Here is a 72,089-nt window from a genome sequence, read left to right as displayed (position 1 = left end):
GAAGATCTCAAAGAAAAATTCAAGGTTAAAGACATGGGATGTGGTGACTATATATTTCATGTTGATCAACCCCCACTATCTTCTAAGACATTTAGTTGATAGGAGAAACCTACAAACAATTTACAATATCAAGGAATTGGGTGTGAACCACCTAGTTTTGTGGCTACTAAGTCTAAATGCAAATCTCCTCTAGTGGTGCAAGCAACTCTTGATATGAATAGTCCTAAGAGTGGTTCCAACAAAGAATCTATTGAATATATCGCCAACCCTTTTAAAGAACTTACATATCCTTACCATTTCATTTGTCCATTCCATTTCCACTCCTCTCCTAGATTTGGATCAACAAGAATTAGAAAATCCCTTAATCATTGGGGATCAAAAATCAAGCTTGTAAAAAAATAAATCTAAAAGTCAAAAATAAAGAAAGTCCTATAGTCCAAATCAAAATCAAAAGCTATTGGACTCTACAAAAATCAACATCAAGAATAAAAATCCTATGAAGGAAAAAGAACAAGAGTTGATCTCCCCTAATACCAAAATAACTAGGGGAAAAAGTTCTAAAATTTTAAGTCAAAAGGTATACTTGTTGATCCTAAGTCTCCATCATGCCATGCTACTTTCACTTATTTTCACAATCATGTCTTCATCACTCATCCACTTGTTCCACATATTCATTCCCTTTTGGCGGTATATCATATCAATGTACCTTTAATGGAACTTCCTTGAGGGAATTTGTTGTCAGGGGTGCCCAAACTTCTTTAGTTGACACGCATATGGGCCTATGTAGTTCACACATTAGTAATTCTACCTTAGTTCCTTCATCAAGGAAGACAATAAATGGAGTAACACATCATTCAATCAAGGAACAACACAATCATAAGGTAAAACCTTGTACATTCAAGGTAGGTGACTTAGTGCTAAGAGAGAATCCTAAGAATCAACAAGATAGAGAAAAGAAGGGTAAGTTTGAACCAAATTGGATTGGCCCTTATGTCATAACAAAAGTATATGGATCAAGTGCATATCAACTCTCAACACCACATGGAGAACCTTTAGAGGATCCTATCAACAACATGCACCTTCACATGTTTTACACATAGTTTTTTAGAGTATCCTAATTAAAAAAAAATCAAAATAAAAAAAAAAAAAAAAATTATTTTTTTACTATGGTGAAAACTTGGCAAACATGCACCTTGTGACATAAAAACAAAAAAATTGGAAAAATTTAAAAATAAATTCGTCCAACAGTGAAAACCACTTTGGTGGTGCCCTGGGCAAGGACCATGGTGAAAATCGAGCTACCAACGTCATGTGTAGAGACTTTGCTCCTCCCTCCTTCAGGATTCAACCTCACCCTTTCATTTTGCACACACTCACAACCTACCATCCCATAATAAATTTAACCATTCCCATCATGGCTTGTTATTGATCTACCTAATATTAGTTCTCCATTCATAATAAACCCCTTTTCACCCTTTATTTTCATAATAAATCAGGTCCAATATGTAACTAGGGCAAAATCCTAAATCTAGTGATGGAAGTGGAACCCTGAGCATCGCATGTTTTGAGGAGCATCGTCTTTTCATTCCTCCTTTTCACACACCATCTGCATTAAAAGGTCACTTGCATCGTTGATCCACAATAAATTTTTGTTCTTCTTCATAATAAAAGTATCAATTTCATGGATTAAGTAAGTTTCAGGTGAGACACAATCAACAGTGGGCTTTCAACAAATCAAATCTTTCAGTAGACTTTGGCAACAACATGGTTTTCAACATAATCTATCCTTTATCAGGAAAACAACATTGTGACCAGATCAAACATGTTAACATATGTGGCAAAACACAAATAACTTGAGGATTTCATTGGATGTTGGTGTCAAGTCTTGGTTTTCTTTTGATTTTATCTTTTATGGTGTCATGTCTTTTTGGTTTTCTAGGATGTCTTTGACTAGAGATTCTATCTCCAGGATGTCTTTGACTAGAGATTCTATCTCCAAGATGTCTTTGACTAGAAAGGCCAGGATGGGGTATGTTCACCTATATTGTTGGTTGTGGATTGTCTCTTAGTAATACTATGGCTTGTCCAAGGATATGAGGACATTGTAAGTCTAGTGTGAACTAGGGCATTCCTTGTTTGTGATTGTTTGATCTCCATGCAAATAGGTACAATGAATTTCTAGGTTGAACACATACCTAGATGGTCATAACCTATTTTCCATAATAAATCTCAATGATGATAAAGCACAATAAGTTGTTTTCACCTCCATATCTTCTACCTCCCATCTCCCTTTTCTCCATTTGTCCTCTATTATCCCTTCCTGAGTCCATGTAGCTTGCTATCACATGATTGAGTAATAATGACACGCCAAAATATCTGCATCTCATGTAGTGTTCATTTGCATCATCTGATGTTAGCAAATTTCATTGCATGCATATAGAAATCATAATAATAGTATCACATCCTCCACACACCACTTATTAGTACCTCATATAAGCATTTGCATACCATCCATTCATTTGCATCCTCATATATAACTTAAGTATAAGAACAACATAAAACTAATGCATCACATCATGTGCATATTTAATTGCATCCTATAAGTAATCATAGATCATTATATACACACATTCATACCATAAGCATCATACATAGACGACATCATCATATAGAATCATCACATCAAATCACATAATCATAAAGCATATAGAAACATCACCACATAAGAACACATGCATATAATCATTGCAGGTCATCTCTCTCTCTCTCTCTCTCTCTCTCTCTCTCTCTCTCTCTCTCTCTCTCTCTATATATATATATATATATATATATATATATATATAATATCAATGTCATGATACAATGATGTCAAAATATCGCATGGCTACAAAATCACCTGAAGGTGTCTATATCATCATACAAAAACTGGATCCAAGAGAGCTATGATGAAGACCCTCCCTTGGAGCTGGCAAGCCTCGACGAAATATAAGCACTCGAAGACCCAACCCCTAGATCATTTTGTCGGCCCCATCTTGCAGACGTAGTAGTACCATGTCTATCACATGGTGCTGCTTATTAGGTTCTATCCTAGTGCTTATGTTTATCACATTGGGCTGCATCCTATCAGTGTATATGCTTATCACATTGCACTTGATCATATCTTGCTAGAAAACTCGTCAGATTCCATCATTTCGACAACTTATCCTATATTCAGCTTTGCAACCTATCTTGCTAGAGCACTCACCAAATTTTATAAATTTGATGGCTTATCCTAGACTTGCTTAGCAATTTTATCCTATCCTCTTTAGGGCACCTATTGAGTGAATCCTCTCAATAGCTTATCCAATTGGCAATGCATGTCTATCACATGGTTGCCAATTTTAGCCTTGTTTTTCAGCGTATCCTCGCTAGGGCACCTATTGAGTGAATCATCTCAACAACTTATCTAATTGGCGATGCATGTCTATCACATGGTTGTCAATTTTAGTCTTGTTTTCAATTTGTCTTCCCTAGGGCACATGTTTGAGTGAGTCCTCTCAGCAGTTTATCCAATTGATAGCATATGTCTATCACAAAACTATTGATTTCGGCATACCTAGACACAAACGTACTAAGGCCAAGCCTATGCAAGTTGTCACTGCATATACACAATTTTACCTTTTATCCTTCGCTTTTCTAGCCTTTCTCTCTTATTGAGTGATTGTCTGCATTTTTTTAACAAATTTTCATCCAATCTCTCGAGGGGGCATATCATTCCCATCTTGCAGCAACTTTGTATCAGTTAATCTTATCTTCTTTGAAACAATACGACAAGTTACATTGTCTCAAAGAGGAGCAAAAGGTAGACACCTAAAATTGTCTTAGCTTAATTAAATAAATATTTTTATTTATTTTATTTTGTCCCAAGCCTTCTATTAATTAAATAGATATTTATTTATTTAATTAATTCATTAATCCTCTTCTAGCCTTTCCTTATTTAAATAAATATTTTTGTAATTTAACTTATCTTTTCCCTAAATTAAATAAATATTTTATCTATTTATTTGGTCCTACTTCCTCTATTAATTAAATAATTTTTTAATTTATTTAATTACTTCATTAGCTTTTTCTCTTCATGACGCATGTCATTTACCTCTTAATTTTCCTCTACCTACCTTTTTCATTATTTTATTATTTTCTTATACCTACCCTTTAATCCTAGCCGACCATTTCTTTCTTTCACCTCTTAATCTCATCCCTCCATTTTCTAAAGTGTCTTCTATATAAGAGGATTATTTCATCCTTATTGTTGGCATTGTGTTGTCATTGATGTCAACTGGTATAGCTTGTCACCAGTAAGAAGAGGATGTCAACCGCCATTGTGGTCATTGGAGTCACCGGTACACAAGTTAGTGTTGGAGACATAAGTTGGGATGTTGGCCGGTGAATAGGCACTGGAAATAGTTGACATTATGGCAATGCCAACCAGTGAGTGATGTGTTGGCAGTGTATGGTTGCCAGTTGGCAAGCATGTGATCGGTAAGCAAGCAAGGTTGAGCTAATAGAGAAAGTGCAGGCAACCAATATGTAGATGGGTGTCATGCAACAAGATTCCCACAGGATGAAGAGGTTATCACAAGATGAAGATATGATCGATAGAGTTTGGGTTGCTGCAAGTTACTAAGGTAGACAAAGGGGATGTCTACTGGGTTATGTGCCTGATTGAAGATATGTCTTCTCGATTTAAGTAAAGTTCGGTTTAGTGCACTGGTCCATCCACTTCTATAGGTAAGTGGTAATACTTAGCTTATCTCACAATATGCATGTAATGCATCATAACCCTCCGAGATAAGATAATCAAGAGATATAAGGTAGGTGGTTGAAGGCACACACCGACTGAACAAAGTGAAACATATTGATGCCTCAGGTGTGTGAAACCAGAGATATGCATTGGATAAGCAAGAGTAAGCATGATGAGCTACCGAGACATAAGAAGAAGAGTAAGTTGTGATGAGTTTGCCTCTTTGGAAAACCAGTTGAGATGATGTATGAGCTAATGAAGGAGAAGGAAAGATTTTGCATCTGCAAATATGGACCTACTCTGGGATGCTGATGTCAACCTGAATGCAAATAGAGATTAGTGTCATCGGTGTGCAAGTAGATGAACTATCAAACGATAAACATATATACCAGTATGCTAGAAGATAAAATGGAGATTGATAATGCCATGGTTGGGCACAACAGAAGAATGTTGACATAGTGACCCTATGGATGTTATTGGTATGCAAACATGAGTGTAATCAACCGATAAGTATGTCAACTAGTAAGAGAGCAAAAGAGACAAAGTGAAGAGCTCCTATCAGATGGACATGTGTCTAAGTTTGGTGAACGGGCAAATGTGATCCAACCGACAAAACAAAGAAGAGATGGCATGAAGGTTGACTGATTAATGTATAATCGGCAAGGAAGTTGAACCAGTAGTATGTTGGTTGGTGACAGAGCTTAAATTGACACAGTGGCCTGAGCAGAGGTGGATGTCGATGATGATGACATGTAGGAAACATGTAGCGTACGTGTATTGGAGGATAAACGATGCATCCGTGAGGTAGTTGTTGAGTAGGTTGACATTAATGTTGACTGCGTAAATCACGAGTCCGTTACAGAGGTGTGTGGCTCTAGGAAGATCGAAGGATGTCTCTTGGAGAGTTGATTGAATCAAGAGATCTGATCATCTTGTCGACTTGGAGAAGAAAACTACTAAAGCATTCATGGTGATTGACCAAATGGCCGACAAACAGACCATGTTTGCTAAATATAGCAAACATGTAATGGAAGCAGCGAGATTGGCGGTGATGTCTGATTGCTTGCAGGTTGTCAAACCCCATGTAGATCAAATATGATTTGATACTATCCATAGTTGGTGGAAGGAACCCTAGTGCACCAAGATTGAATTGATGATTTGGCGAGAAAGCTCAAATATAAATATGCAAACCATAGATCATAGAAGATGATGCTACAGGCCAAATAGAGGAGAAGAAGAGCGTATCAGTGGTTCAGTCCAAGTGTAATATGTGAAAGATCACAAACAACTGAGAGTGTGTGGAGGTGCAAGTGACAAGAGGGCTTAAAAGGGGTTTAAATGGTAAGGTTAGAGTGACTGATAAGTTTCAAAGAGTGTAGTAGTCAAGTGAACTAGTAGTGACAAGTTGCAGTGGGTTAGTGTGAGAAGAGAACCAGCAGAGATCAGAGAAAAGTGAACCGATAGAGAAGAGGCAGAGCAACATAAAGAGAACTCAACCAGTAAGGTTGCAGCAGAGAGTGAAGGAGAGCAGGATTTGTGTGAGCAAAGAACCAGAAGAGAACAGAGCAAAGGAAGACCAGTTGAGAAGAGTTGAACCCGTAGAGTGATTTTATTGTGAGAGGTTACATAATTCATTTGTAACCGGGTAATAACTATTATATTGTTTGTAATCATTGTGATCACTGAGTTGGTGTTCGGTGTAGGGGTTGGTGCTCCATGGGTTGGTGCCCTAAATTAGGGGTTGGTGCCCTAAATCAAGGGTTGGTGCTCCTTGGGTTGGTGCCCTAAACTTTGTAATACAAGTGTTTATTGTGAGGCTGGATTGGAGCAATAGACTCCAACAACATTTCTCATCGAGGTTTTTCCCACAATGGGTTTTCCTTGTATATCTAATGTTATGTGATGTATCCTTATGTGTGCTTGCATCTTGATCTCTTCCCCTATCTCATCGGTATGTTCTCTTGGTCTTTGATATGTTGATCGGTACTCACATTTAGGATTAAACGGGTTAAGTTTGGAAACCATTGATTCACCCCCCCTCTGAGTGGCATCTTGTGTTCTACAATTGGTATTAGAGCCTTGGGTTCCCGATTAGATAAGATTTCTCCAACTTGGGTAGATTCTGGTTTTGAGAACACAATGGTTAGTTTTGAGTCAATCTCTACTCCAGTTTTTAATGGTTCAAACTATTCCATTTGGAGTTGTAGAATGGGAGTCTACCTGTCCTCATTAGGCTATGATGTTTGGATGTTAGTTGTTAATGGTCTCTCTAGTCCAGTCAGTCCTCCCACCGGTCTTGATGTAGAAAGAAAGTATGAATGCAATGCTGAAGCAATGAAGTCCATATTCAATGGACTTTCCAGTGATGTTTCTTCACAAGTGAATAAGTGCAGGTTTGCAAAAAGCTTGTGGGATAGATTGAAAAAACTCTATGGGAATGAACCTAGCACTGCAGAACCAGTTTGTGAAAGTAAGAAAAGAAATGGAACACATGAGCATACATATGAATATAGAACAGTTAGTAGTTGTGGCAATGATGAAGAAGCAACCCATCTCCTCGTGGCTCAAGAAACTAAGAGTGACAATGCAGATCAATCCAACTGGCAAGATGTGTTTGGTAGTGATGGTGAAGATGAAGAGGAAGTTGAAGCTCATGTTGATCTTGAAGGGGATCTGGTAAGTGCACTCGATGAGCTTAATAGAGTAAGAAAAGAATACAAGGTGTTCAAGAATGTTGCTATTGTGGAACAAAACCGGTTGATCAAAAGCCTCCAAGAGTCAGAGTCAACCATTGTGAATCTGAAAGCACAAGTGGATAATACAAAAAGGGTGAGTATAGAATCAAACTCAGATTTGCATATCAAGGAGTGCAAGTGTAAAGATTTACAATCAGAGCTAGAGGCCAAAGACAAAGAATGTTAGAAGCAAAAAGATGAAATGAAGAATCTTAGAGAAGACCTTGAGAAGTGCCAGGATGAGCTCAAGGTGAGGATCCGATATGATAGCAGCACTGATGCCTTGGATAAAATGTTGAACAAACAAAAACACTCCAAGGATACCAGAGGATTAGGATATGTTGTTGGTGAATGCTCCACCAACAAGAATGTCTCCCACAAAGACATTTAGTTTGTCTCCATAGGTGAAAGTGACAAAGGACAGACTCTCACTATCAAAAATGCTCCAAGAAGGAAGATAGATCTAACTACAACCGGTGAAAGTATGAAGATGAAGACCGTGTTGCAAGAAGGAATAATGCAGATCCTAAAGGGAAAGGAACGCTGAGAGGAAGACAACATAGAAGACCTCCTACCAGTATAAGACAAATAAATGTTGATGCCCACCAGACAAGACAAGAGTGAAAAAGGAAGGGATCAGATGAAAGGACTGCAGTGACCAGACAACTCAAGACAGGTCCCTGAAGAAGCCAACCCGGTAAGATCACTTCATGTTTGGCAAAAAAAATTTGTAAGTTGTAAGCCTTCCTTCTCCGGTTACTTCTTTTCATGCAAAGATTATGGTCATAAGGCAGATGAATGTAAAAATAGGTCTAGGAGTAGACAAAATGCTTCTCTCGAGAATAGAAATCTAGTTTGTGATAGATGTAATGCATATGGGCATAAGTTTTCAGAATTTAAAAACATGCATATGCCTTATCTTGGTTATGCTAACAAGAATTATTTAGCTATTCCAAGAAAGGAAACTCATATCTGTTATCAAGGAAATGGTTTTGGCCATAAAAGCCATGAATATAGGAAGAAAGTTTAGTCATATGGCAGTCGATGCAACATCTATGCTCAATATGGAAGTGGTTATAGAGAATATGAGAATCAAAGACCTGCATGGAACAAAAGGAGAAGTGTCCCTGCAAGATCAAGAAATCTACTGGTTCCGATAGCTGGCTACAACAACATGGTCAGGAGAAGAGGTGCATGTCAAATTAATAGAAGATCCCATGATCATCAGGTTGGCATGAACACATTATGTTTCTACAACAATGCTTTTGGTCATGCTACAAATTTTTGTAGAGCAAGAACCAATCAGCAAAAGAAAGCCACCACTGCTCCAAAGACTGCAAATGAGAAAAGGGAGATCAAGCAAGTATGGAGGAAGAAGTAAGAGAGTAGAACCATGGACCAACACTATGAATCTAATGCACATGTGATATCTCCTAAGGCTTAAAGGAGATGCAAGACTCAAGGGGAGTTAAATATTGATCATATCATTCACCCCCTAATTAGAAAAGGACTAAGGAAATGATTGTTTGTTGTCGGTACAAGGAAGAAGATGAGATGAGAATTTCTGTGTAGTTACTATCTTGGCTACACATCTACATATGAGAGATGGATTACTGTTGCATGTGTCAGTGGATGGCTCGAACTGCAAATTGGGATTAGAGGCACTTGACTCAAGAAGATAGAGGTTGAGGAAGATGCTCCCGGTGGAGATGTTGGTCCGATATAGTAAACCAATATGTATAGCATGTTACCAGTATGGATACTAACCGGTATTGTAGATTATGTAAGTCAATGTGTTATGAGATCATTGTAATAACTTTGGTGGCGTGGATTGAGGAAATTATGTCTCAGGTGATATTGGAGAAGACCTGAATGAGAATGTGTTGGTCTAGTAGTCAACCTTATATGCATGCATCATTATGGGCCAACCGGTTTGATAATTATCATGATAGTGATGTGGTTTGGCATTGTGGTCATATAAGATCATGTCATAAGTTGTGATGGATATCATGGAGTTGAAAAATCATCTATAGATCATGTATGCTCAGCTCTACTGATACAAGGTGCAGATTGGAACTCCAGTTTAGGACCTGATAGGTAATGAAGACCTGAGATCTGTGGTTCAGGGGGAGTTCACAACCATATCTTCTGATTGGTATTAGATATAAGGAACATAGGAGGAGATCGGGTGTCCATGTTGCTGTACCAACTAGTGTACAAGGAGAGTTGGAAAAGAGGGAGAGTTACCTGCACAGGGGGATAACATACATTTGGTATCGAAGAAATATACAAGTGATATCAAATTGGTATCAGTGTCAGCATCAACAATTGGTATCAGAATAACCTCCTACATGCCAAAAGGGGGAGAAGATGCAGTCTGACCGACAGGTAAGTGAAATTCACTGACACACTTTTCTACAATTGGTATCAGATTGGTATATACAATTGGTGTTAGTTGGTGTTTGGGCCCTCTATCTCTAATGTTGCTGGATGAGAGGATGTAGAGTATAATGGTCAAAGGGGGAGAAGGAACTGGTAGAAAATTCTATCAGTACCCTTTGCCATTATTGTCAAAGGGGGAGAGAAATTTTGTAGTATACCAGATACTACATGTGTTGACATCAATGCCAAAGGGGGAGATTGTTGGCATTGTTTTGTCATTGACATCAACTGGTATAATAGTTTACCGATATAGCTTGTCACCTATAAGAAGAGGATGTCAACCGACATTGTGGTCATTGGAGTCATCGGTACACAAGTTAGTGTTGGAGACATAAGTTGGGATGTTGACCGATGAATAGGAATTGGAGACAGTTGGCATTATGGCAATGTCAATCGGTGAGTGATGTGTTGGCAGTGTATGGTTGCCAGCCGACAAGCATGTGATCGATAAGCAAGCAAGGTTGAGCTAATGGAGAAAGTGCAAGCAACTGATATGCAGTTGGGTGTCATACAACATGACTCCCATCAGATGTAGAGGTTATCACAAGATGAAGATATGATCGACAAAGTTTGGGTTGCTGCAAGTTAGTAAGGTAGACAAAGGGGATGTCTACCGGGTTATGTGCCTGATTGAAGATATGTCTGCTCAATTTCAGTAAAGTCAGGTTTAGTGCATTGGTCCATCCACTTCTACAGGTAAGTGGTAATACTTGGCTTATCTCACAATATGCATGGAATGCATCATAACCCTCTGAGATAAGACAATCAAGAGATATAAGGCAGGTGGTTGAAGGCACACACTAGATGAACAAAGTGAAACATAATAATGCCTCAGGGGTGTGTGTGAGATTTTGCCAAGATCAAGAGCTCAATGAAATGTACAAAATAGAGACATAATATGGGACAAGAATAAACTGTATTCTCATCAATAGAAAATGATCAATAATAATGATTCAATAGTTACATACAATGTAGATGAGCTTGCTTATATAGGCAAGGCTAGGGATATGTGAGCACACAAACATGACATGTGGCTCAATAAGAAACAAGGGTAGGTAGGAAATAGGTGTGGGTAGGTAGGAGAAATAATATAATAGTCCACATGAGGTGGATCACCCACTGAATGTGGAGTGTAACAACAAGAGTGGAGTGTAACAACAAGATCAACACCATAAAAGGTGGAATTTCTCCTACACACACTATCCCAATGTGGCACAAACACCCAAGTGTCTCATACCCAAACTATTATGAAATGCATTTCCTAAGTAAACTTAAGTATAGTGTAATAATATCCATGATGAATAATTATTTACACCAACACCCCCCCTTAAGTGCAACTTAGGGGAATGCACTTAAGTCTACAATGCAACTAAGCAATGGAAGATGGGTCTCGGCTACTAGGCCATGTCAGGTACCCATGTACAAATGCAAATGCATGCAAACCAATGCAATGAAATCTCTCACAAAGTGGGGAAAGAGAGAAAAACCCAATGGGAAAAAACCCTCCCCCCAAAAGAGAGATGAAAGCTATACAAAAACTCTCAAAGAAGTATGTGAGGAACAAAACCCCATGTGAGGAAAAAGTCCCCCCCATATGAGAGAGGAAGAGAAGCTAGGAAGCCCCCCCTCAATGTGGAATCTGCACCAATGATAGAAGCTTAATGTATGAAGAAACTGCTCCACGAACGTCGAACAACATTCCTCCCCTTAGGAAGAAACAAAACCAAAGGTGTATCCATGAAGTCTCCCCAATCATGAAGGGAAGATGTATGAAGAAAACTCATGATGAAAGGAATCTCTGAAAACTGCTCAAATGTCCCCATGTCGATGCTGAAAGATACCCCCTCCAAAGGTGGTAAACTGTGCCACACTGCTGAAAAAGGCACTCCAAGATCTAGTGGAGATGGATGTAGAACATGTCCCAAAGACTCACATGTCTCCTCAAAACATAAAGAGACCTCCTCCAACTGTTGTACATAAGTATCCACAATCATGTCATCCTCGAAAGAATGATCATGTAGAGAATGAACAAGAGGGTCAGAGTGTGCCCTCGCAACAATCGAAGAAGGATCACCTTCATCAAAGAGAAGATGAATGTCATCAATGATGTCTCCCAAATCTGCAATGTAGGATTCCACAAACAAACCTGCAATGTTTGTCAAGTAATCATCCTATGAATCTGAAGCTGGAAGACAATGAATATCCTGTTGCACTGAATCACATGAAGGCAAAACTGTCGCACTATTCGCATCATCAAGTGCAATAAGTGATGTGATATCAATATGAGGAGATGAAATACAAGGCTCAAGAATGGGGTCACATGTGAGAATCCCCATGTTCAAGTGTCCAAAGTTCTCCTCAAAATCTGAACCATCACAAGAAGTGTGATCATCATGTGTAGAATCATCAAATGTGAAATCATCATCATCAACAAAATCTGAAAAGGAGTATAACCGAGATGCATGATCAACCACCCCAGTCGCAATGATAGCTCTAGTCTCCATGTCTCTAATGAAAACTGAGTCAGGTGTGAACTCCACAACTCTCTTAGTTGCACCATGTGTGATTTGATAGATAGAAAGGAGATTGTTTGTCAAGTGGGGTACACACAACACATCATTGAAGGAGTTATCCCCAATGTCAATAGATCCTTTCCCAATCACATCCATGTATGTATGATTGCCCATCAAAATCTGTGGCATGGTGCAAGGCTCAAATGTAGAGAACATAGACTGCGAAGATGCCATATGATGAGAAGCCCCTGAATCTAGAAGCCATCTCTCTGAATCATGACTGATATTAGCACATAGAGCTTTTCCTTTTTTTGTTCCAAAAGAGTGAGTCTTCCCACTTGTAGAAGCCATGAATGCTTGCCCTTTTCCTTTTGAATGTGAGGAAGTGGAAGTTGATGAATCATCCTTCTTGTAGACTTTAGGTAAATCAATGTTATGCTTTTTGATGATATGTGTGAGCTCATTAATCTTCTTAGAATGGCAATGATGTTCCTCATGACCAATCTTTTTACAATAAGCACAAGTAGGTCTCTCTCTCTTTGGTGAATTATCTCTCTTGGAAGAGGATGAATCTCCTTGTTTTGGAGAAGATGGTGCTTTGTCCTTAGGCTTTGATTGCCATTTCTTCTTGTTTGAGTTGTCCTTTCCTTGATTTCCTTTGTTCCCTTGATTTGCCACTAATGCTTGAGACTTAGAAGCCTGAAGAATGCCCATGCTTATCAACTTAGTTTGTTCCATCATCAACATTTCATTGAAAGCATCAAATGTAGGCATTTTGTAGCTTGAACCCATTGTCATCCTATGGGTTTGGAAACTAGAAACAAATGCTGCATATTCTTGTGGAAGCTTGCCTATCAAGTTGAATATCAATTGAGTATGCTTCTTATCAATGCCACAATCTTTGAGTTGTGCCCTCAACTCATTTGCCTTAGTGACATAATCTTGTATAGTATCAAAGTTCTTAGGATCTAACATGGTGAGATCACTATCAATTTGATATCCCCTAGTCTCATCAACTTGACCATACAAGTCTTGAAACTTTTGCCAAGCATCCTTGATTAGAGTACATTTCTCAATATGAAAAACGAGATCCTTTGATACATACTTTCTTAAGGTACCAATTGCCATGATATTTTTAGTGAGCCAATCTAAGTGACCAACTAGATCAACCTTAGGATTAGCGGGAGCAACAATAGTTCCATCAATGTAATGAGTGAGTCCTTTTTCCATAAGTTTACTCCATGCATCAATTTTCCAAGTAGCATAGTTATGTGGAGTTAAGAGAGGAAACTTAGAAGAACCCATAGCAGCATAAAGGAAGGAACACAAGAGCACAAAAGCACAAGAGACACCCCCCCAAATTCACTCAATCAAAGTACCCCCCCCAAAGTGATGATTTTGGCACTTTATACTTAGTGCGATTACAATGAGCCACTTGCAAAACAAGGTAAAGTGGACTTATGATGCAAATTTTACAACTTCTCAAATGAGATACAAGAGACTTCAATCAATAGTGCAATGAATCTAACTGAGATTCAAGCAAATATACAAGTACCAAGAGAGCCAAAATGGTCAAAATCTGAAAGTACAATTTCTACTTACAATGACATCAATCTGATAGCATCATGTGAAAGTAGACGAAAAAATACACGCTTTAAAAAAAAACAGCACCTGAAAAGGAGGTCGTATGACCCCAAACGAAGCCTCTAAAGTTGCAAAAATTGGGATTACTCAGGTACAGTCACCAAAAACTGCATTTTTTGAAAACTCCGTGCATCAAAATCAAAAAATTTCTTCACCACTGCAGAGAGCACGAAATTCTAGCCCATTTCAAAAAAAATTGCACCAAAAAAGGAGCAAAAATGAGCAAGTTATGGCCATTTGAAGTTGAACTGCAAAATCAAAAATGCAAATGAGAGGGGCCTGCCAAATTTTTGAAATATGATGATGTGGCGTTGACGTCAGCAATTCACTATGTTAAATTTGACGGCTGTATGATCGTCGCAAAAACTTCGCCTCTCTGCTGACTAGGCGTCCGTACTGTACGGACTGATGACGTGTCAGATGACTGTGTAGTACGGATGCTGACGTGGCACTGTACGGGTGGCGTACGGAAAGCTGGCTGTGTGAGCCACGTGGCGTCTGCGTGGCGACCGTATGGATATGACGTGGTTGATTTGTACCCGTGGGCCAGTGGCCGCTTGCCACGTGGCGGGCGCGGGTCCTCCGGTCTGGGTGATTTTCGGTGGAGGGAGCTGCCGGAGCCGAGGGAAGCCAGTGGCAGTGGGGGAGCTGAGGCGCTCGGGCTGCGGTGGTGGTAGCAGGCGCCGAAGAGGAGGAGCGGGCACCGGTGTCGAGAGGAGTCGGCGCGGCGGTGACGTCGGCAGCGGAGACCGGCAGTTAGCGGGAGAGTCCGACGCGGGTCGTTCTGTGGCAGCGTGGGTATCAGTCTGCAGCCGGGAAGCAGGGGAGGCGTCGGGAGGACTTGCAAGCAGCGGCGGTGGCACGGCTCTCAGCGCGGGCGGAAGATACAGGCGCGGCGTCCGGAGCAGTCGGGGTGTTGCAGAGTTCGACGTGGCGGCGGTGGTGATGGTGACCGACGTGCGGATCGAGCTCTGCAACACGCGGTACTGCGGGTACCACACGCGCAGACCTGCAAGTACGACAGGTCACGGGGGGTCTGCGGACCCCCCAAAAAACACCTTTTTTTTGTTTTATTTTATTTTATTTTTTTTTCAATTTTTTTTCAATTTTTTCAATTTTCAATTTTTTCAATTTTTTTTTTACGAAATTTTTATTTTGATTTTTCAATTTCGGAAAATATAAAAAAAAAATTCGAAATTCACACAATAATAGTAAAATTGGCGAAAAAAATTTTCTCACCAAAATAGGCCGACTTTATAACCAAAATTCATGGAAACGGCCTTCTGGACGCAATGGCGGGGTCGGATCTGGTCTAGGACGCCTCCAAAAGATGCTACTCCTCAGATCTGCCTCTTGACGTCGCAATAATGCCTCTTCAAGATGAATCAATGAAGTCCCAATGGCTCTGATACCATGTGAGATTTTGCCAAGATCAAGAGCTCAATGAAATGTACAAAATAGAGACATAATATGGGACAAGAATAAACTATATTCTCATCAATAGAAAATGATCAATAATAATGATTCAATAGTTACATACAATGTAGATGAACTCGCTTATATAGGCAAGGCTAGGGATATGTGAGCACACAAACATGACATGTGGCTCAATAAGAAACAAGGGTAGGTAGGAAATAGGTGTGGGTAGGTAGGAGAAATAATATAATAGTCCACATGAGGTGGATCACCCACTGAATGTGGAGTGTAACAACAAGAGTGGAGTGTAACAACAAGATCAACACCATAAAAGGTGGAATTTATCCTACACACACTATCCCAATGTGGCACAAACACCCAAGTGTCTCATACCCAAACTATTATGAAATGCATTTCCTAAGTAAACTTAAGTATAGTGTAATAATATCCATGATGAATAATTATTTACACCAACAGTGTGAAACCATGGATGTGCACCAGATCAGCAAGAGCAAGCATGATGAGCTACTGGGACAAAAGAAGAAGAGTAAGTTGTGATCATTTTGCCTCTTTGGCAAACTAGTTGAGATGAGGTACGAGCTGATGAAGGAGAAGGAAAGATTTTGCATCTGTAGACATGGACCTACCCTGGGATGCTGATGTCAACCATAATGCAAATAGAGATTAGTGTCACCGGTGTGCAAGTAGATGAACTGTCAAACGATAAACATATCTACCGGTATGCTAGAAGATCAGATGGAGATTGATGATGCTATGGTTGGACACAGCTGAAGAATGTTGACATAGTGATCCTATGGATGTTACTGGTATGCAGACAGGCGTGTAGTCAACCGACAAGTATGTCAGCTCGTAAGCGAGCAAAAGAGACAAAGTGAAGAGCTCCTATCAGATGGACATGTGTCTGAGTTTGGTGACCAAGCAAATGTGATCCAACTGAGAATACAGAGAAGAGATGGCATGAAGGTTGAACGGTTAATCTATAACTGACAGGGAAGTTGAACCAGTAGATGAACACCAGTAGTATGTTGGTTGGTGACTGAGCTTGCACTGACACAGTGGCCTAAGTAGAGGTGGATGCCGATGATGATGAGACGTAGGACACAAGTGGCATACGTGTAGTGGAGGATAACCAGTGCGTCAGTGAGGTAGTTGGTGAGTAGGTCGACATTAATGTCGATTGCATAAATCATGAGTCCGTTGTAGAGGTGTGCGACTCTAGGTAGATCAAAGGACGTCTCTTGGAGAGTTGATCGAAGCAAGAGATCTGATCATCTTATCGACTTGGAGAAAAAAATTGCTGAAACATTCATGGTGATTGACCAAATGGCCAACAAACAGACCATGTTTGCTAAATATAGAAAACGTGTATTAGAAGTAGCGAGATTGGCAGTGATGTCTGATTGCTTGCAGGTTGTCAATCCCCATGTAGATCATATATGATTTGATACTATCCACGGTCGATGGAAGGAACCCTAGCGCGCCAAGATTGAATTGATGATTTGGCGGGAAAGCTCACATATAAATATGCAAACCAAAGATCATAGAAGATGATGTTGCATGCCGGATAGAGGAGAAGAAGAGTGTATCAGTGGTTCAGTCCAAGTGTAATCTGTGGAAGATCATAAACGACTGAGAGTGTGTGGAGGTGCAACCGACAAGAGGACTTAAGAGGGGTTTAACTGGTAAGGTTAGAGCGACTGGTAAGCTGCAAAGAGTGTAGTAGTCAAGTGAACTGGTAGTGACAAGTTGCAGTGGGTTAGTGTGAGCAGAGAACCGAAAGAGATCAGAGAAAAGTGAACCGATGGAGAAGAGGTAGAGCAACAAAAAGAGGACTCAACCGGTAAGGTTGCAACAGAGAACAAGATCCGTGTGAGCAGAGAACTGGAAGAGAACAGAGCAGAGGAAGACCGGTTGAGAAGAGTTGAACCGGTAGAGTGATTTGATTGTGAGAGGTTACAAAATTCATTTGTAACCAGGTAATAACTATTGTATTGTTTGTAATCATTGTGATCATTGAGTTGGTGCTCCTTGGGTTGGTGCCCTAAATTAGCAAGGGTTGATGCTCCTTGGGTTGGTGCCCTAAATTAGGGTTTGGTGCTCTTTGGGTTGGTGCCCTAAAATTTGTAATACAAGTGTTTATTGTGAGGCTGGATTGGAGCAGTTGACTCTAACAACATTTCTCACTGAGGTTTTTCCCACAATGGGTTTTCCTCATATATATATGGTGTTATGTGATGTATCCTTGTGTGTTCTTTCATCTTGATCTCTTCCCCTATCTCACCGGTATGTTCTATTGGTCTTTGATATGTTAACTGGTACTCACATTTAGGATTAAAAGGGTGAAGTTTGGAAACCACCGATCCAACCCCCCTCTCAGTGGCATCTTGTGTTCTACACTTATCAACGCTAACTAATGTGTCTATCAAGGATTCTTGTGATCAAGCGACTTTACAAGGTTCACAATCCATTCTTTGTTGAGCTTTTGTGCAAATACAAAATCTAAGAGAAAATATATCAAACAAGATCAATGGAGATAGGAGACAATGGATATCAAACCCTACTTGGCATGTGAATGGTATTATTGTTTCAATTTGTTACTTTGCATGTTCTTAGGTTTCTTCTTTGGTGTATGGTGAATGTTTAATTATAGGACTAGGGTTTGTTGTGGTTGGATCTTTGTGGTTTTGCAATAGTTTGTCATCATCAATTTTTCACCTCACATAGCAGCCATTTCCCATTAACAAATTTTAAACATAATTCTATAGGGAGGGCCTTAGTCACATCTATCTCAACTAGAATACAAGCAGGAGTAGTAAGCTAAAAATCTAGGGAACCCTCATCTACATCCAAGAATCTAATTGAAGAATTTCCAATAACTGTAAAGCAAGATTCAAACCAAAACTAGAGCCGAAGATTAGGGAGTCTTACCTAAATATGGATCAAGTCAAAGGATTCCATAGTAGGGTTGAAAGTTGAATACCATGGTTTTAGATACAACAGGTGCTTCTCCTCCCAATTCCATTGATATTCACATAAAATTTTATTCTTGTCCTGAACACTCTCAAACACTACTACAAAGAATCCTCTAGCACTAGGGTAAATATGCACACCCCTAGTCAGTATGGGGTGCCAAAAATGTTAGAACACATTGTTATTAGGGGTCGCATCCCTATAACATTTATATATAATGTTCTAATATAAAGTTATAATACCTTACATTCTAAATGCTTTATAAGCATCTCCCGTTTGAAATAATTATTCTTTTATTTTTCTTTCATCTACAACACAATTTGAGTAATGATTTTAGGATTTACCAAATCATAAATCAAGTCAACCATTTCTTTCAACTTACTTTTGTTAAGATTATGTTTTCACAAAATAAATTAAGTGATACAACTCATCGATTTTTGTGTGAGGCCACAAAACAAAATAGAGTATTGTAGATTGAGAGAAAGGTGTGAAACTTATCGAATCTAATTCTAATTATTTTACTCTAAAACTAACAAACTACTCTAACTAAAAAAAAATAAAAATCTTCACACATGAAAATTGATAATCTAAGATGTTAGAAATCGATGGTGCTATGACAATAGTGTTCCCAAAGACCCAACTTTGTCTTCTCGTTCCTTCTTTTTTTCACTAGAAGTAATCCTTTGATGGTAGAGAGAAAACAAAAGGGAAATAATCATTTTCAAAGACAAATAGATGTTGTAGGAAGAGCATTGAAGTTGTTGATTGTTGTTATCATAAATAAATAAATACACTAGAGGCTATGTATGGTGATGAATTACAACCATTGTATGAGTTGTGGACGATTAAAAAACATTAGTACTTTTCTTCTTCAAATAGTGACCAAAAATAAAAATAATTATCATTGGTGTTAAATATGGAAGCTTATGTTAAAGAAACTCTAAAATTGTTAGGAGAGGAGACATCTATAATAACAAAAAAATAAATTCATTACAACTCTAGAATCCAAAATTAATGGTGGAGAGTGAGGCTTAGATAGGTTGGGCACTTTCAAGGACCAAGTAGGTAAGAGTTATGAATCCACAAATAGTGTCAAAATGATTGTACGAAGAAGTTTACGTGCACAAATTTAAATGATAGAATTGTTGGAGCATTTTAAAATCACCTAGATGATTTGATTCGAAATGGGTGATTTCATTGTTGAAGGCAATAAAGCATGGAGGATAGAGAGATGATTGACTAACATAAAATAATAGGCAACAAGGGGGCCTATAAGCCAACTAAGTATTTCCATTAGTTAACATCCACATACAAAGATTTTAATCATACCACATGAGTCATGTGCTAGACCATCAAATCAACATCAAACTTGTCATTTATATCTATTTATTTTCAGACAAATAGAAAATCATAAACCAAATTTAATATTTAAGATATGCTTAGATTAAAAAATATTCTTATTTATATAGTACCCTCTAACCCATATCCCCATAAAACTCTTTAATTATGTTTTATGTTTAAATTTGAGCACTTGGAGTGTTCCAGTGTAAAAAAAATGTTATGAGAAACTAATAATTTGAAATCTTTCCCTATTTCAATGAAGCAAGTATTTGTATATGAAAAAAATGAAGGATTGAAAATAAGTAGCAATTACATAGTAAAAATATCATGTGATCTCACAATTTTTTTCTTTCTTTTTAAACATTTGTTACTAATTTTTTTTCAAATTCAAATAATATTATTAAAAAAAATCAAATATTTATAAAACAAAGAAACAAATAATTTTTAAATAATAATAACTAGGTACTAGCCAAAATAAGCTATACAACCCCAATAACATCTTTCCAAGGCGAAAATAGAAAGTGCCAAACGCGAGTGGTATGCAAGGTTTGGGGGCAACTAGGGCAAACGGCTGACGAATAATTATTTTTCAAACTTGGGATAAATCCAGACAAATAATAACGCGACTTGATACTAATGTCCAATAAGACATAGTGTCTTAAGATCAATGAATTCTTTTCACTCTTGATTATATCGCAGTGGATTTGAGGAGGAAGTTGCAGTGGTTTGAGTATTCAGATTTATATTTTTCATTTTCGAAGGATCTGCAACTTAAATTTTGGTGAGTACCCTAATTTTCCATATGTTTTCTTGCATTATATAAATCATGGATAAAGTAAAATAATTCGCTTGATTGAATTAATCTGGGCATTGGACATATTGTTGCGGATCGGAAGATTTAAGACCGTAGAATGAACTTGATTGCTTCTGATTTTTTGTGATTTACTAGATTTTTATTTAATTCAGTGTAAATAGGCGGGTGTTAGATCTTTCTACATCGATGTCAGTGCCATTTAGGATTTCATGGTCAGAGTTAGGTTTGTTATGCTACGGCCAAAATTTAACTTAACGCCATGGAAATTCCCAAGGTCACCAGGAATTACAGTGATAGGAGATGAGTTCTAAGGTCCTTATGGTTGAATCAGTTTTTATCACTTGTATAAAAGATTGTTTCCATGGCATCCGGTTTTCAAATATACTCTGTAATTATAATACACAATTCAAAAGTACATATGTTTTACCCTCTGTCTACTTCATTTACGTTATACATTATTTAGGTATTTGAGCCTGCAGCGTCTTAAGCACAGGTCCATCAGCTGTCACTCTGTGAAGTAAAGGACCCTAATTAACTTTCTAGATGCCATCTATCCACCCATCAAATAAATGTTGCTGCCATATTGTCTATTGAACCTTTGCTATTAGCTGTATATTTTTTATGACTTCCTCAGGAATGGCCTATTGAATTGGCATGGAATTGGGGTCGTAAGTCCTGCACCAGCAAGGCTCAATGAACTTACCAATGCATCCCAATTTGTGCTGGTTGTCACATCGAGTGATATACTTTATAGTACCAAAAATTTGTGGCAGCCTTCTAACTTCATGGTTCTCCACTTGGTTCCATGTGATACCGTCGACTGAAGTTTGTGTGTCTGGAACTTTGTAAGGAATGGAGAAGATCAGGTAATAAATACAGCTTGAACTCTCTTTAGTGTCATTGAGGAATGCCGAATCTGTGGTCCAATACAAGAATCTCTTTATGAACCAAGGGAGAGTTCATCATGGTTGCAACAACTTCCCTTGCCCTCTTCATTTCAGTTTTTAACTTGTCGCATTTCTTCCTCCACTCTGTGACACAACTTCACATCCAGGCCAATGTAATGTCCCCTAGTTAGTTATGCCTTTAAAGTTAACCCAAATTTACCCAAATCTAAAATAAGCAAATTAAGTTTATGGGAGTAGCTCTGTTTATTGTTTTCCTGCATAGAAAAACCAGGGAACATATATGAAATGATACTTAATAAACTGAAACACATACTAAAGAAATATATTGAGTGTTGTTAATCTTAATGCATTAATTACAATTAGTATGAGATCTATTAGATAAATTCGGATTGTTATATTTATTAGATGCAGTCAGGTTTGTTAGATAAAATCAGGTGATAGGTTAGTTGCTTTCCTTAATTATCCAATTCCTTATTACACTAGGGTAGGCTAGTTGGATAGGGTGTCCAAGACACCCATCCCTCCTAGGCCCAAGGGCAGAATACCATATCTCCCTTGGCTCCATATGGCAGGTGTTAGGCATCCATCATGGAGTGGTGTACCCAGCGAGATGTTCTATCGCCGTTCCCCCTCATCACAACCACTCTCTCTCTTAAGCCCAAGAGCAGATGCTTCACCCCTCTTGGTTCCACGTGGCAGGTGTTAGGCATCCACTATGGAGTGGTGTACTTAAAAAAGAGTCCCTCCTTTCCAATGAATCATTTGTGATATTCCAGTGAAGTAATATTTATCTCATTATGCTAATCAATTACGTTTGACATAATTTCCATATTACACAATATAACTTTAGTGTCTTGTATTACCATTAATACTATCTGAATATTACTCTGTATCAGTATTGTAACTATTGTTCATTGTCAGTGTTCCATTAATTTATTATTTCCCATATCAGTATTACAGTAATCTATGCAACCCGAATTTGATTGTTTTATATATATCCTTGGTGTTCATTGTCAGTGTTCCATTAATTTATTATTTCCCATATCAGTATTACAGTAATCTATGCAACCTGAATTTGATTGTTTTATATATATCCTTGGTTTGTGCAAGTACTTACCTGTTATGTTTACCAGTACTGTATTTTTAATGCTGTTTGAAAGATATATATAAACATAATTTGTCCTTTCAATTTACAACATATTAATTATCATCAATCTTTTAAGAACATCCTATTAACTCTTTATCTACCGATGCATACATTTGGACTTAAACATATATAACATGTTGACTGATATATTTTAATGTTTGGACCAAGAAACTGTGTATATACGTACCTGTCACTGTTTGAACTTCTTCCTATCTTCGCTGGCAGGCTGGAAATTCTTTCGTCTTGCTGGCCTGATCCGATCCTTACTCTTCTTTCTTGCATGAATTCCTTTCGTTCTTTCTTTTTCTCTCTTACAGGAGTATATAATTATTATAATCTCAGCACATATACACCCACAAATTTATCTTTATTCTGAACTATATATATTTTATATATATTCCTTTCTCCATCACAAACCACACAATTCGTTCCATATATATCTTTTGTCTCCAACATACACAACTCTTCAAAATAAAGAGACATATCTGTTTGTTTAACTATCGTATTCCATCTTTGGTTTGTTTTATATAATAATGATATGTTTCATTCCATGATCTATTGTTATTTGACCATATTGTATTTCATAGTCTTTTTGTGTTTTTCTTAATCGTTGCTTTCCTTAGCCAAGTCAATGACTCTTAATAAGTCGGTTTTGTAAAACATTGATACACCGTTTCATAAATCGAATGCATTCTTAATTCAACCTTCATCACATCACATTGTATATCGGTTTAGTTTTTGTTTATTAACCACCAATCTTTAAGCTTCGAACTTTTCTTTGACCACCGTTTAGATTATTGAAACATAGCTTCTTCACAAGTTGCATCCGCGTCAGACTTGGTAGCCTTTGCATTCAATATTTTAGATATTCAAGTATCTTATTTATATGAATATCTTATTAAATATTTTTATAATATTATCATGAAGTACTTTGCTTTATAATATTTTATTATTATTTGTCTTATTAATCATATTTATCACTGAGTTTGTCGCTGCATATATACTGAATTTATCACTATATTTATTTGTACAGTATACTGAGTTTATCGCTGCATTGTGAAGATCTAATTGAATCTCTTCTCATCCTTATATTTAATTACTAATATTTTATAAATATAACACAAGGAGCTTTACCATGGGCATGTAATATTGTTTTACTTGTTTTGATCTGGGAACATGACAGCCAATCATTTGAGCAAGGTGGTATTGAGATGATTGATAACTCCCCTTATATTAAAACCTGCAATTATTGCAGCTCACCGTATTCTAGATCACAATCGCTGTGCCATGCTTCCCATTGGGTCCTTTCAACCTTACAAGTTACAACTACATAATGCCTTGCACACTGCAGAGAATCTAGAAATTGAAGAAGAAAACAACCAAGCAATAGGATTTTGAAATAGGAAAAGAAAAACAAAAAGATAAGAATAAAAAAGTAAAACCCAGGCAAATATCAATTTCCACCAACTGTTGATAAATCATTACAATCACCTCACAATCACTTAACACAGCAAAAATGATAACAAAGATCAATTTCCGGGGGGGGCGCTTGACTCTGCTTTTCCCTCCCTTGTTTTGAGTCTTTTGACGTTCAAGTCTCTCTGTCAGACTTGCTGAACCCAAGCAAGTTTCCATGTGCAATTCACATTTTTTTTTCAGCAGAATTGACTTGAGTTAGTGGCAAGTTACTTAGCTGGCTCAAATCTTGTGAGGATGGTGAGTACTGCCAAGTTTAATTTAATTGCTGTGAGTGCTCAGATTTGTCTATCTTGATATTGTGCCACCATGGAATCATGGAAATGGAAGCTGACCAAATGTTTTCCAGATTCCCAGGGGTCCAATCCTTGTGAGACTTAGAAGTTCATCAAATCTTCAAAATTTCATACAAAGTCGGCATGAGCAGAGAAACGAAAATCGCCATGAATTGCCTAAACTCGGCGAGTCCGAGTTCGAGTCGTGCTCACCGAGTCTCTGGGACTCAGACTCGGACTCGTCCGAGTCTGGCGAGTTTGGCTCAAACTCGCCAAACTCAGCGAGTCCCGAGCCCCAAACTCGGCTACTGGCTGGGTTAGGAGGAGCAGAGAGCACGAGCACAGACAGGAGATTCAGAGGCAGATAGTGACATGGATGTTCCTGATGTTGGTGAGCATGGCATGGTGTCACGGGGAGCGGCTATGGCTGTCGATTCATCCAGGACCTACCTTAGACGCCTTCGCAGGGGGCCGGGGCCAAAGGGTGCAGGCTCCTTTGAGCCATAGGCTTTTAGTTGTATTTACCTTTGGTATTTGTATGAAACATTTGATGATGATCATATAATGACATGGATTTTTTATTCCATGAGTTTTGTAATATTGTATACATTTGACAATATTTATGTATCTATGTTTGTTATTTCCTTCAGCTACAATTTGCATTTATGCTTATGTGATTGATGTATACTTGTGTATGTAATCAAATGAGCCGAGTTTGATGATGTTATTGTGTCTTTAGGTGTATTAAATAAAGGGTGCCTGAAACAAGTTTTAAATCTTCAAAAATCTCTAAATTTCTTGAGTTTTTCACTTTCCTGAGTCCAGCTGAGTCTGAATCCGAGCCCCGAGTCCGAGTCCGATTCGGCCTTGCCGAGTCCGAGTCCCGTTTCTTTGCTTAGAACTAATGCGCTTTATGTGATTTGAAAACCTCCCAGTTAGCATGCTCAAATGAACATATCTAGCCATGGTTCCTATGAACCTTGTTGGGTTCCTGCCATTTAATGAAACAAAAATTCTAGGTAAACATGCTGTGGCCTACATATCATATGAATACTATTTCTTACTAAAAAAATGTTGATCAATTAATTTTTGCTCTGTATTTTCTCTGATAGCCAGCAATGCCTGTCATTAGGTTCTCTGTTATACAATTCTTAAGTTTTGCTCAAAATATGCTGAAAATGAAGTTTTCATGTGCGCTTGCAATTGTTCAATAATCTTGCAGTAGCCTACATGAGTCGCACTGACAAGTTTTGCATTAGCAATGTGTTTCACATGATTATTATCTGCAGTAGTTATGAGTTAAGTAAAGTTTGCTTGCTAGAGATGTATGCTTTAGAAATTTTCTTTTGAGTTTTTATACCTCTTGGCTAGGCCTATATGTCAAATTAAAGTAGATAATATTTTCATGGTATAGTTCTGAAAGGAAGTGATCGCCAAACATATGTTGTGTCAGAGCCTATACTACAATGCATTTCTATTGAATTGTGACCTTTTTGCATCAGCGATCAATTTTATCATTATGTGGTGATTGCCAATGCTAGTAATTTATTAAATAGAATATACATAGCAGGGTATGCATATGTATATTTCATAGCATGAGAAGGCATGATATTAAAGTTTAAACTTTAAACCTCTAGGATATGGGATTATCTGCTTCTATGAGCTATAAGTTTTACTAGAATTGTTGGACTTCACCAAAGATTGCAATTCAATTGTTTTTTAGGATTGTGTTAATTAGAGCTCTCTACTGATTGCTTTTTTTTTTTTTGCTTTTTAACAGTCTTATTGACAGCCCATATTTCCATAGAGGGTTACATGTTTCTGAAAGTAGTTAATGGAAGGCTCAAAGCACTTTAAAGAGTGAAAACATAGTTATTGAGGATTAATAAGGAATATCAAAGCTTTAAAAGTTTAAAGCTATCTGCTTGTGTAGCATGTATGATGGATGGGAAAAACTAGACAATTGGTGCATTTCAGAATGCTTTAATTGCTTTTTAGAATTCTTTTATCCTTTAAGAGACTGAAGTCAGTTATATGTATAAATTTATGCAGATACAGTGTAAAAGACATAAGGAATCTTGTAGGTTGTAAAGGAAACAATCACAATGAGGGTGGAGTTCCTTCTAGGTCTGGTTGGAGGTGCCATCCTTGCATATGCTGCTTATTGCACTATCCAGTGTAAGTAACTTTGTGTTTTTTAAAGTCAGGCTATGTTGTATTTGTAAGTTTATTTGAAATGGAGCTTCAAATAAATATAACACTTATCTATCATGATTATCATGGGGTCATCCCAGACTTTGACATATTTTCATGGTTGCAATGTTCAATTATTGCAGATCGTGCAGTTCTGAAGATAAGGGAAGAAGAATTTGCTGGACCTCCAGCAGAGGTGAATATGTTTGCCAAATTACTCTTTGTGCAAAATAAATTTTTGACTTGGGATGTTGAACTCAAAGTTCTGTGAAATTTTCTTTGATATGCAGGTTCTGTTAGAGGTGATCATTGGTCTTGTATTATGCTTTTGGGCAGCTTTGAGTGTGCCTGGGAAATATCTTCCGATATTGCCAGATTCCAAAGAAAACAGGTAACATCCATTGTTACATTCAGGGTCCTATAATTTCTAATTTTTTAAAAGTGAACTGATTTATAGTTTAAAAGCATTGTTACATGAATTTTCTGAGATGTGGGGATGTTTTCTTTGGATATTTGGAAAAAAAAAGTATGGTGTTTGGGGGTGACATGCGTATAACAAAGGATTTATATTTTTCTTTTGAATGATATTAACACATATTGACAATAAATTTAACATAGAAGAATCATCTTGTAATAAAAAATAAAAAATAGTAAATACATTGTTTTTTATTTATCTAATCTCTCAATCTCATCATTTGAAAATGATCATAATGATGATTTAAAACTGAACAAAAATTGAAATGTGTTAACGATATTTAAGCCATTCGAGCAGTACAAGCACTTATTGCTGAATTTCTTGTCCATTAACTTTAATTTTATATATTCGATCTCTTCATGATTCCTTATATACCAACTGAACCTTGTATCGAAACTTTTAGACGATACTGTTTGAATTAGTAGTAGGTTAGAGTAGAATTTATTGTACAAAAACTCTCAATTAATTTTCATATGATCAATATAGTGTTCAAAATAATGAAAATAGCAGATAAAGAAATAATCTGCTTTAACATCAAAAGGAACTCTCCTCAGCCAGTCAATTGTCTTGCAGCACGAAATTTGTGTTAATGGCTGACTTAGCCGTAGACAGTAGAAAAGTACTATCATGTGGTGTCTCAGTAGAAAAACTTGCACGGGGGCAGCAGTGAATAGGGGCCCAGAAGGGCAACTTATGTATGGCGCTACCTATTAAGGAACTTTTATGGGTTCTCACTAAAACTCTTCAATTGTTGTCATTTCAAATCAAGCGGGTTATTTTCCTTGAGTTAGGGTATTAGTTATAACCCCAAACTAGTTTGCACACTTACAACAAATGAAGTCAGTAATTCAGCTCACTAGAAGAGGTTCACCTGATCATTTTTATAACCTTAGATGCAGGCCCTTCCAAGTTGGTCGCTTGTATTTGTCTTGGTACTTGTTTCTTTAAAAACCTCTTATCTTTATAAGGGATGATGTCTGTCTGACATTTACTAAATCTTGACTATTTTTTTATTGACTTTCTGAGAACTATCTTGTTTTTGCAAGGGCTTCTCACTATGCCTCCTTGCCTCCAAATGGGAAGCCATGATAGAGCCAGCTGTCATCAGATTTCCCTGATCGTGATAACATTCCAGTTCTAGGATTATTTTGTCTGGTAAACTTTGTAGTTATGATTACATCTGATTTTGCATATTGAAGCATAGATGCAGACTAAGAGAGATTCAAATCAATTAATCTTAGTAATATTCCATCATTCAACCTCGATTTGGTCATGGCATCTATATTCCCCTTTACACTTGAACCCTTGACACTACACCACGAGGCTCTTCCTTGCAAGGGATTAACAACTATTATTTCAATTCCTTAAAATAGCTTTTAATGAGTAAAATGAAATGTTCATTTAATGTTTCATTTCTTCAATAAGATATCTTTACATGGAAAAAAACGCATCTTAAAGGGTCACTCTGCCGGAACAAGATTCTCAAATCACTAAGATGTTTTGAGTAGAAAGCAGGCTTATTTATGAAAAAATAAATAGCCACAATTCTCCTTTTCACTGCCACTGGCAACATTGCTGATACTGAATCTGACTGGATGTTGTGAAGATCTTTCAGCAGGCCAATTAAGCCCTGGTGATATCAAAAAGTGTTGCCTGGGAGTTTTTCTTATTATTTTCCAACCACCATTTGCCTGTGCAAATGTTGTGGCACAAACCGTTAAAGAGTTGTCTGCAATCTTCTAAATGATTGCAGCAGACAGAACTGTTAAACTGATCCTTGACCAATTCAATATTCTTTGATTGCTGACCGATTGTTTCACTGTATTAAGGGCCATATGTTTCAAGATACACCTTGGTAACGTAGAATACATTCTGCTCTTGTAGTGTAATGGAAGCCATATGACTCATAAAAAATGTCACCTGGACTCAATCACTGCCCCTTCTCGCTGGAAAAGAAATTCTTTTATTTAGTAGATTGGCAAGATAACAAGCTTGTATAGCGGTAGGTATATTGAAAGGGTCTAGCGCACCAAGCCAAACAGTGAATTTTTAAAGAAACTCAGAAGGATTCTGCCATAAAGCTAGTCAGACTGACATGGTTGGGGTTACAGTAGACTCTCTTACCATTATTAGAAAGAAGAAATGTTGAATGGCTGCTGGGGCAACACAGAGAATGCAATGGGACAGACAGTGTGGAGTGGGTGCTAGGGAAATTTAAAAAACTAAAAGCCAGGCACAACAATAACTGGGTATGTTGCATGATATAAGATATTTTGGAAACAGGAGTAAAGCAAGATGAAAGTAGCCACAGATGGTGAACTTAGCCTAGTGGATGAGAAAAATACCCCAGGGGCCAATGAGAATGCTAAGATCATGCTATGATCACTGCTTATTAAGGTCTTGTTGTAACCAAGATTACAATCACTGAACTGTGGAAATGATATCATGCTATTGGAAGAGTCAAGCTCATCTGGTGAAAGTCCAGAGTAATAGCTCAAGATCAATAGGCTTTAATAGTTATGCCTTCAGAAACAGCATTTATATTTATCAGCAAAAAATGAATTTTGAAATGGTGTAACTAAACACTGTATTACAGCTTAGAGCATTCTACTTCACAGGCAGATTTCGGGATTTTGATGTTATCACTTTCTATATTTATATAACTAGTACTTAATTATCAGAATTTGAAAAAAGACTATAGGTGAAACTAGTGACGATAGCTCAGTATAAACCCCTTGGGATAAGCGGTCTCTCTAGGTATGTGATAGCACTACAAGATTTACTAACACCAATCTGCTATCTATGTCCATTGGCCCGAATACACAAAATTATAATGAATAGATTCAATGTACCAGTCTGACCTCACAGAACATGATGACAGCTTATGTAGTGCATAAAACACAAATACTTGATACTAATGCATGACACCGGCTTGATTCATCATCAGATGCCTAGGGACATAATGGTGGGAGACCTTGAACTGTCAGTCGTCTTTTCCCATGGAGAGTATGATTTTCTCAAGCATTCTTCGAAGGGAAACTTAGGATTCAGAATCACATGAAATGAAATCTGCCTCATAGAGAAAATATTTTCAATATGTGGCAACCATAGGAAGAGAGGTCACATTCTGTAAAAATTATTTTGGCTGGAGAAAGTAACAATGCAGTTGTATGGCTGATTGGTGGAATTCGGTCAAATTCTTGTCCATAAAATAGACGGCTACTGTTTGTGTGCGTGGTGTGTGGTGAAAGGAAGTTGATTGCACGGAAGTAGCTTCCTACATCAATCTAAGTGGGGGAGATATCACAAAATTTCTTAAAATCCTTAACTGTTACAGTTTATATGCACATTCAAATTAACTTAAACAGATATTCAAAACAAAATAAAACACAACACAATGTATATGTGGGGAAAATCCTTTCGGGAGAAAAAATCCACACTCCAAAGTACAACCCACTGTATTAATAGAAAACAACAATTTATTTAGAGCTATGCTCTTTCAGGAGACTTCACACAGCAGTTGGATTCTAGAGTAATTCTGGCAGCAGAGCAGTACATATAAATATAACCCCAATCCTAACAGTTGTATTTATAGGGTTTACAAATGCAAAACATGTACACATGCAAGGCACATGCAAAACTCACACCTCTCATAGCAACTTCCCATTTTTGACTCTCCCTTGAGTTATCTTCAACAAATGGAGCCTGCAAATAATAAATAATAAAATAAGCAAATCAATAAATAAACATACTAGGAATATTTAAAGCATTAGATATGTTTATTCTAACATTCTCCCACTTGTTGAACACCTTTGAAGAACCAATGGAAACTATAGGATTTCAACTGCTAGGGGCCGTGAGGCCCATAGACTCCAAACACCATTTGAACTTTATCTGTACTTGCGACATTTGTCAATGAATTTGCATCATTCGTCAAAGTGTCAACCTTCTCCAATTTCACCTTTCCATCTTCCACCATGTTACGGACAATGGAACTAGACATCAATGTGCTTTGTTCTGACATGAAAAGTAGGATTCTTTGCTAATAAAATGGCACTTTGACTATCACGATAGATGGTAATCATCCCTGCATCAGATCCAATGTCAGAATGCATACGTTTAAGCCAAATGGCTTCCTTTCAAGCATGAGTAGCTGACACGTATTCTACTTCTGTTATGTCTTAAGCGACTAAAACCTGCCACTTACTTATCCAATTGATAGCACCACCAAACATTGTGAACACATCCACTAGTGGATTATTGTTGTCAATATTACCTGCCCAATCTAAATCCACATATGCACGAATACAGACCAAATGCCAAGGTCCAATAGGATAATCATGAAAACACAAGAAATACTTGGAAGTACCCCACAAGTATCTAAACACTCTTAATTGCATCTCTGTACCTATCTAGGATTAGCCATAAATCGACTCAAGACTCCCATTGCTCGGGCAATGTCTTGTCACATACAAACCATGGCATACATTAAATTGCCAATAGCACTTGCATATGGTACTATTGTCATGTCCACCATCTCGATAGGAGATTTTGGACAATCCTCTACAAATAGTTTTGTTCCCTGCAAAACATAAACTACCAAGAATCTACAAGCTGTCATGTTGAATCCTTCTAACATTGAGTTCACGTGCTTGCTTTGGCTTAACCAAATTATTCTTTTGCTATCTCTATCTCTTTTGATCTCCATTCCTAGAATGTACCTAGCTACACCTAGATCTTTCATCTTAAACGGTGTTGACAACTAAGACTTTAAGTCAGAAATTATAGATTTACTATTCCCAAAGAATAACATATCTCTACATACAATGCGATAATGAGAATGTGACCACTATTAGTTTGTAGTAAACACAATATCGTATTTAGACTTTTGAAATCCCAAACTTAACACATTGGTATCGAACTTTTGGTACCACATCCTCAGAGATTGTTTCAGACCCTACAAAAAATTCTTCGACTTACAAACCTTATTTTCTTTAACTTTTACCACAAAATGCTCTAGTTGTGACATGTAAATCTCTTCCTCCAAGTCATCGTCAAGGAATGCTGTTTTCACATCCATTTGTTCAATTTCGAAATTATAAGTTGTTACGAGTGATAATAAGAACCTAATGGATGTCAACTTTTCTACATGAGATAATGTTTTACCATAATCAATTCCCACCGCTTGTGAATACCCCTTTGCAACCAACTGTGCTTTATACTTCTCAACATTGCCATCAAGACCAAACTTTTTCTTGAAAACCCATTTACATCCAATGGACGTCTTTTAGGAAAGATACCAGATCCCATGTCTTAGTTCATGGCTTTCATCTAGGAATCTGCATTACTCATACCCATAGTCTCTCTAACAGTCCTAGGCTCATTAGTGTTAGCAATCAAAACAAAAATACAAGTAGAATCCAACAATGAATATCCAAATCTTTAAGGTTGCCATCTAATCTATATGTGGACATCTGACATCCTCAAAAATTGAAAACGAGGTTTTTTTCTCTTTTCAGAACTTTCAGAGCTGTTAGAGCTCTCCTCATTATCTAGTCCAATATGAGTACGTAGTTCATTTTTCATCAGAATAGGTGGTAACTGAACTACCTCTTTTTGTTTCTCTTCTTTCTTTAGCTTCAGTTAAACAAAGGAAGGTTTCATCTATCTCAAAATTACACTTGTGTTGTAGAGAACCTTCTCACCACGGTATCCCAAAGCTTGTACTTCTTTACACTGACACCATAGGCAATGAAGATGCATTTAACTGTCTTGTTTCTGCAACTTAGATCTTTTCTCATTCGGCACATGTGCATATGCCTCACATCCAAATACTCTAAGATGTCTCATCAAAAGACACATGCTTATTGAGAGGGGAGTGGGGGTGAATCAGTATAAGATAATCCTTTATTTTGGAAACTAACAATCACAATAATATCAATTGCACAATTTCATTCACATGAGATCTAACAATTTTGTAACACAATAACGAAGATTTCATTTTTTCTTTTTCTCCTTCCTTCCCATTTTCTTTACTTGCATTAGCAAAGACTCTTTTTATCTTTACGAACACATGATTTACGTCGAAACCCTTATGGGAGAAAACCATGACAAAATATTGCTTATATACAACTCTTTTACAAGTTTTGTAGGCACCAACCTACTAAAGACACCAATTTCCACAATTCATAGGCACCAACCTATTGGAGGCACTAACCCCCACAGCTAAATACCAACTTAGCAAGAGACACCAATCTCTTCTTTAAGAAGCACGAACTTCCAAACAAAGTTCCACCTTATGAATGTTGCTTCTAGATGATCTCCTTTACAAATCTGATGCAACCTTTTCAACACATATACTTCCCTTCAGAAATCTTCTTACAACATTTCTCAACACTTGCACTCTTCTTTTACAAAAACTGCCTTAATTCTGCTATAAATCACATTCAGGATCTTCTATAAATCTGCCTTAAATGTCTGCTTCAAATCAGCTTGAAGATCTGCTCTAATTCTGCCTTATATCTGTTTTTAGGTCTGCTGTTAGTTTGCCCAAATTCTGCTTGTAGAACTGATTATAAATCTGCTATAATCTTTCTTTTAGATGTGCTATGAGTGTTCACAAAAATATGCCTTTGATTAACCTCTCTCTTCTCACACAAATCTGCTGGTGTATGAATAATATATTCTTTTATCTACCACATACTCTTCTCCACAAAATCTTACTCCCTTTTATATCTTCATGCCTTCATGGAAAGATGCAACTCTTTGAAATAAATACAACCAGTTGAATGGTCATGTTCTTCACTGACAAATCTGCTTTAACTCACTTGCTGCCTTTATTTTCTATAAGATCACTGTATTTTCACCACCTTAATCGCTGCTTTTCATAAACTTTAGTGGCTCCTTTGCTATCAATAGCCATTGCCACCTTTTCATATATTAATAGCTGCTTTTATATAATGTGATTAACATAATGTAATCTGCTTTTTCTAATGTTCACATTAATCTTTGTTTTGGGTGCCATATATAGTTATACAAGCATCTTCATGAATACAAGGTAGGGTCAACCCATAACAAATTAACATAATTTAATTTATTCTGGGCACCACAACATGGGTCGGCCAATCCAGTGAACAACTCAAATTAAAATTTAATAAATGCTCTTTTAGACATCCGGCCAGCTTTTGCATAGGAATTAGTAATGAAAATTAAGTGCTTGCTATGTAAGGAAAACCGTCCATCAAGGAAAGAATCGATTAGTGGCCTTTGGCCATAACAACAATCAGCGATTTTCTTCTTGAACTAATGATCTCCTTTTTGAGATCAATGACATTCTTCTTGGACCAGCAATGACATCAATTATTGTGGCATTGATCTTCCCTTTGACATCAATGACAATTTTTCTAACACACCTCCATGGTGTCTATCCACAAGCATTGATGTGGAGACTTGTTTAATAAATAGCAGGCAGTGGCTACAATTTCAGCCCAAAATTTCTGTTCAAGGTCAACACCACTTAGCGGACTCCTAGCCCTCTCCATCAATATCTTGTTCATCCTCTTCTCAACTCCATTTTGCTAAGGGGTGTATGGAGTTGTCTTATGCCTCTCAATCTCGTGCTCTTTATAGAACTTGTTGAATTCTATTGAACGGAACTCATCATCATTGTCAGTCCTCAAACACTTTATCTTTTTATTGGTCTTATTTTCTACCAATGCCTTAAACTCCTTGAACTGACTAAAATAACTTGAGGTTACAATCATCAAGCCCTTTTGATGAGGCATTTAATTTTTAGGGCTCTAAGACCCTTCTCATCAATATGGCTGAGTCGGTGGTGTCATAACATTGTCTTCTTTGTAGGAAGCTTCATCTTCAAGGAATGAGTACCCTTTGGTACCCAAAATGCATAGCCATCAGAAGTAGATGCAACTGATTTCTTCACTACTTGATTTGATTTTGAGGATGAAGAATTTAAGGCTCTTTTTTTTGACTTGTTAGAACTATTTGCACTGAGTAGCACATACATCTAGATTGAACAAGGCGCCAATCCAAACACCCTTAGCCCACACCATTGCTCCTCTAGTCATGTTGCATCCTCCACTCGAGAAAACAATCTGCACACTCACCAAGATACACCTTCCCACCATCAAATTCTTTGTACTTTGAGAACTAATGCCTATGCAAGGTCATGTGAAAAGATGCACCTAAGTTTATCAATCACACATCTCTAGATGCACATGTTGCCAAGGTTGCAACAAATGCTTCACTGTCATCTTGAGAAGATTTATCTAAGTCGGAATTAGAGGCATTTTCTTTTTTTTACCCCTTCTTTTTCTCCTTGCATTCTTTACGGAAACTACTGGTTTTGTTGTAGTTCCAACATTTTGCCTTGGACTTTTCAAGAAACTTAGATATACTTGGGGATTTGAATTTTGACTTCTTGTCCTTCTTCTTGCCTTTCTTTTTTGTTCTACCTCAAACAACAAGGGCCTCCTTAGCCATCTTGAAAGATTTTCTTTGCATTTCTTCAGAAAGCAATGTTGCATCCACTTCATCCATCTTGAAGGTGGTTGTAGTACTTTGAATGGCCATCACAATTGGTATTATGAGTCTAGCAAAGAACATAACTGTATCATGCAATGATCCATATCCTCCATCTTCACACCAACAATACCGAACTGGGCAATGAGCATGTTAAAGGCATTTAGGTGACCAACCATGTGACCTCCTTTCATTCTCAAATAATAGAACTTCTTCCTCAGGAACAACTTATTTACTAGGGATTTAGCTTGATAAATCTCTCCAATATTTTTTCACATGAGTGCTGCGGTCTTCTCTTCATGAACGTTTAATAAAATGGAGTCTGCCGAAAAAAGTCTGATCAAACCATTGGCTTTCCAATTCATCAACTCTCAGTTCTCTTTAGTCATGCTGGTGGGTTTTACACTAGATATTGCAATCCATAGATCTCTGTCTATGAGCATATCTTCCTTTCAAAGCTTCCACAACTCAAAATTGCCGCTATTAAAATTTCCCATCCCAATCCTTCCGAATGTGCTTCTTTCACCTGCAACAAGGTCACAAAAATGCTTCTGCAAAAACTCCCACTCAAATAGAGTTCAGTACAAAAAACCCTTCAACCCAACAATGGAATCGAGGTTGGTTAGTGTCTGATACCAACTGAAAGGAAGGCGGGCACATGGAAGTAGCTTCCTGCACCAATCTAGGTGGGGGAAATATTACAATTTATTTTAAAACTCTTAAGTGCTAAATTTAGATGCACATTCAAATTAATTTAAACAGATATTGAAAACAAAATAAAACATAACACAATGTATATGTGGGGAAGACCCTTTCAAAAGTAAAACTCCACACTCCAAAGCACAACCCAATTTAATAACAGTAAATAACAGATTACAATACAATTGCAAAGCTATATTTTTTTTAGGAGACTTAACATAACAATTGGATTCTGGAGTAATACCGACAATATAACGGTACCTGTAAATAATCTAATTATATAACTTCAATTGTAATACCTGTATTTATAGAGTTTACAAATGCAAAGCACATTTGCATGCAAAGCTCAACATGCAAGGTGCATGGACACGCACATAAAAAAACTCGCACCTCTTATATTAACTTTCCATTGTTTACTCTCTCGAGTTATCTTCAACAAATGGAGCCCACAAATAATAAATAATAAAAATACTAATAGGCAAATCAATAAATAAATATTCTAGGAATAATCAAAGGTTGGGACACATTTTTTGTAACATTTGGGTGTGTGTGCATCCATGTGTTCGTGCGCATGTGTGTGCGCATTGTGTTTGTGTGCATGTTGTGTGTGTGTGCAAGTGCAGGTGCAGGTGCGTGTGTTTGTGTGTTCTCTCCCCTTTACCATCTATTCCCAGAGTCAAATGGGATGCTGCAAGTCACATCCATCAATTCATCACTGCAGGAACTTTTTTTAGTAAAATGGAACTAAACCTTATGCATGCTGCTTGATGGTTTCCATTGTACTTAATGAGTTGTGATAAAGTAATCCTCTCTCCACTGTTGAAACAATGGAGATGGTCTGAAAAGTTGTTTTCATTATTTTGCTTTCCCAATTATTTTTATTTTTACTGCATCGAGTAAAATATTTATGGTATTTACATAGCAATATGTTACGCTAACACATTTAATGAATGGAACCTGTGCAGATTGGTATCTCTCCCAGAGAATCTTGACTTTATGATCTTCAACCACCGGGGTAAAGCTTTCCCACTGGAATTGGACACAAAACTTAAGTCCTAAAAATGTCTGTATTAAAGCCTGCTATGATTTTCATTTGCAGGAAATTAGGACCAACTAAATCTTAAATGAAACTCCACTGGGTTTTTGATCCCATTAACTGGATTTTGCATTTGCTTACCCTTGGAAGCTAGTTTGTGTTCTTAGTCATTTTCCTCTACCACTGTCACACTTTCGTTTTAGTCTTTAATTGAAGATTCTTGAGCTCCTTACCAAATGGAAAATTGCAATTATATTTAGTGCATTTTGTGGAAAAGTGGTGCCTTAATTGTCTAAGGGAGCTTGTGGTTATACACTGGGTGCAAGGGTATAACATTCATATCATACACAAAAACACAAGTCAACATTTTATCATCTCAATCTTCTGTTAGTCATTGGTAATCTTATTTCTAATATTTGTGCTCTTTTCTTGTGAGTTGCATACCCAATGCCACAACATGCATGATTTTATTGTTTTTTTCTAGACAGGAGAATGAATGAATGAATGAATTTTAATGACGTCCATGAGATCAGTCAGTCTAAGGGACCAAGAGAGCCAGAGTTAATCCATTTTCAGATTTCTTTCAATGTCGGTTCTTCTATTGTACATATTGATGATTTATAATGCTTTTTTTTTGGAACTTGGATGGTACCCCGTGGCAATCCCGGAAGTGAACCATCAAGTATTTGAATACTGTGATAGTCCAAAACATTGAACATATTAGTTAATAAGACAACAGTTTTTGAGAGGATTGTCGAAGATATTTTTCTAGTGATCTGTTGTACTATAAAGATGATGTTTATCAGTATGGTAGTTGTTTTTGACTTTTGAGTAGCTTGAGCATCTCTTGAAGGCAAGAAGCCAAAGTAGCAAAGCAAGAGAGATACAAGAAGAGATGGAACCATCTGCTTAAGTTCCACCTAACTGCTAATAAGTACCATTAGTTGGAAGATTACGCAAATATAACCATACAAAAGCCTTTTGACTGTTCTTGTATATATGTTGTCCATGTGTGCCAAATTCAACTAAATATAGATAAAAGGGGAGAATGTACGAATGTGGAATCAAATCACAACACAAGGATATTGGCATTCAAATAAAAAAGCTCAAGAAAAATAGCAATTACCTGCCAAGAGGTTTTACAATGCACAGAGAGCACAACTTTGTGATGTAAATGGAAGTACTGATGGACCCTAATTAGTATCAAGAGGCATTTACAATGACAACAAGGAATAGAGTGTAATGGTGTGAGTGTGTTAATTAAAAAAGAACTGTAATGGTGTGAGTGTGTTAACTAAAATTTTTTTTTATCTTAATTTTGACAGATATTTATGTGAAAAAATATTATTATATAATAATAAAATAACTTTGAATTCTAAATAAATAATTTCAGATTGATGCATTTAAGACATCTATACCAATATGATATTTCAATGATTTGTACCTTGAAACATGCATGTTGATTAAACATATCTTTATCTTCACTTTTTTTTTAGATTGATGCATTCAAGATATTTATACCAATATACTATTTCACTGATTTACACCTTGGAGCGTGCATGTTGATTAAACAAACTTTTATTTACATAATATTTGATAAATTATTTTAACAATTATCAAATAAATATTTGAATTATATTATTACATAACAAACTTTCAAAACTATTTATTTGATTGACAATTATCAAATAAATATTTGAGTTAAATAATTACATAACAAGCTTTCTAAACCCAAAGATGTACTCACACGAAGAGGTCAGAGTTGATAACAACCAGGAAGCAATAGGATGCGCAGAAGAGGTCAGAGTAGATAGCAATAGGATTGACAACATACCAGACATAGCTAGATTGCTTTTTGTTACTCAAGAAAAGGGAGCTCCTCTAGGGAAGGATAAAATACATTTAATACATTTCATTTATGGCGTGGCCCTCATTTAATCACTCACCAAAGTGAATTTTAATTGATAAGAGAGATGGATTTGCATCTCATGCATAAAATCCAACGATTTAAATTCCAAACATTATTTCACTCCCTATTTTTAAAATTAAAAAATGAAAGCAATTAGAATGCAATTAGAATGCAATTACACATTATGAGGAAAAAAATCACTTCTGCGTTATATAGAAAGATCGATAAAGGATAATAGTAATACGAATGAATCGAGTCAATAATTGGATGGGCTTATAGATAATATCAATGCCATAACCCGTATATCTCACGAGTCGAGGCACATCCACAGCTCCTTTTTTAATGTTTCACTATAACATATTGTGGGAGTAAGGTGTGAGATGTGATGGGTTGATAATTTAAAAAAAAAACAATAAAATAAAAAAAAATATAGATTTTTTTTGTTTGTTAACAAATGAAATGATTTATTAATGAATAGTGATAAAAAAATTGTTTTAAATTTGTCTCATAAAATGTATTATTCTATTTATTATCATGAAAAAATAAAAAAATGAAGTAAAAGTAATAATTTGTTTATATTAAATTTGATTATGGAGATGGTCATTCAAGGTCAATAGAACTCAAAATAGGCACAACAAAGGACAAGATCAATATGAAAATATAATGCTATCTTGTTTAAGCATACAATATACAATAAAGATGCTTGATAATGAGCCACAAGTAGGTATTTATTAGATTTACCACCAAAATATGTAAATGTAAACATAATGTGGGATTAAAGAGGCAAAGTCATGTGGACATGTTCACAAATTATGAAATATGTCGTATGTTAAACCTACTGAAATAAATACCTACCTAAGCAAGCTTATCCTATTTTAGATACAAACATGCAATAAAGTAAATAAACTAAATGCAAGAAAAAATAAATACACAAACACCCCCATAAGCATATTTTAGTTATGTAGGAAAGGAAAAATAGATGAATGGTTTGTTGAGAAAGGTGTCTCAACCTTGCATCATAAAGTTCTAATTTATTATTTATTTGTATTTATTAATTGTTTTGGCTTCATATTGAGAAATGAGATATTCCACTTTGCATTGGAATATTTGCCATGTGTTAGATATTTTGGGAGGTGTGTAAAAAGGATGTAAAACCATCTAATACTATTATGACATTGTAAGATGGGAGTTACTTATGACATATTTTTATGACACATAAGAAAATGATTAGTGGGGCTACATTGAAATTTTGACCAACATTATGACACACCATCAACCATTTTCCACTGGGTTTGAAGATGCCAAAGTGGAGTGCACCAATTCAGGAGTTAATTATGTAAACATTATGACAAGTTGTGATGGCTATAAGAGTATCTTTTATTTTTAGTAGAGACCATGACCAACTTGAGTGTTAGAATTTGGGCTAAATATATTGTCATTTTTGGGTTATTATTTTGGCTCATGGTTTAAGCGAACCACTTATGGTTTGTGGATTCAATTTTCCCCATTTATTGGTGCTTGAAGATGGAGTATTGTATGGGTTGTGTGATTGACTTGTAAATATTGTTATGTTGCTGAAATCACTCTAGAATTTGAATGTTGGTGATACTTTTGTAAAGACATAGTTTGAGATTTGTATTGTAACCTTTTAGTTGCTAAATAATATAATTAGTTTTATTTTAGAGAGGATTTTCTCTTGAAAGAGTTTCCTTATAGAAAGCATTTTGCCATGGTATGATTTTTTGTGTACTTATTTTTGTAAATATAAGATCTTTTATTTTAGCACATGCCTCCTCTTAAAGGTTACTGTAGGAAGACTTTTTTTTATTTTTACAATGAATATAATGGATAAACAGTTACAAAAAATATCGAGACTGTTAGGTCATGCCAAGACCAATGGCCTAACTATAAAGGTTCAACTTCGGACATTATATTGAACATATAGACCAAAGAGCATGGCTGAGTATAAGAACTGAGAACAAAATACTCCATATACACAACGCTATACATCCAAAAAGTGGGGGACAACCAACTAACTAGTTATCAATCCAAGAGGCCCAACCAAGCGGACCTTCCATCATATAATCTGTCTGCCCTCCCTCATTGGGACTGCTCCATGTGTGGCAAGCTGAGCCATGAATTCTCTCTCGACCCTCCTCCCTTCATTGATTTCTGCTACACAAGCTGCAAGGGCATTGACAAAGGGGGTCCTTTCTAAATTCTCCCTACTCTACATGAAACCATATGAGAGTTATGAGATGTATACCTTGGTATGACCATCCTCTGGGAACCTTTCAAACTTCTTCGTGGCTAGTCTCATTGCTAATGTAACATGCAATTCAACATAATGTAAAGTAAGTCTATGGAAAGACTTGGTAAGCTTTCTAGCCCTACCTTGGAACTTATCTTCATTTTTGATAATCCATATGTACCATAAAATTTCACAAGTAAGAATAAACCAAGACAAATTATAATCTTTTTTTAATCCCTGCATAGAACCAGTAATAATGTCCAGAATATCAACATTTTCAGAAATGGAAATACCAAATAGAAGCCATCTCTCCCTAGCAATGATATAGTCAAAAAACAGATGCTGGATATTCTCATTCACCTTACACAAATTACATATATCAACATGTAGACACCTAAAATTGTCATGTATAATTAAATAAATATTTTATTTATTTGATTATTTAAGCCTAATTCTTCTATTAATTAAATAAATCTTTATTTATTTAATTAATTCATTTATCCTCTTCTAGCCTTATTTCTCATTTAAATAAATACATTTATTTATTTAAATTATCCTTTTCCTAAATTAAATAAATATCTTATTTATTTAATTGATCCCACTTTTTCTATTAATTAAATAAATATTTATATATTTAATTAATTCATTAGCCTTTTCTACCCATGACACATGTCATTCATCTCTTAATTCATACACTACCTACCCTTTTATTATTTTATTATTTGTCAAATACCAACCCCAGGTGCTGGTGCAAAGCCCGGTGCTTTATACTCATGCTGCTCAACCAACTTAATCAACAACTCCTTCTTTTCGGATTCAAATTACTCGCATCTCATTTACCAAACTACATAGGTTACACTCTCACTCAAGTCAATCGGTTGAAACAACGGCATCTCACCACCTCCTTTCTTTGTTTGCATAAATAAGAAACCGATCAATTGTTTGTGTCAGAAAAAGATGTTATTGTGTAATAAAAATAAGATGCTATCAACATAAGACACATCCTCTTACCATTTAGAAAAGCAGGGATCCGGCTCCTTGGTATCAATTTCCTACCTAGCTATTTAGGAGATACAATTCCATATAGGAACCGCAGGAAACCAATATTTTTCTTTCTCGCAAGGAAACCAACCAATAATATTGAGAAAGGAACCACGGGTATTTCTTTTCTTGGCAAGGAGGAAACACAGAATCAACATCAATCACTAAGAAGCATAACAAGAAACCATGAACCATGTCTTCTTCTTTTGACACTGGTTCAAGCAAGACAAGGCGCACCACTAAGAGACCTAAGAGAAAAGGATTTAGCCTCGTTACCTCGGGAGCCATCACCAATCTCACCGAACATTTATCTAACATTTCCCTAAGCACCACTAGGAGCCTACCTCTCCCTACCTTTTACCTCTGCCTACCTCTAATTACCTCTGCCTACCTTGAAATGAAATCATACCATTTACCTGGTTAAGAACAACGATTCGTCCTATATAGACGAGATAGAATTGATTTCACTCACTACAGGAATCACATACTTTAACCACTTGTACACTATGACACCTCAGACCATTTCTTTATGAATTGACTGGGGAAGATAACAGGCAAAGCAGAGACAAGCTCTTTTTTAATTGACTGGTTCAGACATAAGACAAGGGTGAAGACAAGGTGGCGCGGAAAGGTAATTAAGACAAGGCGCTTTAAAGGAAAGGTCAATAAATAATACAAGGTTAGGCCATTGATCTATTGTGCAAGGAAACAATACATGAATCAATCATCAATACACATCAATACACAATAGATCAATAGAAAATACAAGGGGAACAAGAGATTATCAAGACAATAATACAATGCATAGTAACATCATAAAGACAAGAAAGAGTTGAATACTTTTCTGCCCTACAATTCTATGGAGAAAAGAAATAGGACTAGACCCTTTAATCATAGTCGACCTCTTTTACACCTCTCAATCTTATCCCTCCATTTCTTATAGTGTCTTCTATATAAGGAGATGCTTCCTTTATTATCAAACTCTGACTAACTCAATTGTGCACTCAACTACACTACGCCTTTTATATGCGGTCCTACTTGCAACCACATTCCGTTCTTTGTTGAGCTCTTGTGCACATATAAAATTTGAGAGCAAATATATCAAGCAAGATCAATGGAGATAGGAAGAATGGAGATCAAAACCCTATTGGACATGTGATGGTATAATCTTTGTGATTTCATTTGATTTGCATTGTCTTAGGTAATCTTCATATGTTATGGTGGATCTTTGTTGTTGTTAGGCTAGGGCTTTTGTGGTTGAATTCATTTAGTCTTTCATCATTGTTCTTATCCATTTTCACCGTATACATTTTGGCACGCCCGGTGGGACTCTCGTCCCTTTTGCATTTAACATCCTTGTTGCAGATTTCATGTTTTGAAGTTGTAGATCTGACATTTTCGTCAACATTTTGATATTTTCGCGTCTGCGTACTTTCGGATTGCGTTTTTGGTTTTCTGCCATGTCTGAGACATCTGGGATCGCGTCTGCATCCTCGACAATTTTTTTTGTACAGATTCCGGAAATCGCGTCTGTGTTCCCTAGTCATGTCTGTGGGGTTTTCAGGCGCATCTGTGTCCAGAAGCCGCATCTGTGTTCTGGAGCCCCGTCTGTGTCTCATCTAACCGTGTCTGTGTCCAGAAGCCGCGTTTGTGTTTCTGATAACCACGTCTGTGTGCACTTGTTTCATTTTGGGTTTCATTGATTCAGTTTTTAGTCATTCGGGTTTTCAGATCTGGTTTATTTTGAGCTAACATTTTCAGATCTAGCTAACAAAATTGGTGCAGCTTGTCTTGAAAGCAAAATCGTTTTGTTGAAGGCCCCTATTTTCACAAAGTCTTTTGGGTTTAAAATTTACCTAACTTGTGTGCTTGTAGGAAGGGGTGATCATTTGAAACAATCCAAACTACTAATAGATCTTTGTTGCAGGTCCTTGGCAAGGGTTTTTGATTTTTATTATGTGCCTTGTTTTCATAGACTAGCAAACACTTCAATTGGTGCACTAAAATTAAATCATTGTCTTTTGTGTTTTGAGCAATAGACTCTTTTTATTTAATCTTTAGAGGGCCTGTCTCCCCGTGTGGTCATTAGGACTACTAGTGAGGAGAGAACGACCCAAGTGGTAGCAAAAGAAAAACCATCTTCTTCCAAACCACTATAAATAACTGTATTCATGGTGAAAACTATGAATAATGTGTGCTGATTAGTTCATACCGACACTATGTCTCCCCATAAACCCGTTTGATCAAATTTATTTGATCAGTTGTAGGGCGTAACCCCTACCGGCTGGGAGCCTTCTGTATTTACAGAGCTGAAAGTGCCGCATGTATGGCCACACGAGTGGATGCCCTTACTAGCACCTTTTTGTTTTAGAAGCCAAAATCCTTCTAGTTGTTGGGGCAGGAGGTCGGACCTCTGGTAGCGGCCCACACACATACGATTCTTAGTAGAGATACAAAGTTCGCCATGGGGAATTTTCGTGGGGACTGATGCTTGACTGCCCTGAGAAGTGAGTGCCGAGGGTGGAGCCAGTGGGGTCAAGCATCTAAGTATCCACTCTGAATAGCGTAGCCTCGGGGAAAACCCCATGTGGGATCAACAACTATTGTCTTGGCCAACCATAAGAATTGTGCTTGACTTATTTTGAACAATCAAACATTCAAGACCAAACAACAAACATTGTGTCTTTTGTGTCTTCAAGTGTATGCAAAACATTTTTACATCAAACAAAACACTTGTCTTTGAGTCATTTTGGAGTCAAAACACTTGCACACATTGAGTCTTCAACAATATTGTGTCCTCTTGTCACGAAAAAATAGTCAAACATTCAGATTTGGTCACAATAAAGCAACTTCACAGATTGGAAAAATTGCACAAATTTTGCAGAAACATGTCTGTGTTTGATAGAACCATGTTTGTGTCATATAACCGCGTCTTTGAAGGGCAGAAACGTGTCTGTGTCTTTTGAGCAACATTGCAACATCTCAGAAACACGTCTGTGTCTGACAGAACCACGTCTGTGTCATTTAAGCGCGTCTGTGTTCGACAGAATAGTGTCTGTGTCATTTAAGCACGTCTGTGAAGTATACAGGCATGTCTGTGTTCAGGATTGAAAACTTTCATAATTCAGCAAACAAGAATAGTCAGTTTCGGACTTATTGAGCTTCCTAGGCTACCTCTTCAAGTTTTCATCTAGCATTCAACCTGTCTTTGGGTCTCACAAAGTCCATTATTGCTTTACACCTTACATTACATTCACATTTGTCTAAACTTGAGTCAAAAGGTCACTTGCTTGTCCTCATCATACTTTGTCAACACACTACATACAACAACACTTGGCTAAGTGGTCCCTCATCAAGGTCTATCACCTTTGGGTCTCATTTGGTCTTACTTAGAGAAAAGGTCAACTTACCTCATCAAGAGAAACTATCCTATCTTTGGAAGTCACACCTACTCTACTACATACATACTTGGTCTTACACTTTGGACATCGCAAGTACACCTCAGATTCATTTACATTCCATCTAACTCTTGGTCTTCCATACTCTTTCCATTTTTGTCTAGTCTCACACATCTTGGTCAATACCTAGTTCATGGTTGAAACCCGTTCCCAAAAAACTAGGAGAGAAGCTAAAGAGGCTCAAGAGTCCGCAAACATGAGTTCTTATGAATACGACAATGATATCTTTTTCAATTCTGATCATACTGCATTACCTGACATGGATGCTTATAGAAACATTCCAAATGTTGAGAACATGGACACTACAAACAACAATGATACACACAACGACAATATGGACAACTTCTCCGTACATTCAACAGAAGTGGAAGACACCATTATGAATCCTCATTTCAATAGATTGGTTGAGGAAATAATGAGGAGGGATAGACAATATTTCTTACAAGTGATGGCACAAAGTGGAGCCAAGATCCCTCATGATTTTGACATGTCTCAAATAATGGAAGATCGACCTTTGCAACAAACTCACTCCAACATGGATCAAAGGAGGCCTAATAGTGGAGGCAATAGAGGACCACATATGGTGCCTGAATCACCATCATCTTTGTTTCAAAAACCAGAGGTCCCTTACACACATGGTCAAGCATATGATACTCACCTTCGCAGACCATTATGGAAGTCTTATGTAGAAAAATATGCTCAATCACATACCAATGCTAAGGATCAACCACCAAAGCAATTAGATATTCAAAGGCATGCTCAAAATTTGGACACAAGGAAACCCCACGTCAAATTTGGGGGCAACACACTAGAACAAACGCATGACATGCCTGTAGAGTATGGTATACATGGACAAAGTAGATATTCCATTCCTCAACATGTCTCTATACCAAGTGGTCCATATATGCAGCATCATTATAGACCTCCTCCATATGAACATGTGTATGATCAATATCATCCATATATGCAACATGCTCCTCCTCCACCCAGTGGTTCAGGCATGGGGTATGGTCCAAGAAGTCGGTCTCCACCGAAGAACAATTTGGAGCAACAAATCAAGGACTTACAAAAGAAAATGGAGGACACAAATACACCGAAGCCAACTTACACAATGAGAGACATATGTCTTTATCCATTTGACAAAAGCATTCCAATGCCTCCATTTCCTACACACTTTGTGACACCTAAGTTTGATAAGTATAGAGGAAAAAGAGATCCTAAGGCACACATAAGACAATTTTTCACAGCTTGCATTGAGGTAGCTTTAGAAGAGACATATTTGATGAGATTATTCTCACAAAGCTTAGGTGATCAAGCTATGGAATGGTTCTCCCAGCTTCCACCTGGTATTAAGTCATGGGGTGACTTAGTAGAGGCATTTATCCAACATTTCTCCTACAACATAGAGACAGACATATCAGTCACTACTTTGTGCAACACCAAGCAAAAAGATGGAGAGTCTTTTTCATCATTTTTAGAAAGATGGAGGAATCTAGCCAACAGATGCTCTTGTGAAATTCCACAAAAGCAAATGGTAGAAATGTTCACCCAAAATGTTAACAAAGACATTGGCTATGATCTAAGAAAAGCTTGTTTGTCCACCTTTAAAGACATCATTGAGAAAGGCTTAGCAACAAAGAAGGTCCTAATTGAACAAGGAGTCATTAAGATATTCAAAGAAAGAAAAGATGACTTTAAAGGAAAAGATAAGCCAAGATTTTGGAACAAAAACAAGAACACAGTCAATGATGGTGTTGTGGATGCCAATACAGTGCGACCCAAAATTGTTTTTTCGGGATCAAGCTCTACAAACAATCAAGTGAATACTCAAACAACTTCCAGATCATGAAGGAAGTACACCCCATTGGGAGAACCACTTAAGTCAGTTTTCAAGAAGCTAGTGGCAAACAAAGTAATCACAATTCTAGATTTTCCTCCATATGAGCCAAAGGTTAAACCAAATTGGTGGAATGATGATGAATATTGTGAATTTCATAAGAGCAAGGGTCATAAGACAGGAAATTGCCATCAACTGAAGAACATCATACAAGATCTCATTGATAGAGGTGGCATTGAGATTGAAGGACACTCATCCAATCAAGAACATGAGATGTTTAAGGAACCATTCCCAAAGCACGACAAGGGAAAAGCTGCAGCTACAGATGACCAAACCAACTATACCAGAGCATCTTATAACTATGATTCAACTATCAATCACATTTCAATGAATAATTATGTCTCTACCATTATCATCAAGGACAAAACACCTGAAAATTCTACCCAAAGACCCAAAATTGTCCTAAAAGGCATTGGATCTTCTTCCGAACCTACCTCTGAATGTCATGTTACAACTCGTCAAGGTAAATTCACTTTGCAAGGTGCTCCAGCTAAAAACACCGCTTCCTCATCGACCAAGCCTGAGTATGACCTTGTAGAATAGTTAGGGAAGACACCCGCGCTCATCTCCATCCTTGAGCTCTTATGCATATCCCCCGCACATAAAGCCATTCTTGACAAAATCTTGAGAGACACTTCCGTCCCTACTGATCTGAACATGGACTAGTTTCAAGCCATGGTGGGATACCTTTCTGTTCCACACTCCCTTACAGTCACAAAAGCCGATGACGCCTCTGTAAGTCAGCCACATAATGCACCTTTACATATTGAAGCCTTCATACACAAACATCAAATAAAAAGAGTCCTGAGAGATGGAGGAGCAGGTCTAAACATTTGTACATTGAGCACTATTAAACAATTGGGATATTCTGATAAAGCTATGAATTCTACAAACAAAATTACCATCAAGACATATGATGATGAAGAGTGTTCATCCAAAGGCACAGTTACTTTACCTCTCAGAGTTGGGTCAGTTACAAAGGATGTGGTTTGTCAAGTCCTAGACCTAGATCTCACATATAATATATTACTAGGACGTCCTTGGATTCATGAAATGAGGGCAGTCCCATATACATATCACCAATGCATCAAGTTTCCTCACAATGGAGTTGAAATAATAGTTAATGGAGATCCTAATCCATTCATATACTGCAATAACTTGAGATCGAAAACTGAAACGATCATCCCAAGTAATAGGGAAGCTGTTCCTTCTTCTGCATACATTGATCCCGAGTCATTAAAACCTTCGACATCAAAACAAGGTGAGCTTAAAGGGAAATTCCAGGACAAGGGCATGGGTGAATACACTTTGAATCAAACTATGTACTTACAACAAGTCATGAGTTCACCAAAAGAATATGGAAGACCACATCCTAATAAGCAGGTATCTATCATTATACTCGAATGGGACCCTACTATCTTTCAAAGATGGGGTGAACTGGAAGAGGAAGATTTATACAAAATGCTTTACCAAGACTTTGAAAATGATACACACGATCACATTAGCATACCATGTGAGAAGTATGGCAAAGGGTTCAAGATTCTACAAAAATTTGGGTATGATGGCAAAAGCCCTCTTGGCTTAAGAAAGGAAGGCATCATTGAGCCTTTACAACCTGAATTGACATTAAAAAAGGAACGCTCAAAAGGACTTGGTTTCATGACTTCCAAGGTTCATACTCAAAAGACAGAAGAAGCATTACAAATCAAAGCTGCCAAAATTCAACACGAGAATCGCTATTCCACAGACTCCAATGAATGGGAATGGGGTTCAGACAAATCCTCTAGTGACTATGAGCTCACCGAGACATTCAAAGAACTAGATGAACCCACAGAAGAAGAGGAATTTTATGAAAAATTCAAAGTTGTTCAAGAAACAACCCCAGAGGATCCCATATAGTCCTTGCCTTTAGGTCCTAGGTCGAAATCACATAGAATGAGAACACCTGTCCTAGAATGTGCTACTAGTGATGATAATTTGGATTCATTCATGATCGAGACTGATGAGGAGAGTGCCAATGATGACCTTGATAACTACCTCGACATACCTGAATATAACTGCATCTTCACTCTTAGCCCCGCTAACTTCGAAGACATAAAAGGCCTCCCCCTTGTTCACCACCAACTTATTGACTGGGACCATGAAGGACCTGCACAGTTTGACACATTCCAAAATGATGAAGCCTTTATTGACTATCTTGGCATACAAGATGATCTTCCCCCTGGGGACCATAAAGCAGGATACACTATAGAACTCAACAACGTGGCATATTTTGGTGAGGGTGTCAGACCTTCCAGTCACAAAAATATAAAAATAAAAACAAAACAAGGGTCTTATGGCGAAAACCACACTGTGGCGCTGTCTGACCCCAAAAAAGTAAAAAGAAAGGACATATCTGAGGGTGAAAACCTATCCGAGGCACTCGAAGATGGAAGGTTCAACATTCTCCCAGCATCATATGAGGAAAAGTCATCCATGTTGGTAGAGGAGACTATCAAAACAAACATTGGTATAGAAGAAGTTCCACACAACATATTCCTGGCTCAATCTTTGACAGAGTCAGAAAGGTCGAGATTCATAAGTTTCTTCACGGAACGACAAATCAACTTTGCATGGTCATACGCTGATATGCCTGGGTTGGATCCGGATTTGGTAATGCACCATTTGAAAGTTAAACCAGGGGCAAAACCAGTGAAACAGAAATTAAGAAAGATGCATCCACAAGTCGCATTATTAGTCAAAGCAGAGCTTGAGAAATTATTGGATGTTAGATTCATACGCCCAATTGATTATCCCAAATGGATCTCCAGTTTAGTGCCTGCCAGTAAACCAGATCGTAGTATCAGAATATGTACAGATTTCAAAGACATCAACAAAGCTTGTCCTAAGGATTATTTTCCATTACCAAATATTGACTTGATTGTCAGTCTCACAGCAGGTCATGCGATGTTATCTTTGATGGATGGATTCTCTAGTTACAATCAAATAAAAATTGCATCCGAAGATCAGCACAAAACAACATTCACTTGTCCTTGGGGAACTTTATGTTGGAATGTCATGTCCTTTGGGCTAAAAAATGCAGGTGCTACATATCAAAGAGCCATGACTACTATCTTTCATGATCTCATGCACGTAACCATGGAAGATTATGTTGACGACCTCTTGGGCAAATCAATAGACAGAGATACACATTTGGACATACTTTCAGTCATCTTTGATCGGTTGGAAAAATATAAAGTAAGATTAAACCCCAAGAAATGTGTCTTTGGAGTGACCTCTGGGAAGCTCCTAGGATTCATTGTATCAAAAAGAGGAATTGAAGCCGATCCAGCAAAAGTCAAGGCCATCCTAGAGATGCAACCACCACGAAACATCAGTCAGCTTCGATCTTTGCAAGGGAGACTCCAGTCCATACGAAGATTCATAGCACAACTTGCAGATAAGTGTAATCCTTTTCAACACTTTCTACATAAAACATCAAATTCAAATGGGATGATAACTGCCAACAGGCTTTCCAGATACTCAAAGATTATCTTTTGATTCTGCCAGTTTTGATGCCACCAGTTCCAGATCAACCTCTATTACTATACATATCAGCTACTTCGACAGCACTGGGGGCACTCTTAGCACAACAAGTTGCCGAGGGCAAAGAAAAGGCAGTATACCATATCAGTCGCACATTGGTGGGATATGAGCTAAACTACACACCAATTGAGCATGCATGTCTCGCTGTGGTCTTTGCTTCGCAGAAACTACGACATTACATGCTAACTCATAAGACTAAGTTGGTTGCAAGGATTGATCCATTGAAATACCTTCTCAATAAAGCGACACTTATTGGGCGACTAGCCAAATGGGTAATGATCCTGAGTGAATTCGACATCGAGTATGTGGACAGAAAAACAATAAAAGGACAAGCTATCGCAGATCAGTTAGTAGATGCTCCCATGATAGATGATGTTCCTCTAATTTCAGAATTTCCAAATGAATCCATTTTAACAGTGTCACATGCAAAGCCATGGCAACTATACTTTGACGGCTCATACACACAACATGGGGCAAGAGCTGGAATCCTCTTCATAACTCCTCAAGGAGATTCTATACCAAAATCATATCAATTATTATTTCCCTGCACTAATAACATAGCGGAATATGAGGCATTAACAACTGGATTATGGATTGCAGTTCAGTGGAAGATCCAAGAACTTCGTGTTTTTGGGGATTCTCAGCTTGTAATTCGTCAAGCAACTGATGACTACCAAACAAAGGATGAAAAAATTAATGCCTTACAAAAGAATGGTGGATGACCTGAAACAACATTTCACGAAATTAGACTTTGGACAGATACCAAGAGAGAAGAATCGAGCCGCATATGCCATGGCTACAATTGCTTCACTAATTGATCTACCACCGAATGAGACTTGCTATGAGTTCTTGGTGGATAACCTTTTGGTTCCCTCATATGAAATCACTCCTACTGAGATGATAGGTGTCGTCGGTCCAGAGTCCCAGTTATATGGTTCCATTTTCACATACCTTCGTGATAATACCTTTCCTCCTGACCTATCCAATAACCAACGTCACACTTTCATTCGCCAATCTTCTCGATACATCATTTTAGCCGATATCCTATACCATCGAGGTCTAGATGGCACTCTTCTTAGATGTTTAGAAAGCGACGAAGATCAGATTGCGTTACGTGAAGTACATGAAGGGATATGTAGTCCACATTCTAGTGGTCCTACCTTAGCCAAGAAACTCATCAGGACTGGATATTACTGGCCCAATATGGAAAAAGATTCATATCAGTTTGTCAAGAAATGTAAGCAGTGTCAACTCCACGGAGACCTTATTCATGCGCCAGCACAAGAACTTCAACCAATTGCGACTCCTTGGCCCTTTTGTTAGTGGGGACTCGATCTCATAGGCAAGATTCACCCTCCATCTTCCAATGGTCATAAATTCATAATCACTGCCACATAATATTTCACAAAATGGATCGAAGCTGTGCCTCTCACACAAGTCACTAGAAAAAAAATTGCTACATTCATTCTCAACTATATCATTTGTCGATATGGTATTCCTGTTTCCATCATCACCGATAACGGGCGTCCCTTAAAAAATCAGGATGTTCGTGAACTCTGTGACCGCTTCCATATTACCCATCATTTCTCCACTCCATATTACCCCCAAGGTAATGGTCATGCTGAGGCGTCTAATAAATCAATCCTTAAAATCTTAAAAAAGACAGTCGACGATGCTGGCCGTAATTGGCATATCCAACTTAATCCCGTACTCTGGGCCTACCGCACAAGCGTTTGCACACCTACAGGAGCTACACCCTATTCACTTGTCTATGGCACTGAAACTATCTTTCCTATTGAGGTCGAGTTACCCTCTTTACGAGTCTCTTTGTAAAACATTATCAGCGATGAAGACTACAGGGTCTCTTGCTTACAAGAACTTGAACTATTGGATGAACGGAGACAAACTGCTTTTAATCATCTCAAGGCTTATCAACAACGAATGAGTTGCAACTACAATCACAAAGTCAAGCCTCACACATTTGAGGTAGGTGACTTGGTTCTCAGAGAAAATCCTAAAAATTAGCAAGACAGAGAGAAGAAGAGCAAGTTCGAACCAAACTGGCTTGGTCCTTACATCATCACAACAGCATATGGATCTAGTGCATATAAGCTCTCAACCACAAAGGGTGAATCTTTGGAGGATATTATCAACAACATGCACCTTCGCAAGTTTTACACATAGCTCTTCAGAGTATCCTAATGCAAAAATACAAAAAAAATTCAAAAAATATCAAAAATACAAAAAAATCATAAAACAAAAAAAATCGTTACTTGGTGAAAACCTGGCAAATAGGCGCCTTGTGACAACAAAAAAAATAAAAATAAAAACCGAAAAAAGTAAAGAGAAATAATTTCTTCCAACGGTGAAAACCACTTTCGTGGTGCCCTGGGCAAGTAGCATGGTGAAAACTGGGTCACCATCGTCATGTGTAGAGACATTGCTCCTCCCTCCTTCAGGATTCCATTTCATCCTTTCACTTTTGCACACACTCACAACCTATTCATCCATAATAAACTTACCCATTCCCATCATGGCTTGTTATTGATCTACCCAAGATTGGTTAGCCATTCATAATAAATCCATTTTCAACGTTTCCATCCATAATAAATCAGCTCCTATCTGTGGCTAAGGCAAATCCTACATCTAGTAATGGGTGTGGAACCGAGATCATCACACATTTTGAGGAGTATAGTTTCTTCTACTTTTCTTCAGTCTATCCGCACACAATCTGCAATAAACCAACACTTGCATCGCCAATCTGCAATAAAGTTTCGTCTTCTTCGCAATAAAGTATCACTTCATGGATTCACTCAGTTTCAGATGAGACACAACAGCAACAACGAGCTTCAACAAATCAAATCTTTCAACAGACTCAGACAACATTATGGTTCAATGCGATCTATCCTTTTTGTGAAAGTAAACATTGTGACCACAATCAAATAAGACTTATACAAGTGACAAGAGACACTAAACTTGAGGACTACAGTGGATGTTGATGTCGAGTCTTGGTTTTCTTTTGATTTTATCTTTTGGTGACATGTCTTTTAGCTTTTCCGGGATGTCTTTGACTAGAGATTCTATCTCCAGGATGTCTTTGACTAGAAAGGCAAGGATGGGGTATCGTCACCTATTTTTATTTGCTGTCTGTGGATTGTCTCTTAGTAATGTTATGACTTGTCCAAGGATATGAGGACACTGAGAGTCTAGTATGAACTGGGGCATTCCTTGTTTGCAACTATCTCATCCCCATGCAAACAGGTACAATGACTTTCTGGGTCGAACATATGCCTCGATTGTCATAACTTACTTGCCATAATAAAGCTCAATGATGATAACGCACAAGAAGCTCTTTCACTTTCATATCTTCTATCTTCCATCCCCCTTTCTGGATTGACTTCCATCGTCCTTTTTGAGTTTGTGTAGCCTGCTATCACATGACTGAGTATAATGACACACCAAAAATATTTGCATTTCATATAGTTGCACCTGCATTACCACATATTAAGCATTTCATACATACATATAGATATCACAATTGCATCACATCCTGCACATAACACATGTCAGCACATTCTACATTTTACTCATGCATTTCATCATTTGCATTATCATATTCATCTGCATTTCATACATTCACATTTGCATTTGCATAACATATAAAACACAAAAGAACAAAAATATTGCATTTCATTATGTACATATTTGCATCCATATCATAAGCATCACATAACACATACATCATAAAACATCTCATCACATAGGTACACATGCATATAGCTGCTGCAAAAATGAATCATCTTATATATATATAATCATAAGTGTCATGATACAATGATGTCAAAATACATATGGCTACAAAATCACTCGAAGGTGTCTACATCATCATACAAAATGGTACAAAACTGATACATAGGGAGCCCTCTATGGTTATGATGAACTCCCTCCCTTGGAGTCGCCTGGCCTCGATGGAGTCTGAGCCCTAGAAGGACCCACTCCAAGATCATCTCTCCTGCCCCCTCTATCTGGTGGTGGTGGAGGACCCATAACCCCACCGCTGGATGCTTGTCTCCTCTGGCTCCCTCCTGTGACCGTCGCTGTCCGTGATGGTCTACGGAAGCTCCTCGCCCGCCGCTTTGGTGGCACTGCCCCGTAATATAGGTCTTGCCAGTAACCTATCTCCTCCCCTGCCCGTAGAACATAGGCATATCCAGCCCCTGTGTCCTCTGTCGCCTGCCTCCCAGCCCTTAGTGCTCTCTCAGCCTCAGTATAGCGTTGGATAGCATGATCCCGCTCATGCTCTGTCTCCCTCAGTCGCCTCCTGAGCCTTGCTGTCTCCCTCTCTAGGTCCTGAATCTCATCTGCCTGTCCCTGGCAGATCTCCCTCAGCTCAAGTAGCTCATCCTCCTCCTCTTCGACCCCTTGTGCCTCTACCTGTGGCTCCCCTTGTATTGGTACCTGTACCTCTGCCTATACCTACCTCTGCCCCTGTCCTTGCACCTGTCTAGGACCCTGTGCTGCTAGCACCTGTAGTGGTAATCCACCGCGACCCCTCACTACCCGAGCCTGTCTCTCCTCCCCACCCTCTCTCCGTGGAGCCATCCTCCTCTCTCTAATAGCACCCCGCCTCCTCCGCCGGCCTCTCCCCCCACCATCTCCATCATCATCCCCATCCCCACCACCATCTCCATCTAGAGGCTCCCCTGGGTCTGTCAGTCGTGGAAAGGGATGCTCCACCCAATATGCCGTGTACTCTGCATCCATGCCTGCATCCTCAATCTCCGGCCACATATCCCATGGCATCGACACCATCTCTACCAGCTGCATCACTACCTGATCATATGATAGCAACGGCCCAAAGTGTGCTTGATCCCTGACTGTCCGAGCATACATCCCGGAACCCCATGGCATCCGCTGAATACGGCCAAACTGCCTACACACCCTGTCAATTAGTTGTCTCTCCAATACATAGGGCATCCTCCCAATCAGATATCTACTCCAGAAGGTATAAGGTAGATCCACTGCGTCCTCCTCCCACTGCTCGCACTCACAATACGACCTTCATATCATAGTGTCGATCTCATCTAGGACTCGACGCCAATGCTCCAACTTGCCAATCCGTGGCTGTGAGGTAATCATATCATATAGATGCACAAAGCTGCGTCCATGACCCCTGCCCCTGAAATGTATCGGTCGGGTAACCAGTAGATGCTCATATGCCCACACCTACAACAATGTAACTCCGTAGCCCAATCCTACGGATCCATGATACACAAACTGATGTAGCTCATAGTACAAGTGTGCCAGCACACACGGTCCCCAGGCATATCTGGTGTGCTGTGTAATCAGTGTCTCCAAGGTGCTCCCCTAGCCCATAGCCAACCCTCGTGTCGCCCTATTTGGACACAGGAACCCACTGATCGCTCCTCCTAGCACTGCTGGTAGTGCCAGTCCTGTTGCTGTCATGGTATCCCATGCCATGTGTCCAACTCTCATCTCTAGTCCTGGATCTTGAAACACTTGCCTCATTGCCTCCTTGTCTCCATCTTGATCATAGGGTATTAGCTCCCCATCGATTGATATCCTCAAAATCCTATAAACATCCTCCAAGGTGACTATCATCTCACCCATCGACAAATGAAATGTACATGTCTCTGAGTGCCACCTCTCAACAAGTGCAGTCAGCAGCCCCATGTTCACTCGAAACTCAAGCACATACAAGATGTATCTCAAACCCATAACCTCAATAGCATCTCGGTCCTTGAATGTCAGCTCTGGTCGTAATCTCTGCATTGACGGGAATCTCTCTCATGACTCTAGCATAGACAAATACTCCTGCAGTCAAGCAAATCAATCATGTCAGTCAAAGTGACACTCACTGTTCATCACAAAGTGTTGCTATCTATCCTAGTGACACTCAATGTTCATCACAAATTGTTGCTATCTATCCTAGTGGTACTCCCTGTTCATCACAAAGTACTACGTGTTTTGCACTCCCTGTTCATCACAAAGTGCTTCTCATATTTGCACTCCCTGTTCATCACAAAGTGCTACTCATTTTGACACTCACTGTTCATCACAAAGTGTTTCACCTATTGGTACTCCTTGTTCATCACAAAGTACTATGTCTTGGTACTCTCTGTTCATCACAAAGTGCCTTGATCTATCCTATCCTAGGGCCTCTGCTTGAGTGTATCCTCTTGACTAGTTTCCTAATTGGCAACGTATGTTCTATCACATAATTGTCAATCCTAGCCCTATCTGCTATCCTAGTCTTCCTTAGAGGACTTGCTTGAGTGTATTCTCTCAGCAACTTATCCAATCAACAGCGTATGTTCATCACAGAACTGCCGATTTGACCTTGAAGACACAAATGCGCCTTCATGACATAAACACGCTTACATACTACATAAACGCGCCTGCTCTGCACAGACGCACCTGAAATATATAGATGTGCCTATGCTCTGCACAGATGCGCCTATCCTACACAAACGTACCCACATTGCACAAACGTATCTACACAACACAGACGCGTTCGCATCTGACATAAACGCTGTTGAATTCATAGATGCGCTTGGCACAAACGTAGATGCGCCTAGCCAACATAGACGCGCTTGACACCAACGCAGACGCGCCTACACATTTTGAACATTTTTTGACATTATCCTAAAATGCATTAAATGCGCTACCTAACATGCATTAATGACAATATTTATTACAACAAAGTACAAGGAGGTTTTGCGGTACTCACCGGCTCTCTTGCATCTACTGGCCTCTGAAATCGACGAACGCGATCGAATCTGTGAACCAATGCCATCGCTGCTGACTGCTGCTGCTCTATTCTCTCTCTGCACTCTGATCTCTTGGATGTGTGGATGACAATGAGGATGTATTTCCCTCGTGGTCTATTTTATAGATTTCCCTAGCCCCAATCCTAGCCCTTGTCTCCCGAGTCAGTCTTCATTCTCCTGTGACTCTGTCACTCTATCCTATCCGGTTAGTCCATTCTAGCCTTTCTTTCTTATCAAGAGATTGTCTGCAATTTTTTCAGACATTTTTCATCCAATCTCTCGAGGGGGCATATCATTCCCATCTTGGGGCAACTTTGTATCAGTTCATCTTATCTTCTTTGAAACAATACGAAAAGCTGCATTGTCTCAAAAAGGGGCAAAATGTAGACACCTAAAATTCTCATGTATAATTAAATAAATATTTTATTTATTTAATTATTGAAGCCTAATTCTTCTATTAATTAAATAAATCTTTATTTATTTAATTAATTCATTTATCCTCTTCTAGCCTTATTTCTCATTTAAGTAAATACATTTATTTATTTAAATTATCCTTTTCCTAAATTAAATAAATATCTTATTTATTTAATTGATCCCACTTTTTCTATTAATTAAATAAATCTTTATTTATTTAATTAATTAATTAGCCTTTTCTACCCATGACACATGTCATTCATCTCTTAATTCATACACTACCTACCCTCTTATTATTTTATTATTTCTTTTACCTACCCTCTAATCATAGCCGACCTCTTTTACACCTCTCAATCTTATCCCTCCATTTCTTATAGTGTCTTCTATATAAGGAGATGCTTCCTTCATTATCAAACCCTGACTAACTCAATTGCACACTCAACTACACTACGCCTTTTATATGCGATCCTACTTGCAACCACATTCTGTTCTTTGTTGAGCTCTTGTGCACATATAAAATTTGAGAGCAAATATATCAAGCAAGATCAATGGAGATAGGAAGAATGGAGATCAAAACCCTATTGGACATGTGATGGTATAATCTTTGTGATTTCATTTGATTTGCATTGTCTTAGGTAATCTTCATATGTTATGGTGGATCTTTGTTGTTGTTAGGCTAGGGTTTTTGTGGTTGAATTCATTTAGTCTTTCATCATTGTTCTTATCCATTTTCACCGTATACACAACAAAATTTTGATCATTTCTGCAAGGAAGCCTATTAATAATCAACAACCATTTAAAACATTTCTTCTTAGGATCAACTTTGTTGCTCCATAAATTTTTAAAAATGTGCTTCTATTTGCTGTCAATCCAATTAGTATGCCATACCTCCTTAATATGAGAAATTATGGAGTTGCTTGCAGTTAAAGAAATATAAACATTTTTAGCCTTAACATTAATAAGCAAGGTGCCATCCTTCCAAGTGAAAGTGATGAATCTATCATTATCCACCAGGCAACTCTTGGGGAGTTCCAACATATTACAAGCCTCCCTTAAAATGGAGTATGTTCTCCAATTAGATGTAGGCAGGGATATCATCTGGGATAACTCAACCCAAGGGATCACTTGTTCCCTATTGATGAGGTCTTTAAAGCACTTAATACCTTTGTTAGCCCAGTTCTTAACCAAACACCCTTGAACAAGAGCGAGGGGTTTCCCTTTATGAAACAAGTTCCACGAAATGGACCTCTCACCACTAATGGAGAGATTTTTGTTGACCCTACAATTAAAGATTTGTGCCCTTACATACTCCCACGCCTTCCAAATGGTTTTGAACACCAGGGAGCCTGGGATAGATACTGGGAAATTCCCAACAACAAGGTCACTAAAGGGGAGATTCTTCCAAGCCTTTGCCTGCTTGGGTACTGCCATCATGATGTTACTCTTGACTAGGAATTTCCATGGCTCATTGCTACTAAGAGAGTGGAAGATCCATTTAGCCGCAAGTGCTATCCCATGAATTATTAAATCTTTAAGCTCCAGACCACCATCTTTCTTCTCCTTGTAGCACCATTCCCATTTAACAGAATGCCTCTTTCTACCACCTCTCCCATTTGACCATAAGAAGTTCCTTATAACTATATGTACCTCAAGCACTTGGTAATTATAAAACATCCACACCGATACATAGTAGAAGGTATATGAAGAAAGGATCTTCTGGCACACCAGGATCCTCCTTGCTAGGGACAGGTAATGCCTGTCCCACTTGTTAAGCTTCTTGATCGGTTTGTCTTTAACACAACACCACATATTCTTCATGCATGGGGAAATAGAAATGGGGATACCAAGGTATCTAACCTACTTGCAAGGCCCCCCCCATTGATATCCATACTTGTCAACCTAGTCAAGCGGGGAATCATGCCATCCCAGTAACAAGGATTTAGACTATGAGATTTTGGCCCAAGAGGCTTCACTAAAGATCTTGAGCTTATTAATAAGAGAGTCCATATTATTTTCCTCAAGATGCAAAAAAAGAGCCATGTCATTATAAAATTGGATATGCACAAGATCTTGTTTGTTTGGAAGCTAAATACCTTTCACTCTAGGTGAGATCGAATTATCCCTTAGGAGATAGTATATTGCCTCAAATGCTATGACAAATAAGGCCAAAGCAAAGGGGCAACCTTGTCTAATAGATCTCCCTAGTTCGAAGGTCTCAAGGTAGACCCATTTATGTCAAGCTGAGTAGAGGTATCCTTAAGAAGGACTTGCACAAGGTGGCAAAATTCCATAGGAAAGCCAAAAGCTTCTAGCATCATTATGATGTATCCCCATTCAACTAGATCATAAGCTTTCTCAAAATCCAATAAAAACATGGCAACATTTTTTTTGGACACTTTAGCCCACTCCATGGCCTTCGAGCTCATAATGAGATTCTCAATAATATATCTCCCTTTAATGAACCCAGTCTACGTGGAACATATAAGATAAGGCAGTACATGAACAAGTCTAATAGCCAAAATTTTGGCTAAAATATAGTATGAGACATTAAGAAGGGTTATAGGCCTCCAATTCATTATGAGAGACTTGTCACCCTCTTTAGGGAGGAGTTTAATGTTTCCCCTGTTGATATCCATGCCAAGGGATCCTACCTCAATGACTTCCTCATACACATCTATAAGCTCTTTACTTATCGAGTCAGTTTTGGCTTTGTAGAACTCGACCGGAAGCCCATACGGCCCAAGGGCCTTGCCATTGTTTAGAGCTCTGATTGCATTTTTGATATCACCAATAGAGATTGGCTTCCTCAACTCAGAAGCATCCGCATTAGACACCAAGTATGGGATCAACTCTTTACATCGTTGCCTAGATGAATCAGTTTTTGGACCCTCTTTGGATGTCAATTCCTTATAGAAGGTTACAAAATTATTCTTAATATCATCAATAGCCACAATCTCTTCGCCATCCACCTAGAGACTATCAATATTTTTTCTATACTCTTTTTGCTTTAGCATGTTAAAGAAGAATTTCGAACCTTTATCACCATGTTGCAACTAATTGGCCCTAGCTCTAATCTTAGCTCCAACAATCCTGTTTTGATGCACTTTCCTTAATTGATCCTTGGTCAAGGCCATATATTGAGCTTTACTGACATTGTTGGGGTCTTGCCGAACTTGAGCTTCCAAACTATGTAGATTGTCACTTTAAGGTTCTCTCCTCTAATCTAGCATCCTTGGTTCTCTTCCTACCCACAATAGATAGGAGTTGCTGCCAACTTCTAATATTACGATTCCATCAATCAATAGTAGACTTGTGCCCCACCCTCCATTTATTATATTGGCTAACAATAGAGATTGCAACAAGGACCTCTTGATCCTCAAGTAGGGAAGTGTTTAATATGAATTTACCTTTGTAACATTCCTTGTTCTGGGCCCTGTTGTTCTCAAATTCCGATTCCCCCTAAAATCCCTTATAATAAAATAATAAACTCTGTCTGCAAAAGAGAAATCAAGGAGAAGGAAACTTCAGAGCAACATATGACAAGGTTTGATGAACCTTCTACACTTCGAACTTATCCAAAGTTTAGGCGAGTATACCTTATGTGAATTGGCTTCACACTTTTAAAAGACAGATCCACAGTAAACCAGTCCGAAAACCAATGAATCTTATCGCCTCAAAACTAACTGAAACAAAGAAAGAAAGCTTATGCTCATGTTTAGTATCAACCTACAAGATATGTAAAAGATAACCACAATAGATACCAGTGCCTTATCTAGGCCATAGAGTCATCTAAGTTTAAACAATAATCTCACAATTAAACATCTCTATACATCCCATCACCTCGCCTTTTATAAACCGTCACATATGCCTGACATACTTAAGAATTTACCCTCATCAAACTAGACAACATTCATCAAATTCAAAGTCTCCCACAAGGAATTTACTGATAGAAATGATTCCTGCATATTTAATTCCCCTCCTGAAGAGAAAAGCTAAGAAACACATCTATTTAAGATTGCCTTACAACCCATACTCAAATGAATAACCCTAGATTACTCAAATTGAAAATAGTAAATATTTGCAAGCACACTTGAAGACAACACAGATTCTAGGCTCAAAGTTGATGGTCAGTGTATTGATATTAATTCAAAAAATATTACAAAAACACTTGAATGTTCTCCATAAGACTTAGAAAAAAGCTCAGATAAATTTTTGCAGCATTTCCTTACAATTTCTTGCGATCCCCTTTTCCTACAGTCCCGGTATCCATTTATAACAACATGGATGCATACAAAGCTTTAGACTTCCCTAGGAAAATTTGTTACAACTATACTATGTTTCACAAAGAAGTTACAAGTCTCTTTCTATCTCAGTGGCCTTTTCAGTTGGTAACTCTTCTGCAATATCCTCTAACTGTCATGGAGCATCTTCCAACTGTTCTGGAGCATCTTCTTCCTGCACCACATATTTTTTGGACCACTCTTGAAAAACATCATCAGTAGGCCATGAGTAGCCAATAATCTTTTTCTTCAACTTTAATAGCTTTTTCCAAGAGTTCCTTATTTTCCTCACTTCTAACTACAAGAAACCATAATGTGATTTGATCTTTTCTATATCCTCAATTGTTTTAACAAACAGTGAGGTGTTATCCTTATTGATTATTTCATTTACCCTTAGAGACAGATTTGCTCCTAACTCATCCAACCATACTTGTTTGTCCTTTATCTGATTTTGGTTGACAAAACCTCCAGGAAACAGTTCAAATTTGTGCTCTGTATACTCTTTTCTATATAAATTAGCCTTTCTTTCCACATTGGCTTTTCCTTCTGCCAGCTTTGTCAAACCTTTGGCCAATTCACATGTGGATTTGATAGTGGCATCGGATCCGGCTTCATCATAAGATACACACATGAATTCTAAATCTACTTCCCTTGAGATCCACTTATTCAGAATAGGCTCTTAAATAGCCTTGTCCTCATTTAACTCACTAAGAGTGTCCAAGATCCTCTTCATATTTATGTGTACTGTGGGAGCATCAATTTTATCAGCAAAACTCAAAATTATAGCCTTTATCTTCTCCTCATATTTGCTTGCAAGTAAGGCCTGAGCGTGTTTCATCTTCTCCAATTCATGTTGATAGGTCTCAGCTGGTTGAAAACCAAAAAGCATAGGAGAAGGAGGGAATTGTATGATGGGACTAGTAGGAGGAGGTCTTGCTGGAGATGAAGATATTGCCAAGGTAGAGGACTCACCTCCTTGGTATTGTCCCATCAGCTGACTTTGAAGTTTGGCAATGATAGTGTCCTTGCTGGCTACCTCCTTCTTTGCTTCATCATAAGCCTTTAGAACTGTCTCCAATTCGATTTGAAGATCAACCCTTTCTTTTGCTTCCTTCTCTACTACTGCTATATTGAACTTAGCAGTCTCCAAAATAGTACTAGCTGCTTCCACCACCCCTGTGTCCTGGACTCTCCTGACTATCATTCCTCCTAAGAGATTAGACTCCGAGGTGTCCTTCCTTCTTCTACCCTCATCTCTTTTAAGGGACCACATTACCAAAGAGGCATCATCTTTACTAAATACCACTCCTTTCATTGGCTTGGTTTCCTTTCTGACCGCTTCCAGGACCAATGCATTGGCTATATCCCATTCAGGGAGAATTAGCACACCGACTTTTGAAACCATTTCCCTTCCAGCCTCAAGAGTGATGGCTTTGAATTAAGCCATCATTTCTTGTTTGACCTTTTCTTCTATTGAATTTGTATCTTTATGAGGCTGTTCACTTGTTCTTTTTGCACATCTGATCTTGAACTGATCAATATTTTGTTTCCAAAGAAACTGCATGAAAGCACCTGATGCAACAAAATTGCTGTCAGCTAGGAATTCTTCACTAGCTTGCTTGACAGTGATGTCCAACTCTTTTCCTTGTAGCTCACCATCAGTTACATCCATTTTAGCACTGGGTGGCTCCTCTGGCATTCCTTCTTGAGTCTCATTGTAGGTGTACGCAATTTCACCTAGACTCCCTAATTGTAATAATTGCTCCACCACAGCTTGCTCATCTCCTATATGAATTGGGGACTGAGAGGGAGAGTACTGAGGGTCATCGGATTCAATTTCTTTTCCTACCCTTTGCCTTTTTGGTGAATACAAAATATCTATAATATCTTCAATGGCCCTCTTCCGTTTGGAAGTAGAAGGTTCACCTGACATTGGCATCATCACAGTGTATTTAGATTTTTTCAGTATTATATAATTACCTGGTGGAATAACCTTAGCAAAGGCAGGCTTGGATAGGACCAATTTATCCCTATGAGGATCATTCTGCATTATGGCCTCTCTCTTCTCCTTCAGGGTTTGCATTAAATCCTCAAAATAAAGAATCAAGAATTTAATCTTTTCCTCAAATGGGGTAAAACTAGAAAGAGAATCATAGCTAGAATCAAATTGGTGGATGAAGTCAAGGGCTCTCTTGTAGGTAATCCATTTCTCCTTCCTTAGCTCCTGCTCATCTAGACTGAATTCATTCCTGATTAAATCTTCAGGAAAATTGATGAGGCCTGATCTTACATACTGCCCTCTTTCTAAACATGCCGTTGAAGAAATCTTTAGGGTTGGCACACCTTGATACTGCAGTTGATAACATGTACAGTATAAAGAATTATTCAAAGTACTTCCATCCACATTTGCTTATTACAAAATGATGAGCCATTGTGATGGTTGGGAAAATTGTCCCCTTACCCCTATTTGTCAACTCGGCTTCCTGCACTCCACCAATCTGTCTCAACACCTCTGCAATCCCTATCTTCAATGGAACTTGATAAGGCAGTAAGTAGGGGGTTCCTCTAAAACCATATACTCTCAAAACAATAGAGACTGGATACAAATACATATCTCCCCAGTTATGAACAATCTTGATGTCCTCTGCAAACTCTTTGGGCCTAAGGAATTCCAAGAGAGCCTTGGTAATCCTAGGGTTTTCTGCACATAACAACACTCTAATCTTAGATGCAAAGCATCTATCAAACTTTAGATAACTCGCATCCTCTCTATCCCAAGATAGAATAGTACTCCAGAATTGCACTGGCATCTCCTCTTTATCCTTGACCTTAACCAGGTCCATCTCTTTTGCAAAACAATCTGCCCCTTTGAAAAGAAACATATGCATCAACAAGGAATACCATCCAAATGGTTTGTGTACCTTACCATTTTTAATTCCTACTAGGCCTGCATGGATAACATCAGTGAGGAAAGGAGTGAAGTCAAATGTTATGGCCAGGGAAGGGTTCAAAATTTGGGCGATCATTAACATATAATGGACTGACATATTTTTCTCGGCATCTTCCCCAAAAATTTGACACAGTGTCCAATACATACCCTTAGCTCTCAAGGTAAACAGATTCAAGGAAAATGGATCCATTGTGCTAGGGCCTACAACTGTTAACCCCCCTATTTTGACAAAAAATTCTCTTAATGGGCCACTCCTAAGATGATCTCTTTGGGCATTGTAAACTTGGGTTAATGCCTCAAAATCAATAGGCTCAAGATCAATCGAATCTTCACTAAGCTTGAAAACATTTCTAAATTCTTCATCCTTGATTTCAACAAGGACTGATCCCTTTATGTTTCTGATGCATCTGGCAGCAGGGTCATAACTTGTGCTATTAAGGTCAACAAATCAATGTCCATGAACACACCAGGGACCACAAGTTTTCCCACATCTAAATCCCAGATACTATTCATAGGGGAAGAGGCATGTCTCTGACCAAAACCCACTTTAAACAAACTAAGACCAGATATCCCTATTTCAGGGTCCCTCAACCAATTTCCTTTATCATATAAACCATCCCCAATTTTCAGACGGGGGTTCTTTGGTACTAATTCCTTAGCTCTAGCCCCAACATTAGTCGACATGGTTAACTGCTCAAGAAAATCATCACAAATATTTCAGTCCTGGAAATTTACCTTGCCTGTTAATTCTCTTCTGGGTCCCATTTTAAAAGTATGCGACTGAGGCAATTATCAATCAAAACAATGTTCTAACAGCACAAGACCACAATTCAACAATCTTTAAGCAAAGGGTAAACAAAGAACATGAGAACCTGATTTTTGGTTTGCAAACTTCTGCTCTACACCAGCTCCCTCTGCAACTTCTTTTGTGAAATGATACCCTCATTCAATTGATGCAGGGATATATACGACAATTTGACTCCTTAACTACGACATTAACACCACATGCTTCGCCCATCCCTTCAGAATTGAATTCATAAATTTGGCTCCAACAGATCAAAATTGCTCTGAGTATTTTTCACTTTGCTCTTTCACTGTTTCGCAGAGCATAAAGCACTTGCAAGTTCATCTAACGAAATCACGCCAACTGTCCGATCAACTGAAACTTGATCGACTTTTAGCTTTTGACTTTTCCTCATTTGGCAACAGACTGAAAAACCTTTTCGCTATTTCACGATAGGTAACCATCTTGCATCTTGTCCTCGTGAAACTGCGCTAGCCATCCAATCAACTGAAACTTGATCGATCTTTACTCCGTCTTAACCTGGCGGTTTATATTACTAACCATGTTCAAATCAGCTATTGCTAACCATCTTTGCCATTTTGCAAATGGTAACAAGCTCACATCTTTGGGTTGCGAAATAATGCCTGTTGTCAAATCTTTCTTGAGATGCTCATCCCTTACCAAACTGTTAGAACCTGCAGACGTGGGCCCTCTGAATCAACGCCTTCCACTTTGGCATCCGATCCCTTTTGGACTGACGTGTCAACCTCTTACTCGCTGAAAGACTTCATCGGGATCCACTTCTTTCATTTGCCACCTGTGCCTGACATATATCCTCTTTGTCTTCAGTTTACGTCATTCTGTTTGTTGGGCCTACCACCTGGTCGCCAAGTTTGTTCTTTGATTTACGTGATCTGGAGGACATGTGTAACCTTTTGATTCGTGATCCCTACCTCCTAGACTGCTCACTTGGAATGCCATGTCATTTTGCCATTTCGCGAAAACTAACTCTCGAGCATCTTTGGGTTGCGAATCAACGCAGGCCGTTGATTATTCTCTGAACCACTCACTCTTTACTCGTTAGAAAACCCACCGGCTTCTGGGACCCACCACAACCTTTTGCTATTTTGCAATAGTTAAAACACGAGCACTTTGATCTCACGAAATAACGAGGGCCATCCAATCATATAGAACATGATCGATCTTTAATCTTTAGTCTAAGCTTGAACATCGGGCCCACCAAAACCTTTTGCTACTTCACGATAGGTAATCTTCGATCATCTTTATCTTGTGAAATAACGCGGGTCATCCAATCTCAGAGACTTGCACTGCTGTTACTCTTTCTGCTAACCACTTCACCTGGGCCCACCATCTTTTCGCCATTTCGCAACTTGTAAACCATGGGCACCTCCCAATTGTGGATCAACGCGAGCCATTGATCTCTTTGCAAACTGATCGCCCTTTAGCCAAGGGAGAAGTCCTCGTTGCTGGGTCCCTCCAAACCTTTTTGCTATTTCACAATAGGTAACTTTCGGGCATGTTGAGTTTGCGTTTCCATGCGGGCTGTCCGATTGACTGAGAGTTGATTGACTTTTATAAGGCCCGATGAACATTAGAAAAGGTAGATTTAAAGGCGAATAAAATTTAAAACATTTAAAGGGACCACCTAGGTAAATAGAAATGGGGGGATCACTTTGCACGACAAAAGGGCCCATCACTTAAGTGAATAAAGTAATGTACGCTTAGAAACCAAAGGTTTTTCTCAAAAATTGAAGCGACTTAAAACCCAAAACCCTGAACTCCTTAGGACTTAAAACAATTTTGAAGGAACTAGGGCATACCAGACTCAAAATTTTCAAAAACCTAGCCAATTATGGACTGAGAACATCCATTTTTAAAACAGTGATAACATGCCCTATTCCTGATACATATCTATGAGACAATGGGGTGGTGATCTGAGAGAGTGAAGGGTAAAACTTTCACAGTGGTACCATTATCATCCTGTTGAAAGGAGTAAAAATGCTTATTCACATAAAACCTGTAAAGTCTACTATAGATCCTCTTGTGACCTTTTTGTGCATTGCACCATGTATACCATATGCCCCCATACTCTCTTTTCAATCCCTCTAAGGAGTCAAGTGGTCTCTTCATTCCCTTCATTATGTCCCAGTGAATCTTCTCTATCCCCTTCCACTCCATTTTCAACCCACCTTCTTTGTCCTCCGGATACTCAACCATGTTGAAGTCTCCTCCTACAATCCAGGGGATATCAGACAAAGTGCTTATCCATTGCCACATACTTGCTCTCTCACAATAATCATTGGAGGCATAGACAAAGCATATCCCAATCTTATATGTTCCAACCTTAATGATATCCCAAACCGCCATGTCACAGGGAGAAGATCCATACTCCATAATATAATCTCTCCATTTAGGATTGAGGAGCAAGGCAAAGCCTCCTTTGCCTTTCTCATGTTTGGTGGTAATTCTTCAAGCGTCCTTCTAGATGAACTTAAGATTAATCTCAGGAGTGAAACTAACAACTTTCACTTCCTACAACATGACAATATCTGCATCTCTATGATAATTCATAAACCTTCTTACTACATGTTTCCTGTTTGGGGATTCGAACCCCTTAATATTCCATGATACGCAATTCATCATCAAGACTTAGAGCATTTGAGTGCCTTTGGTAGCCTTAACTGCTGAAACATTTGAGGAGCTTTGTATTAGCATAAACTTTCTTAGGGAGGGGGAAGATTTTCCCTTTAGATCCTTTCGGTCTACCTCTTTTTCTTCTCACTCGGGGTGACTTCTTCCTCCCAGAGGATTCAGTCTCTATTTTGCCAGTTGGTTCACCTTCATTAGGGAAGATCATTTCTCTCTCAGTCTCCCCATCAAAGACCAAGTTGTTGGAGATCCACTTCGTATCCAACTCAGACTCTAGGTCATTAATACCAATTGAGCCTTCAAAACTTTTAGGCTCAAAATCACCATCCCTGGCCTGATTGAGAGAAGTAAGGGGGGTAGATGTCCTAACTATAAGATCAACAACAATAATATCAAGAAAGGCAAAGTGATTGTCTTATGCAATAACAGGTTTAGCAGAGTTACTGTCGACACCCTCAATAGCCTGGATGGATACAAGGGAGTGTTCAACCCCTTCTACATTTATAACATCAGAACCAACCAAAGGAGCAGAAGGCTCATCCCTTAAAAGATCAAATCTATTAGCAACCTTAATAGGGTTACTGGTATTAGGGGAGGAGTTCTTTCCCCTACATCCCTTCAGGTTATAAGAGGTATGGTCCTTTTTGAAATCTTGGACAATAGAATTAACCAGGGAATCCATTTTACTTTTAGTAGATTTCTATTCCGGGGGTTGGGCTTTGGAATCGTCATCCATGGGGACCGATTCTGATCCATTGTGCTAATTATCCCGGATAGCTTTTCTAATCTTATCTAAGACCATCTATTGAGCATTCTTCCTTCTAGGTTTGTGAGTTTTAGGCATCTCAAATTGAGGAGATTTTTTATTGGTCTCCTCTAATTGGGAGATCGCCGCAACAATAGCTGAGTGGGGAGGGGCTTCATTAGTAAACACCCCAAATTGGGTCAAGTGATCAAATTCAAGGGGTTTTGAGGCAGGTTCCAAGATAGTCATTTTAACTGCATGTTTGAGATCATCCAATTTATTCATAAGCAGATGGGCAAAATTCCCAATATCATCATTAGCGGGGGTTTTAGCCATAGAATCTCTGATAGGTTTAGAGTCATTAGGATTAGCCTTGTAATTTTTTGGCTTCCTAGCAGACATGATAGGGCAATTACACCTAATATACCCTTCTCACTGTTGGCATATGATGAAGCAGTGTGTCACGAACCTTATTTTTCCATAATTATTTAATTAGGAAAATAATGTTTATTTTTCGCAAATGAATTGGAAATGAAATGAAATTGGAATTGTCAATGAAATAAGATAGGATATCGAATGTACTGAAATGATTTATATACAATGGAATGATCAATAATAATTTTTATTGTAAATTGGGATTGTCATTCCTAATGAGCGATTGAGTGCAAGTGAATGCAGGAATAGGTGAACAAAGTCAAAGGCGAGAACATGACTTAGGTAGAGTTGTTTTTAACTATTGAGTTTGGTACACTAAGGGAATCTCACACACCACAATAGTGAAGTTATGCCTATACATTTATGTCTGCATTGGTGAATGATTTTGAGTCATAAAAATGTTATGTTTTATTTGTCTATGAAAGGTGGAAAAATTGTTAATGATTTGAATTAAATAGTGACTCTATGATTTAACGTCCTTTGTGTGGAAATATGTGAATTATCGAAACTATAATTAATGTTTGGTTTTCAAAATTATACTATAGTTGTACGTATTTTAAATGTATATTAGGACTCGATCATATATATATATATATGTGTGTGTGTGTGTGTGTGTGTGTGTGTAGGTAAATATGGTTCATGTTTAATTATATTGATTATTTTAATATGATTATTGTCTTTTGTACAAAAAGAAATGCATCTTTATTAATGATCATTTTTTATATTGATGCAAGTTAAATATATTTGATAGTTAATAACTTTGATTTTATTGAACACACATATATACGTATATATATTTGAGGTGAATTTGTAAATTAAATTTATACGATCATTTTTTTACAACACAAAAATAATTATTCATAAAATGTATTTATGAATATTCGCATATATGTAAAGTAGGATTATATATTATTTATTAAATGTTTAAAGATTAATATTTATTTTGTAAACTATAATATAGTCGCATGTTATATATATTTTGTTAGAAAGGTGACAGGTTTAGTTGCTATGAGATAGCGACTATGTCGCATGGCAGTTAGGGTGGCCGAATAAACAAAAAAACTATCGGTTAACTCCTAAGTATAGCGACTACGTCCCAATCTAGCTAGGAGTTGATAGGTGGCGATAGACTAACACGTAGGCTTAGACCATGAGTTAAATGCAAAATTTAGTTAGGTATCGACATTGGTGGAGATCATAACGATAAACTAGGTAAGACCATCGGTTTAATGCAGAACTCAGAGGTTTCTACGTGGAGACAATGGCTTAGACCTGACAACATAAATGAGGAACTCACTCATGACAACTCAAAGTGTTTGAAGACAAGTCTAACTTGCCAACCTCTCCATTTGAGTGGGTAAACTGCTATAGTCACGGTGAATGAGAGAAGAACCCCACGTTAAACTGCAGATAACACTTCATTTCAGGTAGAAATGGAATCGACTAGTGGTGT

At 38.0% G+C, this 72,089-nt stretch overlaps 1 protein-coding gene across 1 annotated transcript; it reads left to right on the top strand.

Moving 5' to 3' along the window:
- Positions 1-20,366: 20,366 nt before the first annotated feature.
- LOC131077489 (membrane magnesium transporter) lies at positions 20,367-37,685 on the top strand. Its single transcript, XM_058014986.2, has 5 exons — positions 20,367-20,643; positions 26,535-26,660; positions 26,819-26,871; positions 26,966-27,066; positions 37,356-37,685. The coding sequence occupies exons 2-5, from the start codon at positions 26,588-26,590 to the stop codon at positions 37,447-37,449; spliced, it is 321 nt and encodes a 106-aa protein (XP_057870969.2). The 5' UTR covers positions 20,367-20,643; positions 26,535-26,587; the 3' UTR covers positions 37,450-37,685.
- Positions 37,686-72,089: the final 34,404 nt, after the last annotated feature.

This window comes from Cryptomeria japonica, chromosome 10 (genome assembly GCF_030272615.1).
Source record: "Cryptomeria japonica chromosome 10, Sugi_1.0, whole genome shotgun sequence".
Taxonomy (NCBI): Eukaryota; Viridiplantae; Streptophyta; class Pinopsida; order Cupressales; family Cupressaceae; genus Cryptomeria; species Cryptomeria japonica.
This window is presented reverse-complemented; position numbering and strand designations above follow the sequence as displayed.

Bases quoted from the DNA above. Each gene is read 5' to 3' on its own strand.
- LOC131077489 (XM_058014986.2), top strand. From the start codon at position 26,588: ATGAGGGTGGAGTTCCTTCTAGGTCTGGTTGGAGGTGCCATCCTTGCA. The intron at 26,661-26,818 runs GTAAGTAACTTT...CAATTATTGCAG, and splicing joins TGCTTATTGCACTATCCAGT to ATCGTGCAGTTCTGAAGATA. The intron at 26,872-26,965 runs GTGAATATGTTT...TTTGATATGCAG, and splicing joins TTGCTGGACCTCCAGCAGAG to GTTCTGTTAGAGGTGATCAT.